Source organism: Manis pentadactyla, chromosome 9 (genome assembly GCF_030020395.1).
Source record: "Manis pentadactyla isolate mManPen7 chromosome 9, mManPen7.hap1, whole genome shotgun sequence".
Lineage (NCBI taxonomy): Eukaryota > Metazoa > Chordata > Mammalia > Pholidota > Manidae > Manis > Manis pentadactyla.
This window is the reverse complement of record NC_080027.1, coordinates 89,344,455-89,405,402: the sequence shown is the minus strand read 5'-3', so window position 1 is coordinate 89,405,402 and position 60,948 is coordinate 89,344,455. Positions and strand designations below refer to the sequence as shown.

General features: G+C 44.7%; 3 protein-coding genes and 2 non-coding genes across 13 annotated transcripts in view; all 5 read right to left on the bottom strand.

Moving 5' to 3' along the window:
* Positions 1–1,037: 1,037 nt before the first annotated feature.
* On the bottom strand, positions 1,038–33,652 carry BAZ2A (bromodomain adjacent to zinc finger domain 2A). Of its 8 annotated transcripts, none has more exons than XM_057507714.1 (30): positions 33,480–33,652; positions 28,985–29,069; positions 18,660–18,797; positions 16,441–17,034; positions 15,414–15,599; positions 14,585–14,803; positions 13,734–14,156; positions 13,530–13,590; positions 12,467–12,575; positions 12,213–12,314; positions 11,833–12,043; positions 10,501–10,604; positions 10,130–10,195; positions 9,727–9,960; positions 9,382–9,636; positions 8,809–9,023; positions 8,478–8,552; positions 8,092–8,272; positions 7,934–7,993; positions 7,591–7,735; positions 6,431–7,095; positions 6,060–6,282; positions 5,789–5,944; positions 5,531–5,682; positions 5,053–5,339; positions 4,845–4,977; positions 4,604–4,750; positions 4,039–4,259; positions 3,783–3,926; positions 1,038–3,693 (listed from the first exon to the last, which is right to left on the bottom strand). In XM_057507714.1, exons 3-30 carry the CDS (start codon positions 18,793–18,795, stop codon positions 3,528–3,530), a joined length of 5,670 nt encoding a protein of 1,889 aa, XP_057363697.1. In that variant the 5' UTR covers positions 18,796–18,797; positions 28,985–29,069; positions 33,480–33,652; the 3' UTR covers positions 1,038–3,527. The 8 variants fall into 8 exon arrangements, with proteins under 8 accessions (XP_057363697.1, XP_036773505.2, XP_057363693.1 ...); XM_036917610.2 differs by lacking the exon at positions 28,985–29,069 and having other exon boundaries at positions 10,501–10,598; positions 16,441–16,555; positions 16,646–17,034; XM_057507710.1 differs by lacking the exon at positions 28,985–29,069.
* A 1,415-nt stretch (positions 33,653–35,067) lies between these two features.
* ATP5F1B (ATP synthase F1 subunit beta) lies at positions 35,068–40,595 on the bottom strand. The gene is made up of 10 exons (XM_036917612.2): positions 40,418–40,595; positions 39,795–39,977; positions 39,337–39,511; positions 38,676–38,797; positions 38,249–38,433; positions 37,605–37,763; positions 37,376–37,498; positions 36,499–36,711; positions 35,888–36,089; positions 35,068–35,329 (listed from the first exon to the last, which is right to left on the bottom strand). Exons 1-10 carry the CDS (start codon positions 40,542–40,544, stop codon positions 35,232–35,234), a joined length of 1,587 nt encoding a protein of 528 aa, XP_036773507.1. The 5' UTR covers positions 40,545–40,595; the 3' UTR covers positions 35,068–35,231.
* Positions 38,523–38,593, bottom strand: LOC118928411 (small nucleolar RNA SNORD59). Its single transcript, XR_005031224.2, has one exon. It is a non-coding gene; the product is annotated as a small nucleolar RNA SNORD59 (small nucleolar RNA).
* On the bottom strand, positions 39,651–39,725 carry LOC118928410 (small nucleolar RNA SNORD59). The gene has a single exon (XR_005031223.1). It is a non-coding gene; the product is annotated as a small nucleolar RNA SNORD59 (small nucleolar RNA).
* Positions 40,596–54,960: 14,365 nt separating the features above from the next.
* The window catches only part of PTGES3 (prostaglandin E synthase 3), a 19,258-nt gene continuing 13,270 nt past the window's right edge, over positions 54,961–60,948 (bottom strand). The window contains exons 2-9 of one of the 2 annotated variants that reach the window (XR_008999292.1): positions 60,592–60,705; positions 60,371–60,440; positions 59,799–59,897; positions 59,173–59,262; positions 57,356–57,531; positions 57,156–57,218; positions 56,138–56,162; positions 54,961–55,844 (exon numbers count right to left, since the gene is read on the bottom strand). Coding sequence is in view for 1 of the 2 variants with exons in the window: in XM_036917614.2 (XP_036773509.1) it covers positions 55,825–55,844; positions 56,138–56,162; positions 57,156–57,218; positions 59,173–59,262; positions 59,799–59,897; positions 60,371–60,440; positions 60,592–60,705 (481 nt within the window). In the remaining variant the exon portion in view is untranslated. The remainder of the gene's footprint in view (positions 55,845–56,137; positions 56,163–57,155; positions 57,219–57,355; positions 57,532–59,172; positions 59,263–59,798; positions 59,898–60,370; positions 60,441–60,591; positions 60,706–60,948) is intronic. The other variant, XM_036917614.2, reaches the window with a different exon arrangement.

Below are 60,948 nucleotides of genomic sequence, written 5' to 3'. Positions count from 1 at the left end.
CTCTGTCCTTCCCTTTATGAGCGCAGGAAAGGGCTCATGATCAAATGCAAACTCATGGTTATTTCTATTTCTGTAGTGTCTTTGGGGTGTTTCACTCACTCACTACCCAGGATGTTTAACTCCTTGCTGCGGTAGGCCGGTGGGTAGGACATGAAGGGACTGCCTAGGATATGCACTAATGTTTGGCAGCCACTCCTGGGAACACTAACATTGGAGCAGAGCTCAGAACTTAGGGGCTGGCCAAGTGCGGCCACACGGCTGAGAAGGTAAGTATGCACCAGAGAGGAAATTTGTTCCAGGGCTGGAGGCAGGTGCCCTCCACCTTATTCCAGTTAGTTCAAAGGGCTCACCAAAACCAACTTCCAGTCTGAGTAAAGCCAGCCCACCACTGGTGTGACCTATCCCCAACACACCCCTTCAGGGTGGTGTGATCCCCCACATGCACTTGTCACCCTGGGCAGCCGTTCAACTTACACTCAAGCACACTTTGCACAGTCGTCTCCCCACCAAGGCTCCTGGCCTCATGCCCACCCATGTCTGCTGGTGCCGCCCTCCAGCTGCCTTTTCCCTCCTGACTCCTGGTATTTGCGTGTTCCTCCCCTACAATTCGCTTCTTTGTCTTACACCAACTTTTACTTTGAAATAAAACAAATCTACCTCCTGGTATCTTACCCATGTGTTAAGCTGGGGACTTGGGTGACAGGCCCACATTTGCTTATAGGGACATGGGTAGCAGCTTAAGAAGCAGAGGCTATGTCTCATGAGGTAGGGACGGGCATCAGTGCCACTTGGCTCCAGCACCTTGGCCAGAAGCACAGAGCACCCTTCCTGTCCACACACGTTCTGCTTGGGGTGCCTCATCATATGGCAGGTCGAGCACAGAAGCCAAGGGATAAACTGTGACATTTAGGGGCATGTGGTTTCCTGGCCTGCTTCCTCCCACACCACACCAGTCCCACTCACCCCAACCCCTGGTCTTCCTGAGGCGAATGCAAGGGGCAGTGCTGGCAGGAAGGTTAAATACACAGTCCTTTGAATCTCTATCAAATGTGGTTTTTATTCAACTGACAAGCACTTTTCTACAGTTGCACTTGTGGAACATCACATGGCAAAAACAGGAGTTTTTCTCTAGCTTTTTTTTTTCTTTTTAAACCTTATTAAAAATGAGATTGGTCCTAAAAATATAGAAAGAAATAAATTTAAATTCACAAAAAACTGTACATTATCAAAAAGTCACTAAAACACCACATTTGGTTATATAAAAGTCCCTTTTGTTGTAAAAGGAACATGGAAACTTCGTGTCAATGATGTGGTTTCTTCCTGTTACCACACTGAAGAGGGCCAGAAATCCAAAGGGAGGGAGTGTGCCTTACTTGTTTTCTGACCTGCCTTCCCTACTGAAGACTCTTGTCAAGAGAAGACCCACCCAGAAGGGGCAGTGAAGATGTGGGAAGGAAAGTAAAAAAGGCCTCGATCGTGCCCCCCCAGCCCCAGGGAAGCCAGGGCTCCCCACCACCAAAGATGCCTGGTCCCCAGGGGAGGGGAGGGGATGGAGCTGGGAGAGGAACACAGTGGGACCAACTGACATTTCACTCCCCGCCCACCTTGCCTCCCAAAATAAAATTAATCTATTTTATGCCAGGGGAAAACCGCCTGGGGGTGAAAGAGCCCCCAACTCTTAACAGTTCTGAACATCTAACACAAAGTCTGTTACAGCACACTTATTTAGATAAAATATAAATATTTATGCATAATATAAAGTCAATTCAAATATTCTTCAATCAACCTCTTATTTAAAAGCAAAAAAAAAAGTCTCAAATAAAAGTTTTGAGGTTTATCTGACAGAAAAGGCGACTTTAGAGACAGGCTATGGGAGAAGGGGCATTAAGGAGTGGGGGGGGCTGCCCCAGGACCCACACTGCCCCACCCCCTTCAGTGGCTAGTCAGTGCTGCCGAGGTACAGGGCCTGCCCCCCACCCCCCCTCCCCACCAGTGGGACACCTCTGGGATGCCTCTGCTCTGCCTGAGCCAGCCAGCAGCCACCTCCCCAGTGCAAGTACCCGTAATCTCTGATGGGAGGGGCTCTGCTGAGCAGGAAAGCAGGGGGCTGGACCCAGGGCTATAGCTGGGAGTTAGCAGCCTCCCTTTCCGTGATGGGGCTCAACTTGGGCAGTCACACGAGGGCAGTGGTGGACCCAGACCCCTCCTCTCTACTCTTGTGCTCCAGGTCTCTGCTGCTGGGGTAGGAAGTAGAGAAGGGGAGGAAAGTACAACAAAGCCCACAGAAACTCACAGACTGTGAAAGGTCCAGTTCTACACCCTTCCCTGCAAAAGCTGAGGGCTCAAAGCTGGTGAAAGGAGAGTTCCACTAAAGATTGCAGTTTGAAGAGGCTGGAACAGGAATGACTGGGAGTGAGAAGAGTGAGGCACAGCCCTGTACCCAGAAAAAAAAAAACTGTGGTTTCCCAAAGAAAAAAAAAGTGATGGTCTGAAACAATGTGAGAAGGTGGGGATACAGAACACACAGTTTGGGAGACTGAACAGATGCCGTCACATACAGGGGGCCCCGTCACAGCACCCTGCTGGGCTCTCTCCCACCCGCACACACGCCACACACCCCTCTCCCAGGCCGCTGCTCTCTGGCCTCTGCCTTGGGGTGTGCCCAGACTCAGCAGTAGTTGTCCCTGAGGAGTTCCCAAGAGGGAGGTTGGGGTAAAACGTGGGGAAGGAGGCTGCAAGGCCCAGGGTCCAGGGTGTTTTCCTGCCCTCTCCCAAGCTGAGCTTCAGAAAAGGCTGGATGCTCAGCTCTCGAGAAGTACACAACGTTAGAGGGGGCTGCTGTTGGCAGGAAGATGAAGACAGAGAAACCGGGACCTCTGAACTTTTCCCCAGGAGGGAAAAAAAGACTTGGGGGAAGAGAAAAGGATGGAGGAACCCGTACATGATAGTTTTACACTACTGAATGAGAGGAAATGTGACCAGGGAGAGGAGGGAAAAGGACCTTGAGAGAGAAGCCGGGGAGGGACTGAGCATGAAGCAGCATGTTCAGGGCCCGGTGCCCGGCTCGACACACCTGGGGGTTAAGTCCACTTCACTGGCCGTCACTGCGGGTCCACACACAGTACAGAGTGTTTCTTGGTTTCACACATTCACTAGAACTATTGCTATTGTTAAATAGCCCCAGAATACGGGGCACGTACAGAGGAGGAGAGGAAGCTGGAGAAGGAAGTAGGGACTTGTTCCTCCTCATTTTTAATTAGGAAATAAAACAGGAAAAATTGGGGGGTTTTTTTGGCTTTCAGTCCGGAAGGATCTCATCTCTACCCCTCTATTTGAGGAGCAAGAGGAGGAAAGGGAGAAAGGGGTGTAAGGTTAAGAGGGTGCAGGGTGCTGTTAAGGGCAGGGTCAAAAATTAGGGGTGTCTCTGACTGAGTCTGGCCCCAGGGCAGCATCAGCAGGTGAGAGTGGCAGGGTTTTGTTTGGAGGGCAGGTGAGATGCCAAAAGGGGACTCCCCACCTCCTTTGTCTCACAGGTGGGCCTGTTTTCCCTGATAAAACTCTTCCCAGCGGCTCTCAAAGAAGCGGCGCATGATGTGCCCAGCCTTGCCCACTTCAGAGTCATCCTCGTTGAAGGTCTGGCAGTTGTCAAAGACCAGGAGCGCATCCGCCGCAAACTCCTCTGAGCTGGTGTACCTGGGGCAAGGGCAGAGGCAGAGCTGCGAGCTGGGCAGGGGCTGTAGCTGCTGGAGGGGAGCTGAGAGAGCCGGCCGATGCTTACTTACCCTCCTCGGAGGAGCCGCTCCCGCATAGTGGAAAAATCCATAGGGTTTTTGATGATGCGCCGGTACCCGCTCACCAAACGTGGGTTCACAGGCTCCAAGAAAGGCCAAGCTGCATCATGGGACTCCATCTCCATCAAGATAACCCTGCCATTAAAGGCATAGGGAGTACAGCTCAGGAAGCAGGTACACTGACCCCTCCTGGCCCTGCACTCTGGCAAAGGCACAGCCAGCTGTCCCCAGTGGTCACTCTACTCACTCGCAAAACGTGAGGTTGCTGTGGTGGTTCCGCACGGAGAGCCGCCGCCGCTTTGCGGGGGGTAGCCCTTCTGACGCCCGAAGCGTCGCTGGGCTTTCTCGTCCCCGCAGTACCTGGCGCCGACGGCCCTCGCCCTTTGTGAAGTCCGGCATACAACTGGTTTTCCGCTTCTGACCTCGTTTGGGGAAACCAGGCTTCTGAGTGAATTCTCCCTCTGCCTGCTGAGGATTGGAAGGTGAGATCAACAACCCCGGAGGGGCATTGCTCACCTGCAGTTCACAACTCCTAGTAGTCTGCTATTCAAAACACGTTCATGCATAACCCAGCATGGGCTGGCGCAGAGAGTACAATCACCCCCGTTTCACGGAGAAGGCACGTGAGGCTGAGTCTAAGTGACTTGACCAAAGAAGGGCTGGAACCCAGGGCTCCTGCACCTGGTCTGGAGCTCTTTCCAGGGAGAGACAGAAGGCAAGGTAAGAAATCATAGTTGTAGGACTTGGGGTAAATGGGATGAGAAAGAAAATCTGGGCTCTCCCTGCGAGTGGGAATGAGAGCACAGACCTACCTGGGCCAAACAGACAGCGCAAAACCAGTCTCCTTCTGGGACAGCCTCCATCTTGGGCCGGTGGCAGTAAATGTGGCAGCCACGGTCACACCCATCACAAAGCAGGAGCAGCTCATCCTGGTCGCCCTTCCGGCACACTAGACAGGTCTACACCAAGGTTGCGAGGAAGCAGGGTGAGCCCTCAAACCTCCCCTTCTGGTGACTCCACCACTCCGGCTGGCTGGCTCCCCAAGCATCTCACCACTTTGCTGACAGACTTCTCCCAGGCGATGGACCGCTCCAGCTGGCCCAGACATAGGCACACCTGAGCGGCACTCCGGCACCGCTCGAGCGTCTGGTGCCAGGCCCGAACGCGAGGCGTGATCTCATACGGTCTGAAGAGAGAAAGTGATGAGAAGTGGGACCCATTAAAATTACCTACCCTCAGACCAAGACAGGGGCTCGCTCACATCTCTGCAGCCGTGCCCGGGGGAGCGCTGGGCATGCCCAGCAGGGTCTTCTCCAGCACAACCTCATGAGCTGGCCACAGGGGCTCTCGCAGGTACCGCCGCTCCACGTTCTGCTCCAGGGCTGCCAGGCGCATCACAGCCAGGTCCAGAGGGTTGGTAGTTTTGCGCTGAGGGGCCAGTCCCTCCCTGCCTCGACCTCTCCAGGTGATATCCTCCTGGGAGTCAGGCAGATGCTCACAGTAGGCCAAATCTTCTCGAGTAGAGTCTGGGCTAGGACACGTCCAGCCCTGCAGGTGGCACAGAGGGACAGAACTCCTCATTGGAAAGGGAGAAAATTAAGCACAGAGAAAAATATGACCCTCTGAGGGTCATGGGAGGAACACTTGTCAAGTGGGCACCCAGGGTTTTTCCTAACAGGGCACAAGAGATTAATGCCCTCCCCTCAACAGCTCTCTACCCAGTGCTGGCCCCTGTGTACCCGGATCTGAAGATCTGACAGAATCACCCGCTGCTCCAGCTCCTCCACCCGCTGCAGTACAGCCAGGTCTGCCTCATGCGTCTTCTCTCGGGGGCTCCAGTGCACAGGCCCTCCTTGAAAGGCAAGCAGCTGACTGGGCTCAAAGATGGGGTCTGAGGAGACAAAGGGCAGGAGGAGAGGCCATCAGATTCTCTTCTCTATGGCAGTAGGTCATTTGTCTCAGGCTCCCTGGCTCAGGCCGGGTCAAGCATGTCATACCAGTTAAGGGCCGCACACAGACTTCCTGTAAGAAATCCCTGTGCTTGTTCAGGTGTTTGTGAAGTGCCTTTTCCCGGATGCCCAGGGGGTGCAGGGCCTTGAGCATGGCATCCAATGTCCCAGGATCTCGGATCCACCACCAGCCAGAGCACATGTCTGTGAACAGTTTATGCATGTGGGGTGGGGAGTGGATGTCAGCTGTTGAATCATGTGGCCCACACCTGACACATTCCCACCTATTCTTACCCCCTTCCACCTCAGGGTCACTCACCAGGGGGCACAGGCTGGGCTGTCAGCTGGGTTAGGTAACGCTGCTCCATCTGTTTGAAGAACCTGCTGGGGGGTCTCCCCCTCCGTTTCGGCTGTGCCAGCCCTGCGGGACTCTGTGGTGTTTCTCCAGGGTCCCCTGCTCGCCTCTTAGAGGCCACTCCAGGCAAGGGGGTGGAAGAGAGGTGCGCTGGGGAACAGGGGTTGGCAGCGCGGGGTCTATTCCCCTGTGAATGAGATCAGTGTTAGGGGATGAGGGTGCTTTCATGTCTGCAGAACCCTAGCAGTCCCCCAGCTTCATCAATGGCCCACAGCCAGGCAACAGAGCCTGTGGTAAGATGAGGTCAAGTGCACACCACCGATTTCCCTACTCACTGGCTTGGAGGAGGCAGACAGCTGGGTGGGGGGAGGGAGCTGGTCTTCCAAAACTGCGGGGGGTGGTGTAGGAGCAGCACCACAGGGCATCTGGGCTGAGAAGTCAAACCAGGGAGCTTGTGAGCCAGGGCTGGATTCTGCCTGGTCAGGCTCTGGCCCCTCTGGTGGCTGAGATGGGCTGGGGTCCAGTTTTCCAGGGCTGCTGTCAGGTGTGAGGACTGAGCTGCTCAGCAAGGAGCCATGGCTCTGAGTCTGGCTCAGCCAAGACAGGAAGGCTGACTGGCTGAGGTCATGCTGGCTCTGACCCAGAGACAAAGGGGAACCTTCTGGCTCCAGGAACCCATTACGGGACTGAGGATGGGGCTGAAGTTGGGGCTGGGGCTCAGCATGAGCCTGAAGCTGGGGCTGAGGCTGAGGCTGAGTCTCAGGCTGAAGCTGGGCCTGGGGCTCTTCTGAATCCTGACCCCTGACAGGGGACTTCAGGCGTCTTGAATGCACAGACCCAGGTTTCGTTTTCCGAGGCCGGCCTCGGGCCCGGGCAGGAGAACTGGCCATGGTGCTGGAGCTGGCTGACTCCCTCCTCAGCAGGAAGGGGGCTGGGCTGGGTGCGGGGTGGGCTGCCACTTTTAGGGAGTCAGTTTCCCACTTGATCACCTCCTCAGGAACTGTAAACGGAAGTAAAGAGCTTAAGACATACACTGATACACAAGGGGCAAGAAAGAGGGTATATAACAGGACCTTCTTTTTTCTTGTCTTAATACCCCATCCCTCCCTTTGAAGATTCCACTGTGAACTGCTTATCTGGTATCTGGGAGAGAAGTGTTTCTCTCCCAAGGAGTCAGCAGCTGCACAGCCATAAACCAACATCTGTGGAGAATCAGCATGCTCAGTGCTTCTCTAAGGGAATTTAACTCCTCCCAATCCCCTTAGCAGCCTGAAGCACAGGCTATTATCATCTCCACTCTACAAATGAAGGAGATGAGGTGTTGGCAGGTCAATGGCAGAGCAGGTACCCGGCCTTACTCCAGAGCCTGCACCCTTAACTGGAGGATACAGGGGTGCTCATGAAGGGAATGAGGCCAAGACCACCAGGCAGAGGGGAAGAAGCCATTTGCTTTGGTTAAACAGGTCTCAAATTCAGGCTGTCAGGACACACCTACCGAAGCTCCCTTCTGTTCCTTCTACAAAGATACCAGCCAAATACGGCAACACCCAGTAGCGGCGTCTGTAGCGGTCCTGACCCAAGGAGACTGCCCGGAGCATCTGGGATGAGTGGAGCAGCTTTTTGCGGAAGAAGAGCTGACGCTAGGAAGGCAGTGGAAGAGGAAGATAGATAAAAATGATGGATAAAAACACATTTCCAGAGCAAGAGTGGTGACTTCATCTAGTATATGGGAAAAGGGAACTGGCTCTCAGCTTCTCTATAGAACTGATGCTATCTGGGTCCAATCAATTCTCTCCCAAGCCACACCTCTGGCTCCTGGGCAGTTAGAAGCACAATACCTTGCTCAGTTTTTCTATCTGGCGCTCTAGCTCTGGGATGCTAGACACTGCGGCATCAACCTGGAGAAGCAAGTGGACACCAAGAGAAAGGGCATTATCAGAAGAAAGAGAAATCATCAATTTTCCAACTCCTACTTTCCTTGGTCTAGGGCTGGTACCTCTCCATCTCTTCGACCCCTATGGCCATGGACAGCTGCTGTAGGCTCCTCCTCTTCCTCCTCTTCCACACCACTGGTTTCCTCCATGATCCGAGAACTGCGCCTCCTCCCCAGGCCTTCCTCTGGCCCTTGCATTTCTACCTCGGGCCGCCCAGTTCGCTTGGCCAGAGCAGTTTTCAGCCTTGAAACAGAGATTAAGGGAAACTGTGAGCAATGGAATGTCATCACAAAGGAAGTGCCTGGCATCTAAGCCACCCCAAGCCCTGGGGTAAGGTCCCAGCTCCAGGGGAGGGATAATGACATGGAGTTCCAGGCAAACATCCGGGATATCCTGCCCCCTTTCCCCTTATCCCCTCTCTCTGGGCCTTACCCTGTCCTGGCCCTACCTTCGGAGCCGACCTTCAACAATCCACTTGTTTTTCCTGTAGCTGGACATACTCTCCAGAGTCTTGTCAATCTCGCTGTAAGGGAACAGGGAATGGGATTTTGAAGTCAAAGTGGCAGCACACATATAAAAGGAGGCTCAAGGGCAAAGGGCTACAGCTGAACAGAGTTTCATCCTAAAGTGTAGACTGGATGACTGGCAGGGGGAGGCTTAGGTTCTCTCAGGGAAGGCACTAAGATTTGGTCCTAAGTCACTCAAGCATTTCCAGAGCATGGCACTCATTGCCCAGGACTTCCAGATGGCTGAAGCCCTCCCCCATCCCAGCCCCTCACTTGATGATGAGGGTGGAGCTGTTGAGCTCATGCACAAGGAAGGCCAGGATGGCAGCCTTCTGCTGGGGTGGCTGGGCCTGAAAAGGCTGGGTGCGCAGGCTGTCATAGAGGGCCGGCTCCGCTCCACACGCCATGAGGAAGCAGCGCAAGACCTCAGACACATTGTCTCTTGTCAGTGGAATCTCGGACACCTTCTCCCCCAAAATCTTTAAGGACTGTGTAGAGGAGAATATAAAGGGAGTTAAGAGAAAGAGGCACAACTTAAGTTGGATGCATCTGGAAGAGAAAAATACAGTAAGTGAAAATGATGGGGTGAAGAGAGGAAAGGAATGAAAATTACGACAAGATGCGAGAGAGGACAAGGCATGAAAGAAAGGGTGAAATAAAGGAAAATGCACCAATGAAGCACAGGGGGGCTGGGAAGAAACAAAACAGGAAAATATAAGGAAAACAGAATGGGAAGAGACATCTCTCTTTACTTGTCCTGTTCACTTTAGGGAGGGGCTTTAAAGAGAAAGCCAACTGAGACAGAGTCCTGGATCCCAGGCCATCCCACCCACCCAAGGACCTCACCTGACAGTAGGAGGGCAAGCCAGGGTCATAGAGTGCAGCCTTCAGGAGCCGCACCAGCAGGTCCTGTACCTCGCCCAAGCTGTTGCCTTGACACAGGAGTCCCTCCTGCAGGACCCCCAGGCTAGGTACATCTTTGGCAGGGTCAAAGCCCAGAACCTTGCCAAAGCTGTGCAAGAACTCCACAATGGTCAAGCAGTCCGAGAAGGCCCCACTAGGCAGGATCAGACCAGGGATGCGTGAGAAGTCAGGCAGGGGCTGTAAGCATACGAGTTGGGGGGTTTGTGTCACCCACCAGCCATTTGCACAACCGGCCCCTCTGGGCCCGGACCTGCTGCCATTCCCTACCTGGTGGTCAGGCAGACACATGTCCTCTGTGGGCTTCCTCATCTCCTCCAAGATCATCTGCTGCCTCTGCCGCTCCTCCAGGCGCCTCTGCACGGCCGGTGTTTTACCTGCTTTACAGGCTGGCTTGGCTTTGGTCCCCTCCTCCTTTTCTTTCATTTTCGCTTTCTCCTTCTTCTCCCTCTTGGCTTTTTCCTTCAGTTTTTCCTTCTTCGTCTTTACCTTTTCCTTCTCAGCCTACTCACCCAAAAGAGAAAGGAACCATGAGTGCCACAAAGCTTCCAGTTCCCACCCTTCCCTGGTCCCCATCCTCCCCACAAATGTGACTTAAAACAAGACCAACTCACACTTCCTGCAAAATCAGTTTGGTGACTTCACAGTTATACCTGTGTTTGCATACACCTACCTTGAATTTCTTCTTAGCTTCCTTCCGTTTTAAGCTCTTGGTCTCTTGCTTCCACTTGTTTCTGGCCTGTAAACCATAAGGGAAGTAATTTCTCCTCAAACTCTGAAAGTATATCTGCTTGGGCTAGGATTCAAAAACAGAGAAGGGTGCTGGGGAGGAGAGGTGAGAGATGGGATGAGGGGTGGGCAAAGGATCAATTCTCTCACCCTGGAAATGCCCACATTATTGCTGATCAAGCCCAATTCTAAACCAAGCCCCCCAAAGTCCAGGTAATGAAGGCATGCTGCTTGCTACATGGGGGCAGACAGCAGACGTGGGTCAAGAAGGAAAGACAGAGCAGGCTGCAGGAGAAGGTCTCCAACGTTCCTCACCTGCCCTGGGATAGCCATTTGACACTCTCCCCGCTGTGCCTTCTGCCTCGGCTTCTTGACTTTGCTCGTCTTTGCTTTCTCTCCCTCACTCCCTGTTTCTGTGGCTGCAGAAAGAAAAATGAAGAGCCAGGCAGGCAGACAGAGCTCCAGTATCAAGAGCAGCACATGCTTGTCACAAAATGGCTTCCCAGGCAGCTCCCTGAAGAATTTAGACTCTTTTTTTTTAAAAAGAAGTATATATAATAAAATGTTGGGGGTAAAATATGTAGGAGACACACCTGCTATGGGGGTAGCACAAATAACTCAAAATGATATCTCTGCCCAGAAGTACCAGCCCCTGGAACAGACTGTACTATTTAGGAGGAGTCCTGGATTCCACAACGGCAGAGCAGTTTGGTCCCCAGGCTACCTGACAGGGATAGCAGCCCACAAAGGGACTTTAAAGCAGAGAAGGGGAAAAGAAAACTAAACTGCCAGGGAAAGATGGTGGTCTCCAGTGTTGAAAGCAAGAATGTGCCAGAAACAAACGCTGGGTACTGGGCCCTTCAGTAGGATCAGATCAGCACTGATGTAGCTATTGCTTTTGCCTAACTCTGGCAAGCTATTAATTTTTTCCCTACTAGAAGACTGAACATAAAGTGTGATTCTGCAAACAACAACAGAGTTTTAGAATTGAAGTTTTTCATTTATGATACTACTTATTCTATTCTGGCACAGAGGCTACCACCACCACACCTGTATAGCAACCCTCTAAGTTAGACAGGTATTAGCTGCAGGTAAATTGGTACAGGCTTCCACTAAAATATAAGTGACTTATTCCAGGTCATACAGTCAGAATCCGACAGCTGGAACTAAACAGAAGACTCCAATTTTTCAAATTCCTCACATTTTATCAGGGAAAGTGTTCATATTTACTAAAAAATTAGACATTCCTACCTATCCATCCCACTAAAATAGTGCCAATGACCTTTTGGATTCAGATGGGAATTCTGAACCTCTGTGACACAGCAATGACTAAACGAGAGCCTAGAACCCAAACCAGTAAAGTAAACAAGGAGCTAAAAGACAGTGAGAAGGACATGAAACCCTCTCCTCGAGACCACTTGAAGCTCTGCCAAGAAAAACTCAACGAAGAAACTAGCTGTCCAAGAAGCACCACAGAAGTGCTGGGACCCTGATATACTGCTTTCTAGGCAGAGGAAGCGACTCAGATTCATTCTGTCCAGACAATGTCAGTGACACTCCTAGGAAACCCAGGCATCAGCACGTCATTGCCCCCCGCCCCACCCGGCCCTGGCAAGCAGAATCCCAAAGTAAGAAACACCTCTTTACCTTGGGCCTCCAGCTTCTTTAGAAGGCGGTTTTCTGTCTTATTTAACATCTCAGTGATTTTGACCTTGGGTGGCCGACCTCGGCCCCGTTTCACCTTGGGGACTTCCTTGGTCTTGGCCTTCTCTGTGTTTCGAGGTCGGCCCCGTTTCCCAGTAATTGCCTGAATCCTGGATGGGATCTCCTCTGCTGACAGCTGTATCCACTGCACGCCCTGAGGTAATGAGGACAACTTTGCTACACTGTGAGGGAGCTTGTGCAAGCCACGCAGCCCTCTGAACCCTTCAATGCCCCAGACCTCCAAACCCCACAAGAAGCAGTTGCAGCTTGATCCATCAACCCTTTTTCAGGGACAAAAGCGTATTTAACCCTTGGGTCTGCACCTCTGGTGTGTCTCTCTCTTCAAAGAAATCTCCAACGGGCATACGGGGACTGAAGCTGAAGTGCTCACGGCGGACACTGTGTATGACGCTGCGGCTCAGGTACTAAGAGGAAGAGGTAGAGTGGCATTAATGAAGACACAGCCCTACCAGGCAATTGGTAGGCCAGCACACACAGAACAGGCCCCAGAGCAGACTAGGTCAACCTCCTGCCAGTGGGCCCATGTCCCTAAAAAACTCATGAGAACTGTTATTACCTTGATCACTTCTGGGAACTGTTTCATCCTCTTCCCACAGGGGCCATAATACCAGGTCTCCCCCTGCCAACGGTGGCTGCCCTTCCTGATGCGCACCTCTCTCCTCCACCTGCCAGGGAAGCACACAGGCCCTGCCGCCAGGTCACACTCCTACCCACTCAATCCACCCAGGAGCCAAGCCCTCTGAGCAGATGCCCTCCCTGCATCTACCTCGCCAGAACTGCAGGTAATGCAAACACAGCATGGGGTACAAGCTTGGCCAGAAGGTAGGCCTAAGCTCACAAACCTCTCAGGGGCTGGGGGAAGCAATACACCAAACTGCACAAGCCCGGCAAAACCTCCACCCTGCCCTTTACAAAGTCAGGGACATGAACACCCAGAAACACTCTCACTGATGCCATTCAGGTCAACTACTGTGTTTCCAGGAAAGAGGATGAGGACCTAAGGAATAAGGAAGAGAAGACTGAGGGCGGGGAAGCCAGGGGAAGCGTAAACCTCTAGACTGCATGAAATGACTCCCACAGGCCAGGGTGGAGGGACTCTGCGTTCCCAGCAACAGGTCATGCTAAGATGAAGCCGTATCTTTCTGTTCAATGTTAGGCAGAATTTGGACTTGGTGACCCTAAGTAGCCTGGGGGTTGGGGGTGGGAAGACCAGAAAAGCAGCTATTCCTACAAGGCCTTGGCGCCAAATGGCTTGCTCATTCTGTCCCATACTGTTCCTTCCTTACCCCTCCAAAGAGCATTAGCAAAAAACATCTCAGTTCAAGACTCAACCACTCCCCATTCACTGCTATCCCTTCCCTAGGTATAGAGAACTAGTCAGCTAGTTTGGATACCTGAGTCCTAGGGCCACCAGCTGGGTTTGGAAAAGGTAACAGCTATGGCTGCAAGATGAGGAAAGAATAGGTGAGGGCAAGCAGACCTGGCAGAGGAAGGAAAGCCTATGATCTCAGGGGAAGAAACAGTATCACTGCAGGTAATGGCAGGTCTGGTGGACCCACCCTGCCCCATCTCACTCAGTTCATCAAAGGCAGTTATGTGTAGCAGACTAGAGCATTTACCCATGCTGGAGGGGAAGACGGACTTCCTCTGGGGTAGCAATACGTCTCCGCAGGACATCACCTTGGGAGGAAGATAGGGGAGCCCTAAGTTAAGAGTTCAAGCAAAATACAGAAACAACAGGCCAGCAGGAAAGGGCTAAATGCCCCACTGGACAGAATCTTTTCCTGGCCCTGGCTGTGGTTGAGTGGCATCTGGGCACTCACCACTATTGGAAGTAGGGACACCTCCTCCCGTAGTCTCTTCTGGGCCAGTAGTGCTCTCAGGGAAGATGCTGATGCCCTTACTTGCCAGGGAGGCCACTGGGAAGACAGCTGCTGGGGGAGCTGCAGGGGTGACTTTTGGGGAGTTCACTGGGGAGACTGCCAAGGAGACTTCTGAGACTGGTGGGAGGTCTGCTGAAGTTGGGGAGACTGCTGGAGAGACTTCTGGGGAGATTTCCAGACAGGCTGCTGGAGAAACTGTCAGGGAGATTGCTGGAGAGGCTGTTGGTGGGACTGCTGGATGAAGCTGAAGAGTGGATGCCTGGTCAGGGGCTGGCTGGGTCAGAGGTGGTGGGAATTCTGAAGCCTGAGTCTCTACTTCTTCCTGCTCCACATCACTACCATTATTAAGGTCAAAGCTGTTATCTAGAATCCAAAGGGACAGGAAAAATGCTGTCACATAAAACAAGAAAATCTACTAAGTCAAACCTGGGCTAAGCCCAATAGGATTACTCAAGGGCTTTTCCTAGGGTTGGAAAAGGGGAGGAACTGCTGGCTATCTTGGCCAACCATTCATGAAGGTTAAAGGGAAAAGCTGCTGCTGTCACTGTGTGAAGAAACACCTTTCACCTGGAGCCAGTAAGACCTCTGGCCTCTTTTTCCCTGCAAATACAGTCCTTTGGGCAGGCTCCACTTTAGCAGCCTATGTCACTTTTAGTCCCACCACACACCACCCTAGAGCCCCCAGCTCCCAGCAAGGTGCTCTCAGACTCCCTGACAGGGTCCCAACTGTGGGACCTGTCCTCTCGCTTTCCCCAGGCCAAGGCCTCTCTGTCCTTCCTCTCCTCATTTACCTTGCAGGACAGACTCCCCAAGGACAGGTGGAGAGGCAGCGCTGGCAAAGATAGAGGCTGAAGTTTGACTGTCATCTGTCAGGAGACTGAAGGCAGTCGCATTACTGAGGGAAGGGCAGTCAAGGGCAGAGATCACAGGGCTGTCGTCAAGAGGCAGCTTGTCCTCGGTACCCATCATCTCTGTGTCATCTATACCATAGAGTCCTCCACTCACTGGTTCTGCAGGGAGTGGAAAATCAGGTAGCAAAATTCAATAACTACTGGTCTGAATAAATCCAACTCTAGTTTCCATAGTGTGAGGTTCTTTCTAATGCTAAAATGGGGAAATTTCATGAAATCTAAAGTACCCTGAAAGAGTAAAGTTACTAGGCTACTGGGATCATAAAAGCTTGAAGTAGAAATGAAGGGAAAGGCACTGGCATTACGTCAATCCACAGACCAATGCAAAATTCTAGGCTCTATCATAAAGTAAGTGTTCCTTATAGTTCAGTGGGGTAAAAGGTAATTGTTCACTAGCAAGTGTCTTCTTCCTAGTTAGTGAGAACCCAAACAGCCCAACTGTGTGGTAATAAGCCCTAATCCAGTAAATGATTACAGCCTAGGACTCTTGGCCAAAAGGAATACTGGGAAAGAACCTGGGAAGTGAAGCAATTTAGCATAGAGGGCAGTGGGCCTAGTCAGGCTGGCAGCCGGAAACTGCAGCCCATCCCAGGATTATCTGGAGGTCCCAGATTCCAAATCCTTTCTCTGGTTCACTGCATCTTCCAGTTAATAAAAGCTGGCTACCCTCTGCATGGAGAAGTTGAAGGGAACCAGGCTACAACCCCACCTGGTGCAAGAGTGTTGAAGGGCTCCAGAGAGACTTCACTGAGGATTGGAGTGTCTTCCAGTTGTTCAGGAAGATGTGAAGGATCATCTAAGCAGCTCACTGTGGGGTCAGGGACCAAGACTGAAACCTCTTGGTGTAATGATTCCACAGAAGGAACAGAACCATTGTAGCCACACATCTTTAGTTCTAGGAAATCCCAGGAGAGGGCACAGTCAAAATTAGTGCCTGCAATGGTACACTGAGCTATAGTAGGTAGTCATTATTTTCTAGAGGAACACCCATTCTTTCAACATTTATGGGTGCCAGCTCTGTTTGGGTACTTATTATACCAAGATACTCTGAGTGAGCACAGAACTGATAGCAAAATCCTTTGGCAGGTAAGGAGAAGAGAGAAGAGGGTGGGGTCTGAGATAAGAACCCCATCATATTCTCAGCTATTTACCCCACCCAGTGGTAAACAGAAAACACCCTGTAAAATCACAGGTCACCTGCATAGCAAACTAAGCATTTATCTATTTTGAAAGAAAAGATGAGAGGGACTGTCACATGTACCAATGCTAACAACAAAAAGAAAGGAAACTGAGTAGATGAGCATTCTATCTTCTGCCTGCTGCCTTCCCTCTTTCACATGCCAATCACTACTACAGCTCAGCCCACTTTAGCAGTCAGTCTGGCCCTGCCATCAGCAAGTTGGCCTCAATGCTCCCTTGCTAATGGCCCAACCCTTCCCTATATTCTTGAAGAAGCCCCTCCTGATGCAGGGTATCTGTTGGGGCTGTCCGGGCTCGCCCACCTGCCCTCTCCGGGCCAGCAGCTCTGCATGAGCTTGAAATAATTTGCACTCCCACTCGAGCTGGTGCTGGTGCTACCGCCACAAAAACACCAGCCACTGGCTCTGCTAATCACCAACATGCAAATCAGCCTCCCCTGCAGAGAGCTGGAAAGACAAGTTTTCCTCACCTCAAAAAGCCACTGCCCCCAGTCCCACCTTCCCTCTCCCAGCCCAGCTCCCAGACCACAGTCATACCTGGCTGCTCTTCTTCCAGCTCCAGGCTGCCTACCAAGCCAGTGCCACTCTCTGCCACGACAGAAGTCAGCTCCTTTCCTGCCACCTCATCACAATGGATGCTATTGCCTACCTCCTGGGAGGGCACAAAGGACTGGATGCTCGACCCCAGCATAGGAGAAGTCTGTGGGGAGCTGAAAAAACTAGGAGGTCCATTGGGCATCACCTCAAAACTCTGGTCAGGAAAGGAATCATACAGTTCCTGTGAGTCGAAGTTAAGCCCCATGGGACTCTGGGTACCATTGGCCCAGAACTCTTGGCTCCCAGCCCGAAGGTTAGTGTTGTGACTTGGGGATGAAGGTTGCCGGCTGCCCCCAAGGATGCCGTTGAGTGGGTACTGTGTCCCCGAGAACTGGGACAGAAGGGGTGGGTCCTTGAGGTTGCCGCCAGGATTGGCAGATGGATACTGTGAGTAGTTCCAGAGACAGTCGTAGGCCACGCTGGGATGATGGAGGTGTGAGGTGCTGGAGGGGTGGGGAGCAGAGTTCAAAATCCCTGAAGTAGTAGTGTGAGATACAGTAGATAAGCCATTAACATTCACATCCCCATTCAAACCTGGCAAAAAGGAGGGAAAAGGGTCAGTTACAAGTATGTGTGGAAGTAACTGTACCGACTTTACCAGAAGAAAACTGACTAGAAAAGGGGAAGAGGAAGGGGGCAGGGATTACCTCTCCTCTACATTTAGCTTTTCAGTCCAGGGTACACCAAACCCAGATGCTCCTGGATGTAAGCCTAGCAAATGCTCCTGGCCCACCACTGAGCACCCGGCAGAGTGCGGGCTGCCTGCTGCTGCTCAGGGCTTTTCACTTTTTCTATACGAAGCTGTTTGTGGACTCCCTCCAGTGACTTACTTGCATGCTTCCCCACCCTCATGCCCTACAGGGATTCTTCCCTTGCCTCAGCATGACTGAAGGCTCCAGGCACCCCCTCTTGCCCCAGTGCCTGTCTGGCCCCACAGTGGCACCAGAAGGGGCAGTCTCCACCTCATGGCACATGCAGACCCAGCACTTCATGCTGGGCTAAGAATAGAATTTGCAGTAACCACAGCAGCAAGATCCTGGCTCAGAAGGTTGGGCTCAGCACCCTCAAAGGCACCGAGGGTAATATGCAGGGGAGAAATCTCTACATGACTCCCCAGTACTGCAGGCTATGGACTTCAGTTCTCAGCACCAATGATAACCTCTGGACTGGAGGACAAACAAAACAAAGGAACAAGATACTAAGGAAGCTGAGGGGTGCGGGGTACAGAGGGCAGGATGAAATGCAGGTATGTGTGGTCTTCCAGCCTCCACCAAAACAAGGCAGCTTCTATCTATCTGCAACCCCCTTGTGGAGGATAGGAGGGAGGGGTGGTGAGCATAAACCTATGGCAGTATTTTTCTGCTGCAAGGAAGGAAGGAAGCATGTGGGCTTCTCTCTGCCTCCAAGCACAATGTACCTGGAACCCAGCAAAAATTAGATAGGTACTAGGCAGAATCATGGTACAGCACATCTGTTAAGCCCAGGAAGACCTGATCCTGGCAGCACCACTTTCCTCTGGAATTACAGATGTCTCCTCTCTGGGGATCTAGGTAAGCATTAAAACTCTCCTTGTCCCTGTCTTCTACCCTCAAGGACAGAAGGCACAGGAGTAGCACAGGCACTTCAAGCATCTGCCCTCTTCTCTCCACAGAAGAGACAAATACATGCCAACCTTCACCGAGCCCCTCCACCCCCATCCTAGAGGTGGCTTCTACAACCTCTAAGAACAGCTTCTCAGAGGGCTGGCCCTTTATCTCTCTCTCATGGGTCCAATCTGGTTATCAGAAGCAGTAGCCACCTCACCACTCTCTGGCAGTAGCTAGGGAAGAGGCCTGACAGAAGAGCAGGCCAAGGTGAACAAGCCAGCAGGTTTTTCTAATCTCTTCCTACCTTAAGACTAAAAGTGTTGCTTTCATAAAGCCCTAGAACTTGTTCTTAAAAACCTGAGTTCTCTCTAGTAGCTGGAGTTCTGAGGATTCACTTCCTCCCTCCCTACCTGTTGGGAAAGAGAGCTGTGGTGAGGTAGCTAGCTCAGGGGGGTGGTGGGTGGGTGGGTGGGTGGGTGGTGGTGGGAGCGCAAATTGTATCTCATCAACCTGCTCCTGCTCTAAAGGAATGATGCCCACTCCCCACCCAGGCCATGTGGCCCTCACACTCACTTTTCCCTTGCTGGGAGAAGTTCATGGGAGACCCGTTAGTGTAGAGGCCCTCCCCTGAGGAGGGAGAGGGTTTCAGTCCTGAGGCAGCAGGTGCAGGGGGAAGGCCAGTCAAGTTAAAATGGTCGTTTGCCTCCATTTCTGTAGGAAGGAAGGGAGAGGGGAAAAAAATACTGGCAGTTAAACAAGGTTAATGTCACTGGAATCTTCTAGGGGAATGCCCCTCCCCTCCACTTACTTACCCTTCTCCTACCTAAGTAATGGGGAGACTGTAAAAAAGAGGAGGAAGAAATGTACCCCTAACCTGGCAATGGCCCTATAGAAATAGTCTTTAAGAGTCAGCCTTGTAAAGATAAAAATAGTGAGAAAAACCAAGATACAAAGCCTGGAGGAATCTCTCCCTGGGTAAGGCCAGTTTCCCCTTAACTCCCAGCCCAGTTTATCCTTCTCTAGGTTAGACACTAGCCCTCTATTATCTAACATTTAACATTCTCCATCCTTTGTGGCTTTCTTCTCTCAAGGTAAGGCCAGAGTCCCACTACCAGGATCCACAGAAGGTTCTCAAAGCCATCTTTCTGACAGGAAGTCATGGAGATGGGGCTGTTGGCAGCAATAGCATATTTGATATATATTCTGCTTTATTATTATACTCAATTTCCACATCCTATCATCTGAAGAAGATAGTATAGTTACCTTAGGAAAGGGATTTGAAAAGGAAAATACATTTCAGGAAAGGTAAAATAATGGCAAAACTTGCATCATCCAGCAACACTTCTTCTAGCCTTTTTCCATTGGAAATACCATGCTCTCTAAGAACACAGCTCAGACAAACTTCAAAGATGGAAGACTGATTAATTAAGAGGGTGTCCCAAGGAATATTACTGTGTTGTATTTACTATGGTTGCTTCCTAGTGTTCTGGTTTTGTGGCTTAGATGTAAAGAGTCAAGGAGAAAACAGCTGGCCAGTAAATTTGTGAAGTGCAGTGGCTCACTGTGGGGGTAGAAGGGTTAAAAGCTTTTCACCCTCTCTTGAATACAAGGTGTACAACACTCAGAGTGATGAGAAGCGAAGCCCTTGGTCAGAACAAACTTAACTCTGACAGAGCAAAGAGAAGAGGAAAGAAAAATAGGAAGCAGAAGCCAGCAGTATTGGTAAAGTCTTACGTAATCAGATACTTATGATGTCCTACTGCATACTAATTTGATTATCTGAGAAACATGCTCTGTCTTGATACAGAAAAAGCAAGTCCCTGTGTTACTATGTTTTCAAGAGAAGCAAAAGAATTTAGGTAGAAAGATTTCTCTAACAAGTTCCCAAGATGAGGCAATAAGCAGACCCAGGTGATGTTTTCAATAACCTCTTTTTAAAAAGAACCGGAAATAAAAGCTTTTTAAAGAAAGAATAAATATATCACCACTGCCCAAGGTTTGCAAGAGCCATGTTCCTGAACATGCTAGATAATGAAAATCAGACACTGCCAAGTGCATGAGTCTAACCTACTTCTGAGCATGAAATATAAACCCTGTACAGTAAATAGCATATTATATTTTTCCAGGCTAAATACCCTAATTGTCTCTACTTTCAGTAATTTTAACTGAAATTAAAAAAAATATCAAATAAAAGTAGTGTGTAGTTTACTGATTTAAGGGAAAAAAAGATTTTAGTACTGATTTCTCATTCGGCCCTCCCATCTTCACTCTAAAATAAGCAGTAGACCTAAACCAACCATGAATCAGTTAAGCAATCGGGACTCGAGAATGAAACTGGATCACTGTCTAACTCCACACACAAAAGTAAACTCGAAATGGATCAAAGACCTGAATGTAAGTCACGAAACCATTAAACTCTTACAAGAAAACATAGGCAAAACTCTCTTGAATATAAACATGAGCATATCTCCCTGGGCAAGGGAAACAAAAGCAAAAATGAACAAGTGGGACTATATCAAACTAAAAAGCTTCTGTACAGCAAAGGACACCATCAATAGAACAAAAAGGCATCCTACATTATGGGAGAATATATTCATAAATGACATATCCAATAAGGGGTTGACATCCAAAATATATAAAGAGCTCATGTGCCTCAACAAACAAAAAGCAAATAATCTGATTAAAAAATGGACAGAGGACCTGAACAGACACTTCTCCAAAGAAGAAATTCAGATGGCCAACAGATACATGAAAAGATGCTCCACATTGCTAATCATCAGAGAAATGCAAATTAAAACCACTATGAGATACCACCTCACACCAGTTATGATGGCCAACATCCAAAAGACAAACAACAAATGCTGGCGAGGATGTGGAGAAAGGGGGACCCTCCTACACTGCTGGTGGGAATGTAAATTAGTTCAACTATTGTGGAAAGCAGTATGGAGGTTCCTCAAAAACTAAAAACAGAAATATCATTTGACCCAGGAATTCCACTCCTATGAATTTACCCTAAGAATGCAGGAGCCCAGTTTCAAAAAGACATATGAACCCCTATGTTTATCGCAGTACTATTTACTATAGCCAAGAAATGGAAGCAACCTAAGTGTCCATCAGTAGATGAATGGATAAAGAAGATATGGTACATATACACGATGGAATATTATTCAGCCATCAGAAGTAAACAAATCCTACCATTTGCAACAACATGGATGGAGCTAGAGGGTATTATGCTTAGTGAAATAAGCCAGGTGGAGAAAGACAAGTACCAAATGATTTCACTCATCTGTGGAACATAACAACAAAGCAAAACTGAAGGAACAAAAACAGCAGCAGACTCACAGAACCCAGCATGAACTAACATTTACCAAAGGGAAAGGGACTGGGGAGGGTAGGGGGGTAGACAGGGATAAGGGGATTAAGGGGCATTAGGGTTAGTACACATAATGTAGGGCGGGCACAGGGAAGGCAGTATAGCACAGAGAAGACAAGCAGTGACTCTATAGCATCTTACTATGCTGATGGACAGTGACTGTGTTGGGGTATGTGGTGGGGACTTGATAATGGGGGGAATCTAGTAACCACAATGTTGCTCATGTGATTGTGTATTAATGATACCATAATAAAAAAAATAAAAAAGAAAGGAATTGCGACTCTCCAGAGACAACCTAAGGGTCTCCCTGCATTTTCCTACAGGCCACTTCTTAGCAATAAGGGGTCTGAAAACTAAGCATCATGAGCCTTCAAAATTTAAATCACTAAGGGGGAAGTTCATTCCCTAATCCTCTAGGTTAGGTTCTTTCCAAAGCTTACATCATAGAGCTAAAAAGACATTCAAAGTAATTCATTTTGTAAGTCCTAGAACTATTTACTATGCCTGGAGAACCAATCTTATCTGATCCCCCACCTCAACTCCCCTGGTGTGTTCATGTAACAACACACCCTCTCCTACCTGCACCAGACTACATCTTCCCACTCAATGATGGCCCACAGTTCATTTCTTCATTTCTATTTGAATCCATGAGGAATCCAGTGACCTCCTCTCTGCTACTCTGGGAAAGCACAGAATTTCCGTCTCATATATTACATATGAATAAGAATAAATACATGACTCGCAAAATTCAGGGAAGTAAAAGGAGTGGAAAGTTACCTAGTGCCTGAGGTCTGTTTCCCCACTAGCCTCTACTGCAGGGTCATCAGGACACAATCACTTCATTTACAAGTTTCCTAGAAACATAAAATACTTTGTTTTTTATTAAGGTATCATTGATATACACTCTTATGAAGGTTCACAAGAAAAACAATGTGGTTATTGCATTCACCCTTACCCCATTGCAGTCATTGTCCATCAGTGTAGTAAGATGACACAGAGTCCCCTATTTGTCTTATCTGAGCCACACTGTTCCCTGTGACCCGACACACACCATGTGCACCAATCATGATACCCCACAATCCCCTTCTCCCTCCCCCACCTTTGGTAACCACTAGTCCCTTCTTGGAATCTGAGAGAGTCTGCTGTATTTTGTTCCTTCAGTTTTGCTTCGTTGTTATACTCCACAAATGAGGGAAGTCATTTGGTGTTTGTCTTTTTTTGCCTGATGTATTTCACTGAACATAATACCCTCTAGTCCTTGTTGGAAATGGTAGGATTTGTTTCTTTCTCATGGCTGAATAATATTCCACTGTGTATATGTACCATATCTTCTTTATCCACTCATCTACTCATGGACACTTAGGTTGCTTCCATATCTTGGCTATTGTAAATAGTGCTGCGATAAACATAGGGGTGTATATTTCTTTCATAAAATACTTTTTGTGTTGTGCAGTGAAATCAACATAACATAGTGGGCTCCAGGTTCAAATCCCAGCTCTACCATCACTAGCTGGGCGACCCTAGACAAGTTACTTAACGTTGCTGAGTCTCAGTGTCAGTAATAAAAATTCTAGTGCCCACGTTCAGCCCTTGTGAGGATTAAATGAGAATATCTATATAAAGGCCTTAGCACAGCCATCTATCATGCAGCAAGCACTCAAGAAATGTTAACTATTATAATAAGTTAACAAATACATATATAATAAATAAATATAATAAGACAAAATAAAGACTGTTTAGTTCCCAAAAAGATAATCAGATCCAAAAGGTCAAAATATAATGTGAATATAATTTAAAATTTATGGATATACTACAAAACTAGGGATGATCCTACCATCAAACCTCCCTATATGCAAATTGACTCCTGATTTCAGATGTCACTGAAATATGGGATCACAGTATGGAAATGCAAAGAAAATGGAGACAGTGACTCTCAGCAATAAACCTAGAATTATTTCATTTTAACCTTCCTACCCAAGATGCTTTTCACAATAAAGCCTGAAGGTAAATTATGTCCTCCCATCTAGAGCTAGTAAGGAGAATAGTAAAGAAAAGGAGCAGGTCTCCCTGTGAACTAATAGGATTCTGACCAGATGAAAAAAGAAAAACAGTGCCCAAACCCCACAGCAGCAGACAGCTCTCAGGATCAGGAAGTATAACCATGCCAGCACTCATCCCAGTTCCAGTAGTATGTAAATGGATCTCTTAAGAGCTTCTATGCTTCATTTATTAAGGTAGGCTTGAAGCAGTACAGCCCTGCCACATGGCTGAACAGGCTGCCAATCTCTCAGTCACAACTGAAGAATAACTACTCTACGCCCTGTGACACAGTTTTAACCAAAAAAGGCCGACAATGCACAAAGTGTTGAAATAAATATTACAGATTTCAACACTGCTGCAAGTGCCCTGACCAGTCCTAACACTCAGACCTCTGAAGACCTCTAACGCTACAGCAGAAAGACAAGACACAAAGTCGCCCCATTCCCCATTCCTATCCCACAACCTGGAGGAGTTCCAAAAGTTTTTACTACTTCCAGTTCCTGATGCAGCAAACAAGAATGTTTTGACTTTAATATCTAAAAACCCCTTTTTTGACTAAGCTGCCTTCCTCTGCCAACAGTTTTAAAGTGCCAAGCCACAAAATTAACACGCTTCTTTCCAGTGAGGATGGCTCATTCTGACAGCCCTGGTAACAAGTCTTCCCTGGGAACTGTCAGATTACAGCATGTACTGACTGAGGCTCATTCTCTCAAAATGTCCTTCCTCTGATGCCCTTTCCTAGTCAGGGCAGTGAAGCAGGAAGATGATGAGAGAGATGATACTAACAGGTCTACTCAGAGACAACTGCCACACCCAGGTGTTTAGGAGAACACAAAGATGGCTGCTCTCTGTCCTTATTTCTTCTGAACTATGTAGGTTCTACAGTACCAGTCAGACATTAAATTCTACCACTGGATCTCCAGCACCTGATTTAGTGCTAAGTACTAAAAGAACCAAAAGAACGATCTGCTCAACACTCAGACTGAGGAAACGAATATATCTATCTTTCCTGCCACTGTCAGCTCACTCATCCAATAAAGGTTGTGGTTTCTGCTCCTACTATTCTCAAAGAACAAAAAAATTCAGCTTTACTCTTCATAATTCCTAGAGGAAAGAAGGGTCCTGAATCTTAATATATTTTAGATAGCTGTTCCCTGCAGAAACTAACTAAGGCCTGGAAACTGAAGCGCTGAGAATTTAACTAGGCAATAAACTTAAGCTCTAAATTAGTAAAATGTTCTGCTTGATTTAACTCAACACTCAAGGTACACAGTAGGTTTTTAAATACTTGGTGACTGAGTAAGGGAACCATGTAACAGTCTCACTAGGTTTTCTGCCACAGATCTGGTCACTTCACTGACAGAGGACTGGAAATGCCTCTGAAATTGCAGGACATTAAAAGCCACACTGGAGAGTTCGTAAAAGGTTATTTCCCTCTTTCAATTCTGATTGTTTCTCACAATTTCAGCTCTAACAGTTAAGGACTCCACCCTTCCCTTCAAGATATCCCCCTCCTCCAAAACCCTTGAGCTGAGCAGGCAGGTTAAGCACTTAAGTGAGGCAGCTATGGAGACTCCAGTCTTGGAGACCAACTAGTGAAACCACTTTGTCTGTTAAGAACCCTCATGTTTTAGTTGTTGATGAATTTTTGGTAAAGTTACATTATGCTTTTAGTCTGTAAAATGCTGCCTTGACTATTCTCTGTAACTAGGAGGACAAAACACTAAGTAACATAGTAACACACTGCCAGTGACCCAATCCAAAAACAATCTCTAGAGTTCTTCAAAGACAGTTTTGTTTTCCAGAACTTAATAAATTTCAAAATTATGCAGATTGACAAGCTGGTGAAAAACTGTCCGTTTGACCCATGTGCAACAATGCTGACAAAGAATTAACCTTGGGCTATGAGGTGTATGAGGACATCCATATCCCAAGAAACAGATTATTTGCCCCAGGAAATATACTCATGTTTTATACTTACTTCACTCTATATCCTAGGACTTAAAAACTGGCATTATTGCACTGCACACATCTTATACAAGGTCAAACATCACACCAGCTTTTGGACTAACTCCAGTGCCATTTTAATGGTAAAAGAATATAGCAGCATGCAAAACCTTCTAAGACTGTGTATCAATACCTTAATTAAGAAAAAAGAATATAGCAGGCCTCTTTAGAGGTGACAAGAAAGGCCCACAGCAGCAGGACAAAGCACCCCCACTCCAACCCTCTGGTTTGAGCCACAGAGCTGCCAGATAGGTCTCTCGGGGCATTTCTAGACTCCTGACTGGCTCTGACATCAGCCCATGTAGTTCTCTGTATACCTCAAATTTCTTCCTTTAGGAAGAGAAAGAAAAAAAGTCAACAAAGAAATCTACTTATTCTGATAGAAAATACATCCATTTTATAAGAAGACTATGAAAGGTTTGCTTCATTTCTATTAATGTATCAAATGAAGTCAATATCTACTTTCTCAAGATCAATTTCTATTTCTTTAAAATAATTCAAAGAAAAAAAAGGGTCTTTCCCCTGTCTTTACTATTTTAACCCCCAACCGGGAAAGTTAACTTATTATAATGTCGGGTTCCAATTTAAGTAAACAAAGGTTGAAGAAAGGGGAACTTAAAATCAATGTCAAATCAACCCTATTGGAAAGTAACTCAAAGGACCCAATAATCAAGCTGAGGGGCAAGCAAAGCAACAATGACGCTGGACTTGTTTCTACTACCTCCAGAACATCATCCCACACCCCAGTTAAGAAGAGCAATGGTGTTTCTTAACAGTGATGCTACATACTTGTACACACAGACTCCTACTCTGGATCTTTAATGTAGCAATCTACAATTCAAGTCAGAGGTTTGTGACTGGAAAATATTGAAAAAATTGAGTGTCAGGCTTAAGCAGTTTTCAATATAGTCTAAATGATCTCAATACTTATTCTTCAGAATATGAAATCCTCTGGCTGACTCATCTCTAACCAAACCCAGTGTCCTACAAAGTGCTTGGGCACAGAGTACAAACACTGTATGCTACAGAAATCTCCTGTAGTTACCAGGTGGGAAAAGAGAAAATCTGGGCACGTGACTTTGCACAAACGGGAGAAAAAGCTTACCATTCTCAAAGAAGGGTACTAGAGAAGGTATTTGTTATGGACTGAAGAGTGAGTTATATGACAGCTAACTCTCCTAATTGATTCTACAGAAGGTAAACCCTCCAGCACCCTAGGTCATCAGCAGGCTTCCCAGTGACTATCCTTAGGCTAGAATCTTCAGTGAGGAACTGCAAGCCAGCCCCCACCGCAACAGAAATCCAACCACACTCTATCTTCCCCATGCCTTCCTCTTCTGCACCTGTCAGTCTACCCTTCACCTCACAAACTCACTTGCTCAGGTGCTCTGCAATACAGAAACTGTCATACTTCAGAGTAAGTATGAATCCCCTTAAGCAGGATCCCAGAAAGCCACAAAAGGTCCCAAGTGTTCCTGGTAGCTCTCTATGCTGATGGAATTTGCATTACTTGTATTTAAAATGTAACCCTAGCATTTTACTACGCTGATGGACAGTGACTATAATGGGGTATATGTGGTGGGGAGTTGATAATGGGGTGAATCTAGTAACCACAATGTTGCTCATGTAATTATATATTAGTGATAACAAAATAAAAATAAAATAAAATAAAATAAAATAAAATAAAATAAAATAAAATGTAGCCCTGCTGGTGGTCGACTGAGTTTGCTTCTCTATGACCTCTAGCTCAAGGGGAAAAAAATCCAGACAGGGAGACAAGAGATGCTCTAGAGTGGGGATCAGGATCAGTGAGTCAACTGCAGTTGACTACTTCCAGTTGACAAATTAAGATTACAAAAAAAAAAAAAAAAGGTCGAACGAAAGGACTCTTAGACCACACAGTTGGCAGGATCTAAGCTGCCCATAAGGTCTCTGAAAATGAAACCAAATCTGATTAAAATGGACATTTCAAAATAAGAGACGCAGCGGCAAACGCACAGCTGCCATTTCCCGGCCACTTCCTGCGGGAGGCTTGGGGGAGGAGCTGTTTGTGCATAGATGAAGGTGGAAGCTATCCCCTCATCGCCCCCCGAAGGATGCAAATCTCTCACTCCAATAAATCCTACAAAGAATGACTGCAGTTAACATTGCGTTCCCCTGAAAACTGGGAACATCAGGAAAGAAAGGAATGACGCGGGACCATCTTTTTAGCCACGGAAATGGGGATCCCTTTAGTGAGGGATCCTCCTTGGAAAGGGATCCCTCTTTATTCTTCCCTTCAGCGCCTAAGACCACCTCAAAGCCGGACGCTCCATCATCAGCCCTATCAACCCCCAACCCTGGAGTGAGGGATTTTCCCGGAACTCGAGGGCCCCAAGCCAAGCACAGCAATATTCCAGCAAGGCCCTCTCCACGGGTCACGCTCAAGAGAACTTACGACCCCCTGCCCCCGCGAGATCTCCGGGAACCCCTTCTAGCTTCCACTCAGCGCAGCCCAAACGCCCCAAACCCCACAAACAAGGTGTCTAACCCGCCCAGGGAACCCCCTCCACACGCCCGGCACTCGCGTGATCCCCACCCCCACGCGAAGAGGTGAGTCCCCCGGGGATTCCGTCCGCGGTCCTACCGGAGACTTCCCCAAGCGGGCGGCTGCTGCGCCGCGGCCGCCCCCGCCGCCCCCCGGGCTCTGCAGCAGACCCGCCAGCCCTCTTCTCCGCCGACCCTGGGGCAAGAACCCCGCCCGGGGCTCCTAACTGCACGGAGGCTCCGAGGTTCTGTTCCCGGAGGGAAGCCTGGGGACGAGAGCGGGGCTCGCTCCCCTCAGCCCCCAGCCACAGACTCCACAGACCTGAGGCGGCGGTGTCCAGCCAGGATCGGGGCTTGTCTCTCCCCAGGGGACGGGCGGCTCACATGGCCTCTGGGCGCCAGGAGGGGAGGTCGCGACGGAGAGGGGTCTGGGGTCCGGGAGGGGGAAGGGGGACGCGGCTCAACCGCGGGGTCCAAGCAGAGCCAACATGGCCGGCGGGGGAGGAGTGAGCCGAAGCCGGAGGGGGCGGGGAAGTTGCGGCCGAGGGAGCACCGCCCTCCGCTGGCCCGCCAGCGGGTCCTAGCGCCGGCATGCTCACCCCCCGACCCGGATCTGGGTCTTAGCGCCGCGGCGTACCAGGCAGCTCCCGCTGCACGGTGTCTCTGTGGGCGGTAGACCTGCTTTACACTGAGTAAACTAAAAGGAAACCGTTGGTCCCAAGGTTAGCTTAAAAGACTGGACCGAATTTCTGGGACCAAGGCACGTGCCACTCCCCCAAGGGGGCGTGCGTGCGTGCCCGAGCGTGCGCTTTGTATGAGTGAGTGATAATTTGGGGGCAGGTACTTCCCAGGCTGGGTAGTGAAAAAGTGGAAGTGTAGAAGCACAAAGGTCAGAAGAGTTCATAAAGGGGTGCAGAAAGGCAAGAGCCTGCCGCGACTGCTGCCCACTCACCTCAGTCCCGTGGGAACAACCTGGTCCTGCCTGGATCAACACTTTCTGGGCAACATCTGCAGGGCCCTGGGGGTGGAGAAGGTTCCTGTGCGTAGGAAAAGTAAGCTCAGCTCTGGGACCAGACAGGCAAGAACGAGTCTAGCTCTAAACCTAGTCAGAGGGAATGGGGATGAGGGGGAAAACTGACCAGCAAATAACATGCCCCAAATGTCTACCAATCCTGTAATTCCAGTACTTTTTCCGACAGGGCATTATTACTATGTAAAACCTTCTGGTAACAGGAAAAGAAAAATCCAGCAGAGGACTAGTTTGGCTATTGTCTCAAGTATCTTAGGGCCCCAGCATGGGGCATAGCGTCATACAGACATCAGAATTCATAATGTTAGAATTTATTTATGTTATATAATGTTATTTATTCAACACTCTCTTGTTTGGCAGATGAAGAAATTAAGGCCCAGAATGGTTAAGGGACTTGTTCAAGGTCAAACAGTGGATAAACGGTGACTAGGAACCAGGTTTCTTTTCCTTGCAACTCAACAGACTGCAGTCTTCATGATAATTCCCATTTAATTCAGTGTAACGCAGTTCTAGAAACAATTGCTTAAACTGCAAAACTCACGCTGAATATTCTGGAAGAGGAACAGAATGGGGATGATGGAACTCCAGCAGGTTGCCGGGGGAGGGGGTTGGGTGTTGGGTGTTGGCGGGTGAGAGCTGGGGGGAGTGGTGAACAAATACATTTTCCTCCCCGGGTTTGGGGAGGAAGATCTGAAACTGGGTGGGGACAAGACAGGACCAAATACATCAGTTTAGACTGGATTTCCTTAATCCACAGAGGAAATTTATGGGTACAGACTCTACTTCCTACTACAAATGGCTCAGAGAGGCTAAGAAGGGAGTGAGCCAAGCCTCAAAGTGTGTGGGCCAGAGAGGAAGCTAAGAGGGTTAGGAGGGTTTCTCTCCCTCTCCTGAGAAAAGTAGATTACCAGAGGGGAAGGAGTAGACAGGTAAAATTCAAAGCCCTTCTACCCTGAATAACAGATTTATAGTTAGTTGCCATGGATAAAAAATAAGGACCCCCAACAGCCTGCTGAGCGCCAAGTCCCTGAGTAAACGGGCCACACTCAGAAGGCAGGGATCCAGCAAATTTCTGCTAAGGAAACCACCCCCCTCAAAATCTTCCAAACAAAAAATAAAACAGGTGAAGAAGAGAACTCAAGACATGAAAGCGGTTTTCTAAAGAGCCGGGAGAGCGCTGGTATCCTTTTCCTCTTCCCTTTTCCCAAGGCAAGACGACGGAGACTCTTCCTACCACCTGGTCCCAATCGCTGGGCCGGCTGCGGAGACCGGAGGCAGGGGAGGGGCCTGAGCCAGCCGGATGGGCATGCCACGCCCCTCCCCCCCACACTCTCCCCCCCACCCGCTTCGGAAGAGCCGGTTGCTCCTGTGCCCCACGGACTGCACCCACCCCTTCTAAGCCCCAGGCCTTGTCGCCCGGGCAATCCGAGCCAGGAGCGGTCGGGCAGAGGGATCTTGGATAGGAGGGCCACCTGGGATTAGAAAAGACTGGTGCAAGAAGACCACATTCACCTTCCTCCCTCAGTGAGACCCCTCCTCATCTGATTGGAGAATCTTCCTTGATTTGAGGAAGGAGGAGGGTGGGGTGTCAATATGTCCAACAGCTGGGTTCTCTAGGCTTCTCCCCCACTCCAGACGACAGGGGGCAGACTGACCCTACAAGTCCCCAAACATTCCGCAATCCAATCAGTTGTGGCCAGTAACCCATCCCGTCTCCTTTCAGGAAGCTACTAGAAAGGGGAAAGGGCAAATGGTCATTTTTTCAGCAACCTGTGAGAAGTGTACCTAGGGACTATTCAACCTCTCTCAAGCCAGGCCAGTGGGCGGGTAATGAAGAGAATAGGGAGAGAGAAATTAGCACCTGCTCCCCCTTTCTCACCTTCCAAGTGTTCCTGACGCACCGCCCTGACTGGGGTCAGCTGCCACAGTGCCTGGCTACAATCTGGAGCCAGATGGCTGGAGAAGGGAGATGAAATAGAAAGGGAGAGAGAGGAGGGGATTCTCTTGCATCTTTTTACCTCCCTCTTTCTCCACCTCCAGATTCTCCTGGAATTCAACCCCAAACACCACCCTTGTCCTCCCCTCAGCGCCCTCCCAGACCATGGGACATGACTCAGAGGACTCTGAAGCAAATCTAGACACCCTGTCTCCTCATCGTCGGGGGTTGGGGTATGAGAGAACCATAAGAGCCAGACAGAGAAGGGGCACAGCTGGGCACAGCTGGGCTCGGAGGGAGGGAGAATTATTAAAGAACTCCCTATACCCCTCACTGGCTGATGGTTCATAGCGTTAATGAGGTCTAGTAGGGAGATAGCCCTCAACCCTTCAGCCATTCCAACTTGTCCCTCACTCTCCAGGTTTGTGCAAAAGATCCTCCTATAACACACCAAAAGGACCGTAACCCCTCCTCTTCTTCTCTCCAAGTTGATATGTGCCCCCTCAGATTCACGCACAGTAAGTACTATTTCAAATTCTCCAATAAACTTCTCCAGGGTGGTCTCTGGAAAGGACTGAGGAAACCCTTATTTCCTTAGGGGTGGGGTCTCCCTTTGCATCTGAATAGAAAAAGCTGAGCTTCCCTCACCTTCCCCACCACCCACTAGCCTTAGAGATTTTGTCACGGCCCCTCACCCACTATCTCCAAACAGAATCTTAAGCCCAGAATCACAAGATTCTAGGGGTGCTCCCCCAATCCACTGACTCTGGGGTAATGGCGTTCCTACCCTAGCCCCGCCAACCCCAGGCCCAAAAAGAGGGCCTTTCCTACCTGGGCTGGTTGGCAGGTGAGGTCAGACCCTCAGCTCCGGGAGAGGTGAGGTGGGTGACAGCTACAGAAAGGCTTTAGATGCTACTTGGTTGAACTTGAAGGGCTAAAGAGAGCACGGTCCGAAAGTGACTGGTCCATGCAACCCCCTCCCCCAACCCCCTTTACTACAGGAAGGACAGCAGTTGGGGTGGAAGGTTATTTCCCCTCCCATTGGAGGTTAGGACGGCGTGGGAAAAGCTGTGGTTCCAGACGGGAAGAGGCGAAACCGAGACCGCGGAGACTTTTCTGGCGAGGAATTCTCGGGGGAGGAGGAATCCTGAGTCCAGAGTGGTAGGGGTACCCGGGGAGAGCGGCCGAGAGGCTTAAGAAGCCTCTGGATTCCGGTCGCAGAGGACAAGGGAGGAACCGGCGAGTAGATAGTGCAGGGGAGAGAGAAAGAGGCGGAGGGTCAGATCCTTGTCCCAGACAGCCGCGGCCTCGGAAGGGCTCGCGGGGCGGCACGCTCGGGGACGCCGGGCCTCACCTGGAGCAGGGCCGCTTCGGGGGAAGGGAAAGCGGGTGGCGTCTCCTAGGGGCCAGACCCAGTAAGGATCCCAGATGGAGGAGGAGAACCGATCCCAGGAAGAGGAGAAAACTTCTGCTGTGAAGTGGGGGATGGTGGTGGTTCCGAACTAGAGGACGGAGAACTCTGCCCGCGCCCCTGGGGCACCGCAAAAATCTCTTCACAAAGGAGGGCCGGGCAGGCAGCGAGAAAGGAGTGAGGGTGCGGGAAAGGGAACTCAAGCCCGAGCCTGCTGGGGGTAACGCACAACGGCCCTACTAGGTGAACCAGGTTCCCTTGTTTCTGCTCTCCGGGACTAGGATCTGACGCTCCGCCTCCGGGGGTCCCATCCCTGTAACTGTGGAAAGGCACAGACTCCTTCCCCCAAGTTTAAAGCCTCCGCAATCAGGAAGCCACGAGGGCAAAGACTTCCTGGGCCTTTGAACCTCAATCCTGCCTCTCTCTCATTCAGTGTCCTCAGTGACGGAAGCGTGGGGGGCCGCCAACAGAAACCCCCTCAGGGGGCTGTTGTGGGGCCGTGAGAATTGGCTTCACTCTAGCTCAGTTTTCTACTAACCACCACCAACCCTTGCAGCAACCTCTGAGGCAACAGGAAGCAGCTGCTTAGTGCAGCCCCCACCTGGTGGTGGGTCAAGATGGGGGAGGAGAGGAGACAGGGACTTAAAAGGCCTGGAAGAAAATAGGGGGAGGAGAGGCACCTTAAAAACCCTCCAACGAGACCAAAAGTGGACTTCACTTTTGCAGGGGAGGTCAGCATTGAATTTTACATTTTAAATGTAAAATATTACTTGGATCTCAGCAGCCTAAATCGGGGGGAGCAAGGGGCTGGGGAAGGAGGGGTGAGATGAGGTGAGAAGAGCCCCGACCTGAGGTGCAGAGTCTCGGTCTCCTCCTTGGAACTGAAGTTTGCCAACGCTCACGATCCTTTCCTTGGCTGGCAACATAGCCAGCTGAGCCTTGCGCCCCTGCAGTCCCTTTCCCCTCCTTCACTCCAAAAAGAGCAAAGGTTAGGCCCCACCCCTGCTGAGTCAGCCTGGAGGGAGGCAGGCATCCCTCAGGCCTTCCCCAGGGACGGTCCTCACACGTACCCATGTCAGGCTGGCAGGGCTTCAGGGCTGGGGACCACCCAGCGCCTCACTGTCCTTGGTTCCCCCTTCACGTGAACGCTGGTGTTAGATCCTCCCAGGCAGAGCCGGGAACTAGCACGAATCAAAAAGCCACTGCTTCCTGCGAACCACAGCCTGAATGCTGTAGGGTGATGTTCCTGTGTGACAGACTGGGGTGGGGAGGGAGGAGGGGAGGGCGGGGCTTTCTCTTGATCGGGAGTGAGGCGGCGAGAACAGGGAGGAATATGGAGGAAGGTTAGGTCTGTGTTGACACTCCAGTGGTGTGGTGGGAGAGGGCTTAAGGGGGAAGGAAATAAGTAATTGTGGCTAGTGAGAGGGAGAAGGTTCTCGACGAGTGCTGAGACGTAAACGTGCGGGGGGAGGAGGGAAAGGATACAAACGACCTTAAGGATCATTCCCAGGTCTGCATCTCGGTAACACAGGAAAACAAAGCAGAAAGGTCTGACCCACATCTTGGGGCCTTCTGCTTCAGTGTCTTACCCACTCCAGAGTCTGGACCTGGAGGAAGTAGCCCCACCCCGTAACTCAGCATTTCTCCAAGCCCAGGATTTTCTGGGAGCACGCGGCTCAGTGGTTCCACCTTCTGTCCAGGCCGTGACACAAGAAAGACTAGTCCTAAGGACGTCACTGGCAGGTAGGAGGAAACAGGCACCTCTCCCAAAGCCCGTCCCCACCCTCCAGCCTCCAGGGGCCTCTGAATGGGGATGTTTGTTTCCGCCGTTTCTACCAAACTTGAGCTTTTCGGGTGGAGCTTATAGGTGCAGGCTCCTCCTCAGGACAAAAGCCCCAGCTGGTTTGTATAGTCATTAGATGGGAACCACATGCCCGCGAATGGCCTTAAAGGATTTCAAAATGGTGATTAGTTGCTGCAGCTTCCAGTCTACCACCAGAGGGCAGTAGATGGGCCTGGGATCAAAATATACTTACGGGGGCCCCAACCTTAACAGTTAAGAGGCACTTTCGCAAACTGAAAAGGTGGGTGTAGCTCCGAGTACTCCTAACGATTGGCCTCTTGGTATCTTATACCCTGCATGGCCTCAAAGAAATCACAACTCTAGGCTTGCCCAAAATGTCAGGAGGCACAAGTTAGGAACACTTTCTGAAAAACCATGAAGGCATAGGAAGATTGGGCCTTCTGACAGATCAGAATCCTTCAGAACATGCACCACCATTTCCTAAAAATTTAATTCACATTACCCCCACCTTATCTTAGCAGTTATTTTAAACCCAACCCATTTTCCCAATATGCTTCTAAAACATCCATTTGCTTTATAACCGAATAGGAATATGTTACATAGAACATTTGAGGCAAAATTTCAATTTGCTGTGAATGACATAAAAGGGCCAAAGCTTAGACCCTGTGAAGATCACATCATCCACAGGAAACCCACACAAGCCCCACAGCTGTCCATCAATCCAAAACAATGGCTTTTAATGGCCCCATTTCAAACACACATGGCCTCCTTTGTGCTGTTTCCTGCAGCCGCTCTTAAACGTTGTTAGAACTCCAGTGTTGGCTACGTTTTCAGGACCAAGGAAAATAGACTGATTCTGAGGGATGTACATTTTATTGGAAGCCCTAAATACTCTTCATACAGAACACAATGTCTTCAATCAAGACTCTCCTGTGGCCAAGAGAAAACGGATTTTTGGATTCGGGGCAAGGTGGCGGCCAGCAGAAAGGACAAGTGCTTAGTTTATGAAAAGGACCCCTCACGAATGCTCTTCAGCCAGCTTATCAGCTTTTGCCACAGCTTCTTCAATGGGTCCCACCATATAGAAGGCCTGTTCTGGGAGATGGTCGTATTCACCTATATGGAAAAAAAATCCAACTGGTAAATTAAGTGGTAGGACATCAACTTTCTGTAATGTGTACACATCTCAACCACTGGAGGCCACAGTGATGGTTCATTTCACCTAAGAAGTCTTTTCTGAACAAACTTCACTCACAAATCCAGTTTATGTAAGACATGATACAGTATGGATTAAGAATAAATGGTTCGGGCTACATAACCCAGGTTCTCTACTTTCTGTTATACTGGAACAGGTTATTTTCAAGTTTTCTAATTTATGAAACAGGATAGTAACACATTATAATATTGTAATTCACTTAGAGGAATAGCTAGACTGAAAGCACTAACTGTTGGATGACATAAGAACTAATGCAAGTCTCACTCTAACAAGTAAATACAGAGTATTTCCAAAGAAAATTGATGGGAAATACTTTTTTCTTTTAATTTAAAAACTAGACACAACATACTTACATAATGCATGATGGTTGCCAGGATAGGAACATAGCATAGCAATGCTTCAAGAAGATTTTAAGTCTTTACCCCATTTTATGTTCAGCTTTATACTCAAAATCTCACCTGTCAAAATCTGCTGGAATCCTCTGATGGTCTCCTTCAGCGGTACCAGCTTTCCCAGGTGACCTGTGAAGACCTCAGCAACCTGGAATGGCTGAGATAAGAAACGCTGTATTTTCCGTGCTCGAGACACAGTCAACTTGTCTTCCTCAGAAAGTTCATCCATACCCAAGATGGCAATGATGTCCTGGAGGGATTTATAGTCCTTTGAGAAAACAAGAGAGGCCCAATTAAAAATTCTCATTCATTTGGACAAAAACCTCACCACCTTACATTCATACTGAGCCTTGTAAAAAGCTAAATTTTAGCACCTTACATCACATCTTAAGTGGACTAAGTTAGTGAAGTTACACACTCGGGGTCATAAAGGCCCTCAACTAAGATCACTGTCTTGTCCTCCCTACTCCAAGTCTGCTATTAGGAAAAAAATTGGATTCTAAAGACTAAGTACAGCTCATTAACATACTATTAGAAACAGCGGGTCTTATCTTTCCTTGCTCAAAAGCAAATCACACAAGAATACATCAGGACCAGGAAAGATCTGGTCCTAATAGTCCCCATATTCCCTCTGTATGACTGTATGGTCATGGGTCTCACCTGCAAAAAATACTCACCTGTAGGATCTTTTGCACCCCACGGGCAACATCATAATGCTCACTGCCAACAATGTTGGGATCCATGATGCGAGAGGTGGAGTCTAAAGGATCCACAGCCGGGTAAATGCCCAGCTCAGCAATAGCCCGGGACAGTACAGTGGTGGCATCCAAATGGGCAAAGGTGGTGGCAGGGGCGGGGTCAGTCAAGTCATCGGCAGGCACATAGATGGCCTACAATGAGTCAAGAACCCATGAAGAGCAGCAGGAAGCCCAATAATCTTACCGAAGCCATCAGTTCTAACCTCTACCATCTCACTCCATCTTCTTAGCATTAGTACTACCTCAAAAGAGCCTTCTTACCAACCCTAATAGCTGCTGAGTGAGCTTACAGATTATCTGGTCTCTCCAAACTGTGATGAAAAAAATTGTCATTATTTTGTTCCTCATCCTACATTTTAACTCTACTGCAGTGATACCCACTTTAGGAGTAAAAAAACTACCCTGCACCACTAAAATAGTGCACTAGGCAATGAACCATAAAGGTTACTACAATTTAGATGTTTTTTAGATAATTTTACTACATACAGCATCTATATATATTTGAAAATTTGTAGCGTTAGAATTCAATACATACTTAATGCTCAGTTTCACTGCAGCTACAGATTCTCCCTCAAGCTGGATCTACATTTACATGTGTACCTTCAATAACTTGAAGTGCATGTTTCTTAACTTTTTAGGGTCTTTAACATGCACACACAGAAGAATTTTGCACATTATTTCAGGGAGCTCATGAACCTGGTGTAAAAAAGCCCTTTGAGATACAAGTACTAGATTTTATACTTCTCTGTACACACTTTCACACAAATTAGACCTTCCCCCACTGAATATTTCTTACCTGTACAGAGGTGATAGATCCCTTCTTGGTGGTGGTAATTCTTTCCTGCATGGTACCCATGTCAGTGGCCAGGGTAGGCTGATAGCCCACAGCAGAAGGGATTCTGCCCAATAAAGCAGACACCTAAAAAAGAAAAAAAACAGAAGGTCTTTAGTGTCTACATCTTTAGCTTCATCTGGATCATTCCACAGGAAGTTCAAATGAACCAGATCCTCTCATGCCTGCTTACCTCTGAGCCAGCCTGGGTGAAGCGAAAGATGTTGTCAATGAACAGCAGCACATCTTGACCTTCTTGGTCTCTAAAGTATTCAGCCACAGTCAGTCCAGTTAGAGCTACCCGAGCACGAGCACCAGGGGGTTCATTCATTTGACCATAAACCAGTGCTACCTGCAGTAATCATACACAACTAGAAGATATGGCAGAGGAACATATCCAAGGCCTCCAAATCAGAGAAATTACCAAAAACCCTCCTTAGAAGGTATAAATGTTTTTGTTTGCATTTTTCTCAGATATGTAGCTCAAAACACAAAAGACAATTTCTTACATTACTGAGGCAAAATTCCTAAAGCCTGAAGTAAATAAACTGTTAAGTATGTGAAAGGTACAAAACAGGGTTATCTGAGACCTATGAGCTACCTCACCTCACCCCAAATTAGCTTTTAAATGATGGGACTGTACAAAAAGCCTGGAAATGTAATCTAAAGTTAAAGAGGAAAAAATACACATTTCTCTATAATATATAAAGATAGGAGGAAAGCACTGACAGGAACACATCCTTTATGGGTCCTGGGACACTAAGATGAAAATGTTAACACATGGCTTCAGCTTCTTGGCACAACTACCATGTGGCCAGCAATCAGCTCAAGTCTCACCTTGGAGGTAGCATCTTTTAAGTTGATAACACCAGACTCAATCATTTCATGGTACAAGTCATTGCCCTCACGGGTCCTCTCACCAACACCAGCAAACACAGAGTAACCGCCATGGGCTTTGGCGACATTGTTGATTAACTCCATGATCAGTACTGTCTTGCCAACTCCAGCACCACCAAATAGCCCTGAGAGAAGTTGAGAAGGAACAATACTTAAGAGTTCTGTGTTCCCAAAAAGCAAAACCAATTTTTTAATTGTTTCCTTCCATCTTTTTCCTTCTCAGGAATGGCATCTGGCTTCAGCAATCTCAGAAGAACTTAAGTCAGAAGCTACTCATCAGCGAGGGAGATTTTGGTACCCACTGAAACATGGTAGTTTTTTTCTTCCCACATTAGCTTTGGAGAATATGCACCCAATGCTAACATACCAATTTTGCCACCTTTAGCATAGGGAGCCAGCAGATCCACAACCTTGATACCAGTCACCAGAATTTCCTGCTCAACACTCATCTCCATGAACTCAGGAGCCTCAGCATGAATAGCAGCAAATCTGTAAAAGCAGAGGAGAGGGTCAGGGCCTGTTTATCTTGTTCAAAGGTTCTCTCAAGTTTCAAGTTTAACCCTTTACTCAGTCTCTCATCTCCTCTTGCTTTCTAGACAGGTTGTTATCTGGCATCTAGGCTGACATTCTGCAATAAAAGGAATTTCATTATCTCAGAAAGCAGTAATTCTATTCTCTGACAACTCTGTCATAAAGACTTTCCTCTTACTGAGCCCTAACATAACAGCATCTCTTCACACATCAATAGGAAATACAAAGTCTTGCAAGTTCTGGAAACCTCACAACCTAAGCCATTTGTATTAAAACTCAATCAGTTTGAGTCCTAACTAGCAGGTTTTTTACTAACAGAACTTCTGCATCTTTAATTTTCTCTAGAAACCACACTGTGTGATTTTAATAATCGATTGTATCAGCATTAGATACTCTCTGCAGGGAAATTCTGCTATATACAAGATGTTGCCTCAATGTATAAAACTGCAAGAAAAAGCAGTTCCTTTATATGTAGATATGGCAAGAGGGATACTTACTGCTTGGTTTTAATGGGACCTCTCTCATCAATAGGTTCTCCAATGACATTCATGATTCTGCCTAAGGTCTCAGGACCAACAGGAATTTTGATTGGTGCACCAGAATCCAGGACTTTTTGGCCTCTAACCAAGCCTTCCGTACCATCCATGGCGATGGTCCTTACTGTGCTCTCGCCTGTCAGACAAACGCATGCAAGGTCATACTAGGGATTAGCTGGCTTCATAATATTTAATGAAGTTTAGCACGAAAAGACTGAAGAGCTCCAATTAACAGTTAATGAAGTTGGCATGAATGACCTCAATCAACCAAGACTCCTTCTCAGTACCTAAATGTGGCTTCAGCAAACTCAGAAGAACGAAAGTCACTTTAATAAAATCATCACGGAAGGAAGACAACCTGGTTTTTGGGATTTTTGAGCCAAACAAGCTCTGCACTATTCCTGACAAATTCTACTCACCCAAATGCTGGGCCACCTCCAAAACTAGCCTGGTCTCCCTGCCTTGCACTTCTAAGGCATTTAGGATGGGTGGGAGTCCTTCATCAAACTGGACATCCACCACTGCACCAATGACCGCCACGATGCGCCCGGTGGCAGCGCCTGCCTTCGGCGAAGGAGATGTTTGTGCAGCATAATCTCTGGCTAACAAACAAAAAAAGATATTGGAAGGAGTTCGATTAGGACAATTAAAGGTCATCGGAAGCCCCTATTTAACCCAAAAGGCCTGGTGAATTCAGGCCCAGGCCCAGCCTCCTTCCGCTTGCACAGAAGGCGTGTCCAGGAGGGCTGCGCAGAACGACCTTCCCATTTTTACGCACAAAACCCCATTATTCGAGAGCTCAGAGGCCTCCATTCCACGGGAAGTCAATGCATCCGCCCGCACCTTTCCGTTACACATTGTCTCTTTTCCAAAATTAGAAAGCTCAACGGGTGGCCTGTTTTTATTCTCCCACCGTTAGAGGGCTGGCCGCCGGCCCCGGCGTCCTAGCGCCACAAACACCTTGGGCCTGAGTAACCCGCGGCCCTGGCTCAAGGTCACAGGGCAGCAGAAACAAACCCAGTTTCTAGAGGAAGGCACTTACCAGGCTGGAACGCCGTCGGGGCGGCCCGCAGCAGGAGCTGAGCTTGGGGTAGCGGCGCTGAAAGGCTTAGTCCCCGCAGGACCCCGGAGGTCGAGGAAGCGATCACACGACCCACAAGACACAACATGGCGGACTCCTGATGGAGACTGAAAGCTGCAGCGGTCCGGCCGCCAACTCCCTGCAGTTGGGGCTAGGCCCGCTCTGCAGCAGGCAAGTCCATTGGATAAATTTGCTGCTCGTCACTCTCGGCGCTGCTCCTATAGGTTAAGTCACTTATCCTCTCAACCATTCGTCAAAATTTGAGCTAATCACACTCCCTTCTTTATTGGAAGTTATCAAGTTAGCCCAACCCTCAGAGCCTCGAAATTTAATTGGACAACAGGGATGTCAGTTGGAGAGTTCTTGGCTGAACTACGTTTTGGAAAGGGGCGGAGTTCCCGTGGCGAAGCGCGTGGGCTGCGCGCTATTTGGCTGCCCTTGGGTTCGCTTCGTAGCCCGGAACTTGGGCCGGAAACAATCGCTGGGGCGGGTTTACGGAAGGATTGTTGTGAGGCACCTACGCCGGTGACCCTGGAGAAGTGAGGAGCCTTCTCTAGAGTCTAAACACGTCTTTTCTTTCGAAATAGTTTAATTGGAAGGTGGTGGAAGCTCAGCGGGACAGGCATTAGGACAGAATCTCTTAAAGCGGTACAAAGAAACTAAAATAACCAGTCATTTAACATGTGTGCTAGGCATTGAGGAGACAAGGATAAATAACTTAGGAGCCCCCCCCCCGCCCTTTTAAAATATAAGAATTTGGGCCACCTTACAGCTGTAGGATTACTACCTCAAAGTGGAGGGGGTTGGCGGACTTATTGTGAAACGTTGAGTAGAAATACCTAGGATAAAGTGGGAAGAATATTCCAAGCACACTTTGCATGAAACAGCATGTTCTTTTGAGGAACTGAGGGTGAGGAAGGTTGGAGGTGAGGAAGGCTAAAGGAGAGGGTAGGGTAGTAAAGGGATGTGTATAGAGAGAAATGGGAGCTAGATGTCAAGGCTTTGCTTGGAAGTGAGGCTTGGTGGGCAGAGGCAGCTGTGTGTTCTTTAGGTATGGAAAATTACAATAAAGATTCCTTGCTCCACTGATAATCATCAGAGAAATGCCAATCAAAACCACCGAGACATCACCTTACACCAGTCAGAATGGCCACTATCCAAAAGACAAGAAATAACAAGTGTTGGTGAGGATATGGAAAAAAGAGAACCCACCTACACTGTTGGGAATGCAAATTGGTGCAGCCACTGTGTAAAGCAGTATTAAGGTTCCTCAAAACACTAAAAATAGAAATACCATATAATCCAGTAGTTCCACTTCTGGGAATTACCAGAAGAAAACAAAATCCCTGATTCAGAGATCTATGCACCCCTATATTTATTGCCACATTACTTAACAACAGCCAAGATATGGAAGCAATCCAAGCATCTGTCAATAGACAAATGGATAAAGGAGGTATATACAATGGAATATTATTCACCCATAAAAAACAACAAAACCTTGCCATTTGTGAAAACATGAACAGACCTAGAGGGTGTTATGCTAAGTGAAATAAGGCAAGCAGAGAAAGACAAATACCAAATGATTTCACTTTTATTTGGAATCTAAAAGACAAATGAATACAGAAATTGACTCACAGACACACAGAATAAACGGGTGCTTGTCATGCAGGATGGAGGGTGAAATGGGTGAAAGGAATAAAGAAGTAAAAAATTCCAATTATAAACTAGTCACAGGAGTGAAAGTACAGCGTAAGGAATATAGTCAACATAGCATGTTGACAAGACAGTAACTATACTTAACAGGGTGAGCATTTAACGCAGATTAACTGTCAAATCACTATGGTGTACACCTGAAAATAATATTGTATATCAACTATCCTCCTCCAAAAAAGGGTGGGGGCGATTCTTTTCTGTAGTATTTATTTTATTCAAGGCTATTTGGGTGTGGAACTGAGGAGACCCTGAATCTTTCTAGTAGAATAAACATGGTAGTTCACTGTGGAGCTATCTCCCCACTTTCTCCCACCAGCCCCGAGTAGTTTTATTCTGCATAATTGTGAAAATATTTTCTACTATTTGGCACTGTACAGGTATCAAAGGATGTAAAAGAGAAAATAGGAAGAGGAAAGAATTTCCACACATTGTTTGAAGTGCCTATGGTAATCTTGCCACCTAAGAGGAAAAGGACCCAAGAAAACAGCAACATGTATGAGCAAATAAGAGGAAAACAAACCAGCAAAAAAGGCAGCAGAAAAGAAAGGGTACCAAAGAACATAGTGTTCAGAATCAAGTTAAGAAAATGCTTAGGAGAAAATGGTCAATAGGATCAATCACATAAACATTCTAAAAAATAAGAGCTGAAAAGAACCACTTGGATTTGGCAACTGGGAATTCATTCCATGGGGAAGTGGGGTCAAAGGCAATTTCGATGGGCGGCATCCTAACAGAGGATATGTATTTTTTTGGCTTGTGATCTGTGCTCTTTACATTATGCTGTGCAGCTTCCTAGCTAATCAGGACCTATATATTTCACTGGCCTTTCTCAACTAAGAGCTGAGGTTTCTGTAGGCAAGTGAATAGTTCTCTAGAGTATTGCCACTGGTGCCAGACCGAGTTAAACCCTTGCTTTTGCTATTTACTAGATGTCACTAAGCACATTATTTAAAATCCCTGCACATCACTTTCCTCATAAGACTTAGTAATGGGGCTAATCTCATAGAACTGTTTTGAGAATCAAGATTACTATTATGAAAGAAACATTTAAAACAATGCCTGGCACATAATTAGTGCTGTATTTACATCAGCTAGTATCTTTACTCTTTTGACTGTTAAGATCCTCTGGTTTGATCGGATTAAAGATGGCGGCATGAGAGAAGAGACAGAGGCTTCCTCCTAAAACTGTATACAATTAGAAAATATAGTTGGCGCAACTAATCCTGAGAGTGCAACAGGAAAGAGGACGGCGCCAGTCTGCATACACCTGGAGAAAAGAGCAGACCTCAGGGAACAGAATAACATACCAAAGCTGTGGCCAGGTGAGACCCAAGTCCTCCCCCCACCCCAGCTCACCAGCGGGAGGAAGAGAAATGGAGTTGGGAGGGAGTGGAAGGCATGGGACTGCTGAATACCTAGCTCCAGGGATCTGCTCTGGAAACACAAACCTACATTTCATGGTGCTTTCATGATACTCGCATGATTACCAGGTTGGAAAGCTAATACAGGCAGAATTCCTGGAGAGACTGAGATTCCAGCCACTTGTGGAAAGCAAGGATCCATATCTGGCTGCTCTGGGAAAAAAGTTTATAGCTGTGTGCCTGGCCCACTGGTTAAGGCAGTGGAGATAGGCACAGCAGCCAGGAAGCAGGGAACAGCTCTTTCCTCACTTCAGGCACCAATACTGCTCCCCTGCGACACCCGACATTGCTTCTGGGGCTGAGCAGCTCCAGAGAGCTTCTGGACACTAGAGGGCGCCATATACAAATATGAAAATGCCGAAGGAACCTGGTCCAGAGTAAAATTAATATGACTCTGGAGAAAGATTTAAATGATACGGACCTTACAACTCTTCCTGAAAGGGAGTTCAAAATAAAAATCATCAACATTGCTAATGGAGGTACAGAAAGATATCCAAGAACTCAGGAATGAATTCAGGTCGGAGATCCAATCGCTGAAGAAAACAATGGAGGCTGGATACAGTGGAGGAGTTAATAAATGAAATAGAAACTAGAGAAGAGGAATACAAAGATGCTGAGGCACAGAGAGAAAAAAAGATCTCTAGGAATGAAAGAATATTGGGAGAACTGTGAGACCAATCAAAAGGGAACAATATTCGCATTATAGGGATACCAGAAGAGAAAGAGAAAGGGATAGAAAGTGTCTTTGAGGAGGTAGTTGCTGAAAACTTCCCCAGTCTGGGGAAGGACATAGTCTCTCAGGCCATGGAGATCCACAGATCTCCCAACACAAGGGACCCAAGGAAGACAACATGAAGACATATAGTACTAAAATTGGCAAAGATCAAGGATAAGGACAGACTATTAAAAGCAGCCAGAGAGAAATAAGATCACATACAAAGGAAAGCCCATCAGGCTAACATCAGACATCTCAGCAGAAACCTTACAGGCCAGAAAGGAGTGGCATGATGCACTTAATGCAATGGAGCAGAAAGGCCTGGAACCAAGATTACTTTATCCGGCAAGATTATCATTTAAATTTGAAGGAGGGATTAAACAATTTCCAGATAAGCAAAAGCTGAGAGAATTTACCTCCCACAAACCATCTCTACAGTCTATTTTGGAGGGACTGCTATAGATGGGAGTGTTCCTAAGGACTAATCGCTGTCACCAGAGGAAATAAAACCACAGTAGAGAAAGTAGAACAGCTAATTACTAAGCAAATGCAAAATTAAATTAACTATCCCCAAAGTCAATCAAGGGATAGACAAAAAAATACAGATTATGATACCTAATATATAAAGAATGGAGGAGGAAGAAAAAGGAGGAGAAAAGGAAAAGAACCTTTAGATTGTGTTTGTAATAGCATCTTAAGTGAGTTAAGTTAGACTCTTAGTAAGGAAATTAACCTTGAACCTTTGTTAACCATGAATCTAAAGCCTGCAATGGCAATAAGTACATGCGTATTGATAATCACCCTAAATGTAAATGGACTGAATGTACCAATCAAAAGACAGAATCACTGAATGGATAAAAAAAGAAGACCCATCTATGTGCTGCCTGCAAAAGACTCACTTTAAACCCAAAGACATACACAGACTAAAAGTGAAGGGATGGAAAAAGATATTTCATGCAACTAATAGAGAGAAAAAAGCAGGAGTTGCAGTACTTGTATCAGACAAAATAGACTTCAAAACAAAGAAAGTCACAAGAGACAAAGGACATTACATAATGATTAAGGGGTCAATCCAGCAAGAAGATATAACCATTATAAATATCTATGCTCACAACACAGGAGCACCCACATGTCAAACAAATACTAAAAGAATTAAAAGGGGAAACACAGTGCAATGCATTCATTCTAGGAGGTTTCAACACTCCACTCACTCTGAAGGACAGTTCAACCAGACAGAAGATAAGTAAAGAGACAGAGGCACTGAACAACACAATAGAACACATAGACCTAACAGATATCTATAGAACTCTATACCCAAAAGCAACAGAATACACATTCTTCTCAAGTGCACATGGAATATTTTCAAGAATAGATCATATACTAGGCCACAAAAAGAGCCTCAGTAAATTCAAAAATACTGAAATTGTACCAACCAGTTTCTCAGATCACAAAGCTATGAAACTAGAAATAAATTATGCGAAGAAAATGAAAAATCCCACAAACACATGGAGGCTTCACAACATGCTCCTAAATAACCAATGGATCAACGACCAAATAAAAACAGAGATCAAGCAATATATGGAGACAAATGACAACAATAATTCAAAACCACAAAATCTGTGGGAAGCAGCCAAGGCCGTGCTAAGAGGTAAGTATATTGCAATACAGGCCTACCTCAAGAAAGAAGAACAATCCCATATAAGCAGTCTAAACTCACAATTAATGAAACTAGAAAAAGAAGAACAAATGATGCCCAAAGTCAGTAGAAGGCAGGACATCATAAAGATTAGAGCAGATATAAATGAAATTGATAAGAGTAAAACAATAGAAAGAATCAATGAAAGCAAGAGCTGGTTCTTTGAGAAAATAAACAAAATAGATAAACCCCTAGCCAGACTTATCAAGAAAAAAAGAGAGTCTACACACACATAAACAGATTCAGAAATGAGAAAGGAAAAATCACTAAGGGCACCAGAGAAATACAAAGAATTATTAGAGAACACTACAAAAAATTATATGCTAACAAACTGGATAACCTAAAAGAAATGGAAAATTTTCTAGAAAAATACAACTTTTCAAGGCTGACCAAGGAAGAAACAGAAAATCTGAACAGACCAATTACCAGCAACGAAATTGAACTGGTAATCAAAAACCTACCTAAGAACAAAACTCCTGGACCAGATGACTTCACCGCTGAATTTTATCAAACATTTATGAGGACCTAATACCCATTTCTCCTTAGTTTTTCAAAGAGTAGAAGAAGAGGGAATACTTCCAAACTCATTCTATTAGGCCACCAGCATCACTCTAATACCAAAACCAGGCAAAGACACCACAAAAAAAGAAAATTACACACCAGTATCCCTGATGAACATAGATGCAAAAATACTCAACAAAGTATTAGCAAACCAAATTCAAAAATACATTAAAAAAAATCATCCATCATGATCAAGTTGTATTTATGCCAGGGATGCAAGGATGGTACAACATTCGAAAATCCAACATCATCATCCACCACATAAACCAAAAGAAGGACAAAAACCACATCATCATCACCATAGATGCTGAAAAAGCATTCGACAAAATTAAACATCCATTCATGATAAAAACTCTCAACAAAACGGGTATAGAGGGCAAGTACCTCAACATAATAAAGGCCATATATGACAAACCCACAGCCAGCATTATACTTAACAGCGAGAAGCTGAAATCTTGTCCTTTAAGATCGGGAACAAGACAAGGATGCCCACTCTCCCCACTTCTATTCAACATACTACTGGAGGTTCTAGCCACGGCAATCAGACAACACAAAGAAATAAAAGGCGTCCAGATTGGCAACAAAGAAGTTAAACTGTCCCTGTTTGCAGATGACATGATATTGTACATAAAAAACCCTAAAGAATCCACTCCAGAACTACTAGATCTAATATCTGAATTCAGCAAAGTTGCAGGATACAAAATTAATACACAGAAATCTGTGACATTCCTATACACTAACAATGAACTAGCAAAACGAGAAATCAGGAAAACAATTCCATTCACAATTGCATCAAAAAGAGTAAAATACCTAGGAATAAACCTACCAAGGAAGTGAAAGACCTATACTCTGAAAACTACAAGATGACACTCATGGGAAATTAAAAGATACCAATAAATGGAAACACATCGCATGCTCATGGATAGGAAGAATTAATATTGTCAAAATGGCCATCCTGACTAAAGCAATCTATAGATTCAATGCAATTCCTATCAAAATACCAACAGCATTCTTCAATGAACTAGAGAAAATCGTTCTAAAATTCATATGGAACCACAAAAGACCTCGAATAGCCAAAGTAATCCTGAGAAGGAAGAAAAAAGTGGGGGGTATTATGCTCCCCAACTTCAAGCTCTACTACAAAGCCACAGTAATCAAGACAATTTGGTACTGGCACAAGAACAGACCCATAGACCAATGGAACAGACTATAGAGCCCTGAAATAAACCCAACCATATATGGTCAATTAATATATGATAAAGGAGCCATGGACATACAATGGGAAAATGACAGCCTCTTCAACAGCTGGTGTTGGCAAAACTGGACAGCTACATGTAAGAGAATGAAACTGGATTATTGTCTAACCCCATACAGAAAAGTAAACTCAAAATGGATTAAAGACTTGAATGTAAGTCATGAAACCATAAAACATAAAACCATAAAGACAACATAGGCAAACATCTCCTGAATGTAAGCATGAGCAACTTCTTCCTGAATCCATGTCCTCGAGCAAGGGAAACAAAAGCAAAAATGAACTCATGGGACTACATCAAACTAAAAAGTTTTTGTATGGCAAAGGACATCATCAACAAAACAGAAAGGCATCCTACAGTATGGGAGAATGTATTTGTAAATGACATATCCAACAAGGGGTTATCATCCAAAACATAAAGAACTTACACACCTAAACACCCAAAAAGCAAATAACCAGATTAAAAAATGGGCAGAGGATATGAAGAGACGGTCTCCAAAGAAGAAATTCAGATGGCCAACAGACACATGAAAAGATGCTCCACATCAATCAGGGAAGTGCAAATTAAAACCACAATGAGATATCACCTCATACCTGTAAGGATGTCCAGCATCAAAAAGACAAACATCAAATGTTGGTGAGGATGCTGAGAAAGGGGAACCCTCCTACACTGCTGGTGGGAATGTAAGCTAGTTCAACCATTGTGTCAAGCAATATGGAGGTTCCTCAAAAAACTAAAAACAGAAATACCATTTGACCCGGGAATCCCACTCCTTGGAAATATACCCAAAGAATACAACTTCTCAGATTCAAAAAGACATATGCACCCCTTTGTTCATCGCAGCACGTTTTACAATAGCCAAGATATGGAAGCAACCTAAGTGTCCTTCTGTAGATGAATGGATAAAGATGTGGTACATATATACAATGGAATACTATTCAGCCATAAACAATTCCTACCATTTGCAACAACATGGATGGAGCTGGATGACATTATGCTCAGTGAAATAAGCCAGGCAGAGAAAGACAAATGCCAAATGATTTCCCTCATTTGTCGAGTGTAACAATGAGGCAAAACCGAGGGAACAAAATGGCAGCCGACTCAGAGACTCCAAGATTGAACTAGTGGTTACCAAAGGGGAGGGGTGTGGAAGGGCGGGTGGGGAGAAGGGGACTGAGGGGTATTATGTTTGGTACACATGGTGTGGGGGATCACAGGGGGAACAGTGTATCACAGAGAAGGGACATGATGGATCTCTGGCAACTTGCTGCACTGATGGACAGCGACTGCGTTGGGGTATGGGTGGGGACTTGATAATATGGGTAAGTGTGGTAACCACATTGTTTTTTCATGTGAACCTTCATAAGAGTGTGTATCAATCATACCTTAATAAAAATTTTAAAGAGATCCTCTGGTTTTGTCACCAATTTTGATCTTGTCACCAAATTTGTCACCATAATTTTATTAACTATTGAACACATTTCATACTCACACTTCACTTGTTCCAGGTGTCAAAGATTATCACATGAATTTCCAGGTAACTGAAGCTCATTTTTTGAAATATATCACACTTCTTTATCCTCCTAGCAGATCATCAAGTAATCTGACTTTTTCTTGAACATTTGGGTCATCACTAAACAAATCTTTGTAGCACATTGCAATGCTCAATGTTTTCAATGTTAGGTGGATGTATAGAGCTATTTCTCCATTATGCTCAAATTTAACTTTCTTTGTCTAACCTCTGCGATGTCAACGTTTGCCCTCAGCAACCTCTTCTCTTGTTCTGAAATCAGATAACCTGCTAAATGTGAAACAATGTCCAAAAGTAAATAAACTTGGTTAGCTTGGATTGAGATATGCCCTAAGAATCTTTCTGAACAAATGTTATCTATTTTAGAGTTCTGATATGTTTTGGTCCTGTATCATACTTTTTGATTCCCAGGTAGTCCAGGTAGTATTTTATGTAAAATGCAAATTACTTTTCTTAGGGACAGTAGGAACCACACAGACATCATCTGCTTTCTTACCTTAATTCAAGATGACAGACCATATAATTCATGACTGAAAACCTTAATTTTATCTTTACAGTAAAAACTGCATTTTACACTAATTCCTTATTTCACTGCCATCCACAATGGTCATGCCCCACATTCTTCCAGTATTATTAACAGTAGAATGTCTGTCTCTATTATATTTGACAATCATCATGGGTGATTTCAAATTCTATGAAAAAAATCCACCCAATACTCTACCTCCAAAGTTCTTCAACCTCTTAAATTGCAAATAGTTCCACATTCACATTTCAGTTAAGCATCTTACTCCCCCGCCATTCATTCCCAACAATCATTATCCTGAGAAGTTCTACTTAAGAAATAAGTATTCTCATCAGATCACAATTTTTTTTAACAGTAAATGAATGTATTCTGGATACACAAGATTAGTATAAATCGTTTCATCACTACCCCCCAGATCTCACTCGCCTTCCTAGAAATAACCACTGAAAAGCATTTTGCATATATTCCATTCACTTTCTACCCATTCTATATACATATAAATTCCTTTTTAAATTTCAGTGGCACAAAAAACTCATGCTTTTAGTTTGGAGAACTTTCTGTACATTGTTTAACTTGATCATGACTGCATATTATATGTCATAAGAATGTCCGACTTCTTACTCCATTAATGGTTATTTCGATTGTTTCAAATGGCTACTACACGCAACACTAAATGAAAAAAGATCTGATCTTATATATAACATCGTGCACACCATCTAGTACTTCTTTAACATAGATTCCTAGAAATAAAACGTTGGCTTAAAATTGCCAAATGAGATTCTATCAAATGGCCTACAAAAACCATCCTAATTTACCAGGTTCCCAGAATCCTTGTGAAAACTTTAAATGTGAAATTATTTCACTGATAGTAAAAATTAAGGAAGTGAAAAATAAAGGCCAAATGTTTTCATATTCATTGGCCATTTAAGGGATTACCTGTTCCCATCTTGTGCCCCAATTTTTTTCCTACTGGCTTATCATGATCAAAGTGCTATTTAAATGCTTTCTGCTTTCATGTATTATCTTTTGACCTATGTAATTCCTAATGTCAGATTCTTTAACTGTCCTTTGTAGCTTCTAGATTTTTTTTATCACACTTGGATTTTCCATCATTAGGTAAGAATTCTGTTTCTTTCCATGAGTGGGCCAGAAACCACCTGCATCAGAATCAGCTAAATCTGCCCTATCCCTATGGTAATCACTTGCCAAATGAGATTTAAATTTGGTAAAATTAAGCAGAAATTCAGCTTCACAAGTTGCACTAGCTGCATTTCATACTCAATAGCTTTGTGGCGAATAGCTACTATGCCAGACAATGCAGGTACAGAATACTTTCATCACAAGCCACATTGGATGGGGTTGTAGCTCAGTAGAACCAACTGATCCAGAATCTGCACTTTAGATCCGTAACAGTGATTGTCAACCTTTGGCACACAGCAGCACCACATAGGGACCTGGACAGGACTACCTTTCCAAGTTTCAGACTGAGTAGTTAGGGGACCCATAATTTGTATTTCTAACAAGTTCATAGATGAGACTGATCACTTTAGAAATAACTTATCTCAATTATCAGTTGAATTGCAAATTTTGGGGCCCCACATGGGCTATTTTAAAGCCTATTTAAGCTTAGGACTCAGGAATCCACATTACCACAGAACCCCAATATTTTGATAGCAGAGAACCATAAAGTTTAAGATAAGCCACAGGGATATAAAAGGGGAGGGATGAGACCTTTGATGCTAATTAGGAGAACAATGGTTGAAGGACAGGTATACTCTTCATAGAGGCTGGCTGTTGTGGAAGCAGTTTACAGTACACACTCCTGAATGTGTGATGACTATGAGATACATCCATGGGAATGTGTTGCTGAGTATGGCAGTGAACGTCACCAGATTTGAGGCCAAGAAATTCAGCCTAGAATTCTGGATAGCTTCTTGCATAAATAATGAAAATTGTCCAGGGGACTGGTTTTCACTTTGAAAAGATTAAATGTTAAGAGCAAAGTAAGAAAAGTAGGAGTTGTCACCAAGTCCAGTTTGATCACTGACACATCTCTGGCAGCTCTCTCCAAGTCCCACTGCCAGTGCATAGATTTACCCCTTTACTGTATGACTTACCACACTGTTTGCTTCCAGATGCACTCACAAAACAAATGTTAGGGTTATTTCTGAAATGTACCCAGCAAGTATTACTGTGCCTTCACATGTCAGGTGCTGTCTTAAGGGCTGGAAATTTACTAGTGATACACAACATTTTTCACTCTTCTGGTAGGAAGACATCCAACAATGAATAATCAAGTGTGGTTAATGTTTCAATGGAGTCCAAAGGCCTGACAACTATACATGAGGATACTAGGGGTTGGACAGGGTCCTGCTTCCACTCTGCTTCCCAGCCTGTATGTTCTCATACTTGGTACAATGCTGGGTGAGCCATGGGTTAACAACACTATTTGATGCTTAACAAAGAAGTAAAGTTCATTGTCACTTGTTTCTTATCAAAAGAATTCCTGCTAAACCCAAGAATATCAAAACTGAACAGGGGAAGATAAAATCTTCCTGCTACACTATCAACTAATAACCTCCCTCACTCCCTTCCTTGGAGGCCTCACTTTATAGTTTAAACCACATACCAAAATGGACATAAAATACTATTGTCCCATTCAAACTTAAAAATTCACCTACGTAAAAGACCCAAGGAAGACAACAAGACATAATAATTAAAATGGCAAAGATGAAGGACAAGGACAAAGACAAAGTATTAAAAGCAGACAGAGAGAGAAAAAAGATCACATATGAAAGTAAACCCATCAGGCTATCATCAGACTTCTTAGCAGAAACCTGACAGGCCAGAAGGGAGTTAGTGGCATGGTATATTTAATGCGATGAAACAGAAGGGCCTTGAAGCAAGAATACTCTACCCGGCAAGACTATCATTTAAATTTGAAGGAGGGATTAAACAATTTCCAGATGATCAAAAGTTGAAGGAATTTACCTCCCAAAACCATCTCTACAGTCTATTTTGGAGGGACTGCTATAGATGTAAGTACTCCTAAGGCTAAATAGGTGTCATAGACATAATAAAACCACAGCAAAGGAAGGAGACCAATTAATTACTAAGCAAATACAAAATTAAATCAACTACCCACAAAGTCAGTCAAGGGATACACACAGAGTACAAAATATGACACAGAGTAGAGGAGAAAGAAAAAGGAGGGGAAAAAAACCTTAAATTGTGTTTGACATAGCATAATAAATTAAAGGGGGAAATAGAATGCAGTGCATTCGCTTTGGGAGACTTCAGCACATCACTCACTCTAAAGGACAGATCCACCAGACAGAAAATAAAGGAGACAGAGGCACTTAACAACACATTCAAACAGATGGACCTAAGAGACATCTACAGAACACTTCACCCAAAGCAGGACACACATTCTTCTCAAGTGCACATGGAACATTTTCCAGAATAGATCACATACTAGGCCACAAAAAGAGCCTCAGTAAATTCAAAAGGACTGAAATTATACCAACCAGCTTCTCAGACCAGAAACATATGAAACTAGTAATAAATTATGCAAAGAAAACAAAACAGCCCACAAACACATGGAGGCTTAACAACATGCTCCTAAATATCAATGGATCAATGACCAAATAAAAACAGAGATCAAGCAATATATGGAGACAAATGACAACAATAATTCAACACTGCAAAATCTGTGGGATGCAGTGAAAGCGATGCTAAGAGGTAACTATATTGCAATACAGGCCTACCTCAGGAAAGAACAATCCCATATGAACAGTCTAAACTCACAGTTAATGAAACCAGAAAAAGAACAAATGAGGCCCAAAGTCAGTAGGAGGAGGGACATAATAAAGATTAGAGCCATAAATAAAATCAAGAAGAATAAAACAATCAATTAAAGCAGGAGTTGGTTCTTCGAGAAAATAAACAAAATAAACCCCTGGCCTAACTTACCAAGAAAAAGAGTCTACACAAACAAAATCAGAAATGAGAAAGGAAAAATCACTACAGATACTACAGAAACACAAAGAATTATGAGAGAACACTATGAAAAATTATATGCTAACTCATAGGAGACAGGATAGAATCAGAAATCCATTAACTATACCTTCTTAATGCTATAGCCTAATGGCAAGCAGTAAGGCAATGAATCTTTAACTTCTAGAACTGACTTCCAAAGAGTTTTAAGAGAATGAGAACAGCTGGATTTTTTTAACTTTCAAGTTTCCCCTTAAGCTAATACACTACTAAGCAGCCACACTGATGCCTCTGCATGTTCCAGAGAAGAGAGATCAAGCATAGAAAAGTATATTTGAAACAGTATAGTTCAAATCTCTTTCTCAATGTGCAAAAGTTTAGGCTTTGAGGAAACTGAACTCCTTCAACAGGACGAGAAACCAAGTTATACTTCTGTAACCTAATGAACACCAAGTGTTGTCATGCCCAGGGTTCCTGGAAAGTAAGATTTTCTAGTTGTAGCCTTTCAAGAAAATGGTTCTGAATATCATTCTTAACAGCCAAGTATTTAACAGGGGAAGGAAAAGTTTTTTTCCCTTCTAAATGCCCAATACCTTCTTCATATCTTTTAATGCACACTTATGACTTATCAGGTTTTTGTTCAGCGTCTGCCCTCCAGACTAGCCTGTGAACTCCAAGCACAGCAGTTACCTAAAGGATTAATCTTTGTATTGCCATCACTTAATACTGCCATAACAGGTCCTTAATGTCTGACATTAAAAAAGTGCTGAAACATTTTCACGCTATGAAAAATACACAGAAGGTGGAGGAAATAAAAACTGCAAAAATGCAGAAGCTCAAAGATTTAGAGGAGGACAATACATGTAAAGTTTTATTTCAATCAAATCACAACACTTTCTTTTCCTACTGCTTCAAAGTGCATCTACAATTTTTTTTTATTACAGATCCACTTTTGAAAGATTGCCTGTGACATTACAGCAAGCCTCTTTTTTTCAGAGGAATATTCCCAAATTCCTTCTTAAGTAAAAGATTCCATTCCGGTAAACGGTAATACATGAAATTACAATAAGCCAGACACCTAAAAGGACAGCCAAGAAGTCTTCCAACAGTTTATTAGAAAGAATGTAGACATTAAAAAAAATCCCCACTGTCATGAACATAAATTGAGGTTTTCAGCCCTGGGACAGCTGAATCAAAAAAAGAAAAAAATCCAATAGTGTATTAACATTTTTTTCACTCATTTGCCATACTGACAGTGTAAATACAAATTTGGTCTAAATGTAGACTCTCAAGCAACAATGTACAGCTTTTCTTCGTCCTCCATGCTAAGAGATGTAAAAGTTTAAGGGTCAAACAATACCAAATGCACAGGCTTCAAAAAACCATCTAAGTTAGGACATTCACTAGTTTTAGCTAAGATGTATCTGAAACACTGACAAGTTATCACTTGTGTAGTTATGTGAAGTAAATTTTTTGAAAAATAAAACTTTAGTGGAATAATCCTGAGGGATATAGCAGAGGAATAACAGGTTACCAGTTCAAGTGATCTGTTTTCAGTCACTTTGAGCCCATGTTCCAAGATCTAAAATATAATTATCTTTCTTTAATCTGGGCACTTCCTATCATGTCAGTATCTATATTATGAAGTAAAGGAGACTGAGTTGAAATGTTTTTAATCACAACTGCTGTTCTCAATTGCCTGGACCTCAATAGCATCATGGAAGTCTGGGAAATGTTCATGTGAAAGGTTACTTACTGCCTTAGCTGACTTAAAATTGCCCCATACAATGGTACATATCAACCCTTAGTGAAGCCGTTAAAAAAAACAAACAGGTTGAAAAATGGGTTAAAGGAGGCAAATACAACATCTGCCTTTAGAGCTATCAACTTGGGAGTTCTCTCAATTACGAAATCTTGCAGAAGTTATTTTTCTTTCTCAAAATTCGTTGACAACATTCCTTACTCCAGGTCTGGCATTTCTGAAAGGATTTAAGATAGATTAGTATGAAGCACAAGGGAATAATCTACCTACTTCAAAGTCTTATAGGAAAAGCTGCCAACCAGAGTTAAATGTTTTCCTCATGAATTAACTGGTTATCTTTAAAAAATATGAAATCTCCAATGATTCCAATTTTTGTACTGGTTATTAGCAGCCATAAAGAAACAATAATTTTCCTTCTAAGAACTGTAAAGAAGTTAACTTCTCTATTTTGAGTTTGGTCTTTGCTGTGAAACATCACTGTGTAAATGTACTTTCTACAAAGGCACTTACTTTCATCGTCACTGTCTTGTGAATCCTGCAAAAGGGGAAATTAAAGTTATTAAATTGATCAAACATTCCTCTACCTTCACAGTTTGCCTTAAAAAGCTGAAGCACTGTACTTTTGATTAAGCAGCAAATCTATGGGTATATCAACCTTATGAATTTATTAATCAATGTATTTAAAAACAGGTTTTCTCAAGATAAATAGACATACAGCTGAAAATCTATATTCCTGTAAGATGTAGGCCTTTTGGTGGGAGTTGAGCCCATACTTTAAATCCCTTCCTATCAACCATGATGAATCCTGATTTAAAATGATTTTTCTTCTCTCTTGGCATTCAATGGAAGAGGAAAATGCATCAGTATGAAAATCACTGGATAGTCAGAAGACAATCAACTCTTATCCTAGCTGTATTTTCCAGACTATATTGGTTCTTCTTGAAGAGGTTAACAGGATGCCAGAGTGGAGAATGGTCCAGTATGTCTTCTCTTAAATAGGTTCACAAGGTCCATCTGTTTACTATGATCTCTAACCAGTCCTGCTCTAAAACCTGTTTCACTTTATTAAAACAATCCCTAATCTCTTAATTTAATTAATTACAAAGAATTAATAATTCTTCTGAAGTCTGGTCCCTTTAAGAATGGGCCATGGGACACCAGTTTCCTAGTAGGTATATCCCTGAGAGCTATCACTTACCTATCTATCCCTCGAAAATTGGCATGTTTTAAAAATTGCTTTTCCCTATATTGTCTTTAGAAAAAAAACAACAAGTGGCAAAAAAAGCAACCTTGAATCTATGTAAAACAAACCGTAAGTATATTGTTTCTTACAGTGTAGCACAGAGAAGGCACATAGTGAATCTGTGGCATCTTGCTGCACTGATGGACAGTGACTGCATTGGGGTATGGGTGGGGACTTGATAATATGGGTAAATGTAGTAACCACATTGTTTTTTCATGTGAAACCTTCGTAAGAGTGTATATCGATCATACCTTAATAAAAAAAACAGAAAATTTATAGACTTACGTCATCTGCTCCATCTACTTCTGGTAAATCTACATCCTCGTCACCACCCATGTTGTTCATCATCTATTTGAAGTGTAAAAATCAGTTTTAAAAATGATGTTAAATTAAGCTCTAATTATTAGATTGCACACTGTCCAGAATATATCTTAAGTCTGTCAAAGATTTCCACCAATAAAAAAAGCAAAATAAACAGTAAGTACCTTCCTTTCTGGAAAAGGTAGATTGAGGTAATTACATAAAATCCTGAAAATATATAGGGAAGTTTAGACTGTTTTCATCGAAGAAAAGTGAAGCCACTAAAATTTATCTAACAAGGTATCTGTGTACAGTGCAGAAATTAAATGCCAAAATCCTGAATAGTGGTTTCCTCTGGTACCTAAGGGAAAGAACGGGATTAATTTGTAATTGTGAAGTTTTGTTTCTTAAAGCTAAGTAGCGTGTATTATGGTATTCTCATTATAGCTTTAAATATTGTGAAGAACAATAAATGATTGAAAATAAAGTCCTTCAGGATCATTAATTTGCATAAAAGGCCTGAATATTGACTCAGAAGTTCAACAGCAGTAACTATATTAAAAACACAAATATAATTTTGAAATAAAAGGTACACACTGTAGAAATATTCTGCATATGTAAATACCCTGTATACTTACTAGAATAGTAATAGAAATAATAATAGAGCATATTTACATGAAGTACTGATTTCCCATTTTTAGTTGTTTCTGACCATAAAGCAACTAATTTATTATTTAAAGTGGAAATAACCAAAATCTGTATCAGTTGGGGACTTACCTCAAGCTACAAATTCTCTGTAGTTTAAATTTTTAAAAACAAAGCATTTACATACCCATGCATAATTTTATAAGTCTCAATGACTTGAAAAATATATTCTTACATGGATTTGAAAGTTAGCAGGGGCCTTAAAATGGTACCAAGTCAAATCTCTTGGTATAAAAATTCTGGGCAATTTAGTCTTGAATAGTACGAGTGAGCAACCAGTAGTTTCTGGATTTCTGAGGTACTTGTTAAACATTTTGGGTTAAGTTTCTTGGAGCAGGAAAAATGCTCAAAATAGAAATAAATATAATCATGGCTATTTAGGAGGTCAAACAAAAGAACAAAGACACTAATTAATGTTATACTGGAGAGAGGGGTAGTGAAAGAGAACATGGTCAAAAGTTTGTGACTTGCCCAGATTGGTGAAAGGTGGCACCAATTACTACAGGTAAAGAATAACAGTTGAGGAGAATCACATGAATACCATACCATCCTTCCCTCCCACTTATGAATCAAGGCACCAGAACCATGTAAGGAGAGATGCTGAATAAGCAGTTTCATACAGGAGGCTGGAAATTTACTCTGCTTAGTTCTCAAGTTTTTGAAGAAGAAACATAAACAAAGTCTAGTCAAAATTTCAAACAGTAATGAGAAATGGATTCAATGGGTCTATATTTAGCTTACAATCTGATGTTTTCTCTTTTAATAATAAGCTTTACTGAAGTACTTTTGATAACATCAATTCTACTTAAAGGGAGATCAGTCATTTTTTTTCTTTAGCCATGGCAGTAATGTCTTAAACAAACCCTTTCCTTAATTTTGCAAACTAGAACATCCCTATATACCACTCATCATGCACATCTCACCATGACTCGTGATTAAATGTTTACATTCATATTTCACAGTTCCAAAATGCAAGCCATTTCTTGTGTTCATGCTCAGAATGAACTGTTTAAGTAACAGCTGTGCTGCTATTACTTAAATGGATTTATTCATTGTATGATTTTTCTTTACATATCAGTTTTAGAACTTAACAGTAATTTTTAAAAAATGATAAAGGAATGTCAAACTTCAGGATTAAATGACCATTGTTAAGATCTTATTTGGTTGTACCACAGAATGGCCTTTTCTCAAAGCAAAATATTGTACATTTTAAATATTATCAAGCACTTTAAAACCAAATTAAGTTAACTACGTAGAAATGAACTGGGAGGGAGGCAGAAACGCACTTAGAACTTACCTCAGAGAAACGATCAAAATTAGACATATCTTCATCTGAATCATCTTCCCAGTCTTTCCAATTATTGAAGTCCACACTAAGCCAATTAAGCTACACACCAACAAAAACATCACTCTATGATTAGGCTAACTTGCACTCACTGGCATGTACCTTAAAATCACATTTTTAAAAATTGTGGGTTCATATTACACTAGTAAGGCATGGAATTAGCACAAAAAGAACAGATTAAAAAATAATCAGTGAAGTCAAATGCAGCAGTGGCAAATATAGCTTCATGGAGCTTCTTTCACAATTAAATAAACGTACTTTTTAAAACAACAAAAATCACTGGTAGGAACTACTCTCAAATGCTTAACCTTTTTTTAGTGGCACCAAAATATGCTCCCATTGATATCCGAGTAATTTATTTATAAAGACTTCTAGGCAAAGCCTGCCTCTTAAATGCAAAAGACTTATCTAGACTAGTTTAAATTAAAAAACAACTATTAAATATCAAAGTAGAGAAAAACAGAAATCAAGGCTTTAACAGTACTAAGCAAAACAGTATATTCCTCCAATCAAACAAATATATCTTTTATTTCTTAAAATAAAAAGATTGAACTTTCAAAAAAGAAAAACAAACATACCTTTGCCCTTTCTTTTGTTAACCTTGGCCACGACTGGCCAGATTCTCCTTTTCTTAAACAACATAAAATTGATCTGTCAGTTCTTTTATGCTTAGAATCCTAAAAACAGAAACAAAAGCATTATCCACACAATTATCACTATAGGTAGAAAGTAGCTTATATTTCTTCACCTTTCCTTTCTAATTTACCTACATTGAAACTATGGAAAAAAACATCCCCTGGACTTCTGTTTCATTAGTTGTCCGATTGCAAAAAAAAAATATATATATTTTTTCTTTCCTACACAAGGTGAGTAGAATAAAACCTTTAGAAAATTAACTAAATATGGTACAAATCATGGAATGAAGATTCTATACTCAGATTAGACAAGCCTGAAGAGTACTGCCCCTGAGAAACAGTGAACAGCAAGAACAGAGCATGCAGAAAAAGGAGAATATTGGAAAGTACACCTAGTCAGCCTCAAAACTATTAAGAAAAACAATTAGTGCTTACTGCTTAAAAAAAAAAACAAAACTTAAAAGTATGTCCAAAATCTCCACAATTTAAATTAGGATAAATCATCGACTACTTACATTTGGATCAATACAGTGAAAAAGATCGATTTCATTTAAATGTTTAAAATTATCACTTCCTCCAAGACAACTGTATTTAAAAAAAAGAGAGAATGAGCCTTTTCAAAGAGATAAAAGATTAGTAATAACTTCAGTGAAAACACTTTAAAAAGCAAGCAAGCCAGAAGCTATTCAGTGTCTGAAATAAGCTTTTTAACCAATGATGTAAAACGGTAACTTACCTGAATGTAAGTTTGGATTTTTCAAAATTTACATTAACATCCTTACTGTCTTCAACACAAAATTCAATGAAGACATAGTCCCTTCGATCATACCACTTTGCAGAAGCAGGCTGCCTATAAACATAAAATTAGACAAAGTTAAGCTATAAATTCATTAGTTATTTACATAACCTTCAATGTTTAACGTAAGGACATTTCTCTACTCCATTACAACCTTGATTATTTTGAGAAAGTTTATTACAATTTCAAGTGGAAACTACATTTTTACTCTACAGCTGCATTCCAAGTTAAAACACACTAATTTCATAATAGGAAGGATTTAAAAAATGAAACACTGCTCAATGGAGTTAACCATTT

Bases quoted from the DNA above. Each gene is read 5' to 3' on its own strand.
- ATP5F1B (XM_036917612.2), bottom strand. From the start codon at position 40,544: ATGTTGTGTCTTGTGGGTCGTGTGATCGCTTCCTCGACCTCCGGGGTC. The intron at 39,978-40,417 runs GTAAGTGCCTTC...TTTGTTTGTTAG, and splicing joins CCCGACGGCGTTCCAGCCTG to CCAGAGATTATGCTGCACAA. The intron at 36,090-36,498 runs GTGAGTATTTTT...GTTTTCTCAAAG, and splicing joins GGGTGCAAAAGATCCTACAG to GACTATAAATCCCTCCAGGA.
- BAZ2A (XM_057507710.1), bottom strand. The intron at 12,315-12,466 runs GTAATAACAGTT...TCTTCCTCTTAG, and splicing joins AGTTCCCAGAAGTGATCAAG to TACCTGAGCCGCAGCGTCAT. The intron at 7,736-7,933 runs GTATTGTGCTTC...CTGCCTTCCTAG, and splicing joins AGATAGAAAAACTGAGCAAG to CGTCAGCTCTTCTTCCGCAA.